The sequence below is a fragment of the Saccostrea echinata genome, unplaced genomic scaffold, assembly GCF_033153115.1.
Source record: "Saccostrea echinata isolate AGI-Se365-2 ecotype Australia unplaced genomic scaffold, CSIRO_AGI_Sech_v1 ptg000010l, whole genome shotgun sequence".
Lineage (NCBI taxonomy): Eukaryota > Metazoa > Mollusca > Bivalvia > Ostreida > Ostreidae > Saccostrea > Saccostrea echinata.
The window spans coordinates 1,577,981-1,643,089 of record NW_026889759.1 but is presented as its reverse complement, the minus strand read 5'-3'; the positions used below and the strand labels follow the sequence as shown (position 1 = coordinate 1,643,089).

General features: G+C 33.8%; 2 protein-coding genes across 4 annotated transcripts; both read right to left on the bottom strand.

Moving 5' to 3' along the window:
- Positions 1-4,637: 4,637 nt before the first annotated feature.
- Positions 4,638-32,469, bottom strand: LOC133184116 (zinc finger MIZ domain-containing protein 1-like). Of its 3 annotated transcripts, none has more exons than XM_061318974.1 (15): positions 32,326-32,469; positions 19,158-19,293; positions 12,876-13,139; positions 11,057-11,291; positions 10,433-10,621; positions 10,055-10,306; positions 9,849-9,957; positions 9,168-9,303; positions 8,624-8,834; positions 8,163-8,268; positions 7,723-7,942; positions 7,463-7,617; positions 7,052-7,186; positions 6,501-6,970; positions 4,638-6,288 (listed from the first exon to the last, which is right to left on the bottom strand). In XM_061318974.1, exons 2-15 carry the CDS (start codon positions 19,289-19,291, stop codon positions 6,100-6,102), a joined length of 2,805 nt encoding a protein of 934 aa, XP_061174958.1. In that variant the 5' UTR covers positions 19,292-19,293; positions 32,326-32,469; the 3' UTR covers positions 4,638-6,099. The 3 variants fall into 3 exon arrangements, with proteins under 3 accessions (XP_061174958.1, XP_061174959.1, XP_061174960.1); XM_061318975.1 differs by lacking the exon at positions 32,326-32,469 and adding an exon at positions 22,238-22,373; XM_061318976.1 differs by lacking the exons at positions 19,158-19,293; positions 32,326-32,469 and adding an exon at positions 13,562-13,972.
- Positions 32,470-38,903: 6,434 nt separating this feature from the next.
- LOC133184117 (zinc finger MIZ domain-containing protein 1-like) lies at positions 38,904-61,999 on the bottom strand. Its single transcript, XM_061318977.1, has 4 exons — positions 61,324-61,999; positions 51,366-51,761; positions 48,045-48,158; positions 38,904-39,014 (listed from the first exon to the last, which is right to left on the bottom strand). Exons 2-4 carry the CDS (start codon positions 51,423-51,425, stop codon positions 38,904-38,906), a joined length of 285 nt encoding a protein of 94 aa, XP_061174961.1. The 5' UTR covers positions 51,426-51,761; positions 61,324-61,999.
- Positions 62,000-65,109: the final 3,110 nt, after the last annotated feature.

The following is a 65,109-nucleotide window of genomic DNA, read 5'->3' as shown; positions in this document are numbered from 1 at the left end:
AAGGAGCACAATTAGTACCCATAGAAATTCCAACATTTTGTTGGAAGATCTAATCTCCAAAGACTGCATAGAAACTCCTGTATCTACTAGTATTTTGTTTTTGTTTTTGTTTGTTTGTTTGTTTGTTGTTGTTGTTTTTTTTTGTTTTTTTTGTAAATGACCAATCGCAAGATATGAAAAAAATTTGACTTATATTTTTATTTAAAAAAACAAAAGAAGAAGTTATCTCTGACGTCAAAAAGACTTGTATTTAATTTCTGGGTAGTTCAGTCGGTAGAGCGCTCGCTCCGTGATCGGAAGGTCGTGTGTTCGAATGACGGCCGCGACTGACCTAAGTCGAAAAAAAATAGGTAGCAACTGTTCCTTCCCCAAGCGCTCGGCACTTTGAAGTGAAAGTTGCGGGTCCTTCAGATGAGACCTTACAAAACCGAGGTCCCGTGTCACGGTAGGCGTTGGCACGTTAAAAAAACCCTCACACTGCTCAATGACCCTGAGTGCATCGGCATATGATGACGTCTCTATATGAGTGAAAAATTCTCGAACGGGACGTAAAACAACATACAACCAATCAATCTTTAATTTATGGTGAGGAATGGTAGTATAAAGCGTAGAACAGTCATATGATGTTTTGGGGGGTTGTCTTGTGATTTTTAAATTTTCTTAAAGTGTTTGAGAATCCACATTTGATTTACACCACTTCTTGAATATGTTGTAGCACAATACGTCTGAAGTTTTGAAATCCAATATAGATACGGTAACTTAATTAAATTTACTACCGTTGACTCGAGTGCTAAAAGTATCTAAACCTGAAGTCTGGTTTTGAAGAATTTTATCCTTTAAAGGGGACCTGATTAGCAGATGTGGAATTAAAATGCAGTTGTAATAATGAGCCATAAAACAAAGACAGTATTGCTATTTTATCACTGCCAGTTTACTGAAAAAGGAAGGATTAGATGCAGGCGCGGATCTAGGAATTTTTACCAAGGGGGGGGGGGGGTCCATCCCAGTCAAAAAAAAAATTCTAACCCAAAAAATATCAAAATTCCTTAAGCAAAAAAAAAGGGTCAAATCCTATTCCCAAAAGTGAAAAACACCCATTTTTTATTTGCTTCAGTATATACTTTTTATAACTCCGCAAATTCCAGGGGTGGGGGGTGGGGGTCCGGATCCCCCCAACCCCCCCCCCCCTCTAGATCCGAACGTGAGATGGTTCCCATTTTGCCTTTTAATCATCTCAATCTCTTTATCCATTCTGACGTTTTGAGGTCCTTACCTTCATATTTTGCCAATCGCCTTATATACTCTTCGACATAATTCATAATACATGTAGAAATGAAGTTCTATCGCTATTTGAAAGATCGAGGCTCCCTGAATTTTGGACCTTTTGGGAAATATTTTGCGAAGGAAAGTTATTGGAAAAACTTTTAAGGGAAGATCTTTTTAATTTTATTTAAGAATTATTATTATAAAAACGATTTTGAAAACAATTTTTAGCACTACATCTTTTTTTCAAAAATCTTGTATAAAGAGGGTTGACAGAGGTGATAGCGTACTAGGAACAAAAATCTGGATAGAGAATGAGAGCATATACATAAGTGATGAATGAACAAGATTCAAGTTAGCAAGTTAGAAAAAATATGAATACACCTATGCAGCTCATTACAACTTGAACTGAGCTTCTTATCGTTTTGCTCTCCATTATTTGTAAACATTATCTCCCTTTGTAGTGCTTTTTGACTGTCAAAATTTAGCGGACAACACTGAAAACTTGCTCATAAATTAATACCAACTGGCGGATTTAGAAGGGGTCAGCTCCCCCCCCCCCTTTCTGACACAAAATTTAGTAATTTAAGATGAATAAATTCTTCTCCTTGCTCACAGCCAGCCTGTTGGGCCCCCCTTTTGAAGAATCCTGGATCCGTCACTGACACCCATAATCTCAAGGAATGACCAATGTGGTCCCAGATAACCTGGCCCTAGGAGTCATGATTTGATTTAATCTGCACCATACAGAAAGATCTTTGAATTTCAATACATTTACAACTTATTGTGACCCTGTTTTTTTTTTTTTGTATGATTTTTTTTTTTGATATAATGCTTTTAAAAACCCACTATTGTGGCCCCACTCTTGTGCACAGGGTCATAATTTGGAGAGGTTTTGAATTTACGCTACGGTAAGTGAAGAACTTTGCAATCTGTATCATCAATTTAACTTACTGCGACTTCTTGTTCTTGATGAGATTTTTTAAAGATTTTTTCTATCTAAATATTGTAATATAAACTTTTAATACCCTATTGTGGCCCCATCCTAGCCCCTGGAGCCATGATACATAATACACTGGTGTCTATCAGAAAAGCCCATCTGTGGTTGTAGCTCAGGTGAGATAACACAATCTGGAAAACTTGAATTGTCCACAGACAGACAAACAGTGCCAATGTCTTGGGCATATAAAATTATTTTTTCATTTATATTATTTTATAATTTACTATCTGAAAATGCTCATAGTTTGACACATTTAAAGGATTATTTTTGTATGTACATGTACATATATCATCCACCTTAAATGTATGTTCGCTTTATTTTCTTTTGAAAATTGGGTTGCTGTTGAAGGCTGCAAATCTAGAGCCATGTACTTGCCACTTATGACCTTTGAAAATGAGGGATCTTTTTCATGCCAAAACCTACTGTGCCACAGGATTGGTCTCCATATCCCACAGCAGAATTCAAACCAGATTAGCTCCTACTCCACCAATGTTTATTGGACATCACTTACGTCAACTTTAAAATGTATTTAAACACTACACAGAATGGCATAATTCTCCAAAAACTTCTATTGATTTGAATTTTAAATAAGGTTGTGTACCAGTATATATTTTTTTTTAACATTATTTGAAAGAAAACACATTTTTTCGCCCAATACTTGCTTTACCATGAAAACAAAGATAAGATAGTTTTACGAATTAACTTGCGATATATTATTTGTTCTTTATTAATTTCAGGATCTTGGCAGTAGGAATAATTCTCTGTAGAAGCATGTGTTTTGCATAGTATCACTAGTGACAATATTACATTAGATTTCAAATCTTTTGATAGTAAAGCCTAGAAGACAAGGCCTTAGTCTCAGATTTTTTATGTGGGCTTTCATAAATTCAATATTTGTCCTTGTTCACAAGGTTATAACTTTGACAATAAGATTGTATATACAGTTGAACTTCGGTGTCTCAAACACAGATATCTCGAATACCATGGATATGTCAAAGTGATTTTGAAGTCCCAACTGCTAATTCCTTAAGTATTTTACCCTGGATATCTCGAATCCTCGGTTATCTCGAAGTATTTTCTCAGTCCCTTTGAGTTCAAAATAACAAGGTTTGACTGTATACTATTTTGTATCTGCAACCAACTTATTTTGAGAATTTTAATTTAAAACTCAACAAATCCTTTGGGAATTTCCCCCTCATATTCCACTGGATGTTTGATGTTGACCAATCAAATAATTGTTTCCCATAGTCGGCAATCAGAAACAGCATGTTCAGATTTTCATAAGTAACATAAGGATAACGTGAGGATAATCATTTTAAAAACAGTTACACCAGATATTCCTTGAATTTCAATGAGCATTATGCTCAACTACTACAATTTTCCATACACAGATGCTGGCTTGTAAATTTCATGCACATTTTCCTGAATGTCTAGCACCACAAATCTACAAATTCAAGTCGCATGTCTGTCACTGTAATTGAAGTATAAGCATTGAAAATGGTTTTGAATCTAAAAAACACATTGCTCACTCCATTGTGAAAGCCTTCAGCTATTACCAAGTATGCAATTCATTTCTTAAGATTCATTTATGATATTCTTGAGAAGATTTATAAAGATTTTTCCTACATATATATTCTAAAATAAAGCAATGACCCCCTATTTTTGTCTCACTGGTTTCATGTAATTATCACCTACATGTAATTCTTAAATTTTGGGGATACAAGGACTAAAACAGTGATTATTTTGATATCAACATGTCAGATTATCAACTTCAGTAGCAGTACTGAACAACTACTAGTAATCTTCATATACATTAGTACAGATATATTCGATAATGCATGAGAGAGATTGCTCAGAAGTGACACTAAACACAAGATGGAATTTAAGCAACTTCCCTGTATATATTGAATGAAGACTGGGTATAAGGTTAAGCAAAGACTGGTAGTTCTCCCATCCAGATACGTGTGCCAGGGAATATTTCTAGAAGACATTCTTTTAATGTTGGCTTGCACCATCTGTGTGTTACATGATTTTCTTGTATTTAGGGGGAAAAAAATTCTGTTCTGAATCTGATTTATCTTTTCCATTTTTATTAACATTTCTAGGCACACTCAGGAATGATGTGTAAAATTCCAGAGTAAATTGGATGAAATGTGCAGTACTTGAATATCTCAAATACCACAGATATGTCAAAGTGAATTGGAAGTCTCAACCACTGTGTTTTTTAACCTAAGTATCTCAAATCCTTGGATATGTGGAAGTTTTTTCAGTCCCAATATAAGAAGGACAGAACACCTCTTAAAGAGCCTTGGTTTGCTTGTCAGGATGTCCAACAGATGGAACAATTAAGTCCAATAATGTCCAAAACACATCATATAAAACATAACATATATTCTGTATTTATAATATATATAATCTATGTACATTTCTATCCTACTTCGGAACTTGGACACAAAAGAATATTTGCCATGGACATGATTCATTTTCATAACATGAAAATTTAAATAACTATTAATAAATATTATACAAAATTAAATTAAGACAATTATATTCTGTAAACAGCTTGTCAAAGAAGGCTGAAATGTTCCCTAGGATTACAAAAGTGTGCCTAAAATTCCAACATAGAACGCTGTCATGGAGGTTTCAGGCAAACATTTCCTGCAACCTATTTGTATAAAATAATCAACCAAACTGTCTTTCCATAGGGATAAATCCAATTTTTTAGACCTAAAAAAAAAATACTTTACAGCAAAATAAAGGTAAACAGTAAAAGTTTCTTTCTGATATTGCACATTCAAAATTTGCCAATTACACCATGAAAAAAAGGGTTGATTGCTTCAAAATCTTTGCATGTTACCCTTGCATGCATAAATTTATAACTTGCACTACAAATACATATAAATAATACTGTATATCAACTTGCGTTCTGGGTTACATAAGCTGTTTTTATCAGACATATTTGTGTTGAACTAAAACTTCTAAACAGTGTCCATCATTGTTATGCTAAAAGGAATTTATGATACCTAAGTTCATAGTTATGCATACAAAAGGCTAGTGCATCACAAATCAGCTGTTTTTCCAAGAGCCACCTGTAATTTGTATTGCATGTGATGTACTTTGCAGTAAACATAAGGAAGACACAAATAACAGAGGAAAATATACACATGTACATTACAGAAGTTCCACCTGAAGAAACAAAATTTACAACCCCAATTTTCAAATCAAAATCACTGTATCTGTATGAAAACAAAATTTGCTTTCTAAAATATTGTAAAATTACAAATGAGCAGCGAAAAAATAATGAGCACATAATAAGGTGTTGAGAGCAGTCAACAAAGACAGAAAATGGCGTAGAACTTCCTCAGAAACATACAAATATCAACTACAGAAACTCTTTATGTCATTTGCTGCCTATTCAAAACTGAGGCCTCCCATTACATTACAGGAGCCTTAAAGTCTGACCAAAGAATGCTGTCAATGGACAACTTTCAAAAATGTAAACAAATCAGATATATGTGGATATCACATGACTTATTTTGTTATGCTGCCCACAAAAGGCTGCATTTTAATGAAGAGATTTAGGGTGGGGATGAATGGTCCCCTCCATAAAGTTAGAGTGATACAAATGAAGTATAACACGAAATCCAGGCAAGTTGATGTTCAGTATCAATAAATATATGACAAAGCAAGTAGAGAAATAAAATCTGAAGTTTGATCCTCCACACTGCAGATCTGTAAGACAACTGGCCAATTACACAGAGGTGGCTTCACTGACAACAGTCTTTTCTGTTCCTTGTCACAACAGCTCTTGAAATACTTAGATTCATACTAGTTTGCTATTCAAACAGAGCCAACAAATCATCATTATTGCTATTGGCACTGGTTGAGGTTTGATTGTTTGTGGACGTTGAATTGCTGTTATTTGTGTTTGTGTTCTGTGTTCCAGGCGAGTCACTCCCGGAGCTCTCAGGTGGTCCCAAATACGATAACAGTTCAATAGGATCACCAAAATTTTCTAGCTGGAGCTAAAATAGAATAATTTTGTTGGTTATTTACTTTTTTCTTATAGCATCCAAAATACAAATCTGTCAGAAAGTAAAATATATACAACATCATGTATGCCTCACAAATCTTTATTTTTATTTTAATCTCAGATGTAGAAAACAACATTAAGAATCTCGGTAGCTTCAATTTTTGTATAAGCTGATTATAAAACAAATGACATTATATCACTCACATCTAAATTGTTGCTCTGACTATCATTCATAATAGTAGATGGGTCCAAATTGATATCCTCTATTGAATTGCAGTTATCTGCCCCTGACGTATTATTCTGATTGCTAGGAGGTGACTGGTGATCAAGTTGATGGCTGCCATTACTCATGCTTTGTGATGATTGGCTGGAGGGAGTCATATGACTGTTCATATTGTTTTGGTCAGGGTGCCTTAAAGTGGGCATTCCCTGGTCCCCGGACACTGGGACAAACTGTCCTGCATTGTGAGTCATTTGAGAAGAGGAGTCACTTTGTGGCACATTGTTCATTGAATTTCCACTGTTCATGGAATTTCCATTACTAATATTGTTTATGCTCTCTGACATATGTGTGAGAGGGGAACTATAGTCTGAGGGGGGACCTGGGTGGGGATATCCTGTACTGACTGGTCCATTTGGCATGCTCTCATTTGGCATTCCTGGATACTGTGATCCTGTAGATAAAATATTTCATTAGTCTGCGATGAAGCATAGTCCTTATTTTCATTTACATGTTGAGTTTCAGTTATACATACCTTGGCCAGAGTTCATGGTAAAAGGTGATGCAGCTTGTCTGCCACCCCCCATCATGTCCCATGTACTCATGGTTGGTAGCTGCATGCTTGATGGGGACATTGCTTTGACCCATCGACCACCACAGGAGTTATCTCCTAAAACATTTACAAATATATAATTCATCCAGTTCTTCAGTCTCTGTGTTTTCATACAGGTGCCTTAATCTTTAAACAATTTTTTTTTAAAACTGTGTTTTACTTCATAACATTATTACCCGTGTATCACTAAATTTTCAACAACCAAAAAAAATCTGGTACAAATTTGTTTCTGTGTACACTGCACTTTAGCATGCAATCAAAAACTCTAATCATGAAAGCTAAATCCAAAAGAGTTCATTCAATTCATGCTAAATTAACTATTTTGAAACCTACCTGTATCCTCCTCTTTTACTGCAGTTTTATGCTGCACAGGTTTCCAAGCTGCCATGGGGTCAATTGTGACCTCCTCAAATTCTGTTGTCTGAAGGTTAGTAAGAATTCCCCATATGTACTGGTCAATCTCTAAACCCTCCAGTAATGCTGTTTTACTGTAATCAAGAACAAAATTGAAATATAATTCTTCTGATGATTTTGGATATTTACCTAGCTAACTTTGTTGCTCCATTTTGGCCAAAGTGACAATAAGAACTTGCCTACACACGGGGCACCGCCAAGAACCCCGTTCTGTGTTCAGCTGAAGATACGACTCCAGATCAAAGCACTGTATATGTTTACACTCATGTCCCCGAGCAGGAAGCATAATTCGCCGGAATGTGATTGGACACTTAAGGGATACTTTAATAGCTGTCTGCTCGACTCCATCCTCACTATTTATGCTGTTGTTACTTGTCACACTTGTAAAATTTCTTTTGACTAAAAAAAAAACAAACAACAAAATGATGCTTAAATCAAGATATTCTCCCCTTTCTTTTTGAAATCTATCATACTGCAATATGTATTGTATAGGAAATTATGAATCTTTGCAATTAATTTCATCTTCAAGTACTACTCCTCCCATTGAATGACCACAGGTTTCAGTATGAGAGTACTTTAAATGAAATTCTTTTAACGATAGCCTTCGGGATGTACTTACTTTTCGTGATACAATGCTCTGCAGGTAAAAGACGCTTCTTCAGTAGGCCCTGAAGTACCGACCGCACACTTGGACGATGAACCAATTGCAACACAAAAAGATGAGACTAAAAAAAAAAACATCAAGAGAATCTTTAGGATTTACAGAAAAAACAAATGGACACTGATGTATATTGTATGATCAGAATTTTTGGTGAGGATTCAATTTTGGCATTATTAATGAGAGTATTAGGTCACTAACATCAAATATCACTAACAATTCAATGAGCTTTAGAGGTACCGGTAATAGTTATCTTTCTTGATACCATAGAATTGGTAAAATTACTTTTCGCTCAATATTATGCCAGGTTTTTTAAGGACAAATAGCTAGAAATGTGTCATTTAAAAATTCTACTTATACAGTGAATAAAATTTAAATTAAAAATAAGATATTTGGGATCAATAAATGTAATGTGATCTTACACAACAACATGCTGTGACTGTGATTTGAATGGTATTTCTGCCAGGCTGGCAAACATCTTTGAGGTACAGTGGTTTGTGGGAGGTCTTATTCTCTCCCCGCTCTATGTTAAGGGGATTAGCATTGACACTAACAGTCACTGAGGCTGGCCAGTTAGTATTCATCTGCCTATCCTCATGATGGAAACACTTCAACTGTAATTCAAGGTCAGATCTGAAATGGAAAATTATAATAGTTTTTAAGAGTTGTCTCCCTTGTGAAGGCATTCATGAAGTGAATACCTCTATCAACCAATTCTTTTTGGCCATGCGTTATCATTTTTTTTGGGGTTGTCAAATTACATACTAAACTTAAATCAAAGTTTGAAAAAAAAAATGATCCAGATCTACTTATAGTTCTCAAGTTGCCTAATTTTTTTTTGAAAGACACTTCATTGCAGTTGATTTTTTGAACAGAAAAATCTCCCAAAAATTCAATGAAATTTGTTATTTACTTTTAAAGCAAACCTAACAGAAACATGTCAGTAAGATTATATAACATACAAACCTCCACATAAGGGTTTGATACACAGAATCTCTGAGGTGGAAGACATGGTTGCTTACTGCCAGGTTATGCTCCAAACGGAATGGAGGCAACACTACACCATCCCTGACTGGGAAAGTCAGGCGTAATTCCTCAGGGTCTGAAGTCACAAAAGTTGTGTAAAATTACATACAAAGCATATTTTCCTTATGTATCTGAGTGTCAAGATCATTTCAACTTCTATTGATATAGGTACAATGGAATCTGCCATTGTTTTACTTAAAATTATATCAAACTGAAAATTGTCCTAGGATGTACTGGTACATGCACTGGACTGAGTTGCCTTGAAGTTAATACTTTGGTTGCAATTTCTATCCTCACTCTTAGAAATTGTAATTTTGATATGCTTGACATGGACCAATTTTTGTCATAATGCATTATAAAGGCATCACCTCCAACAATTCGAAGAGTATTTTCCACCATTTCATAATGTTACCCTAGTGCAATTATTAGGAAATGCCTTAGCAATATTGGTGCAAACTTTCATTAAATTACATCTATTGTTTCAAGATAACTCCACCAACTCATGTCATTGACTTTCCTCATTTATCATAGTTACACTGTATGGCAAATCTACATGTAATATTTAAGTACCCCTTCCATAAAACCAATATTATAATTATATCTACTGACAAAATACTTCACCTTTCTTGATCTGCATTTGCCCAGGGTAGGGAGGCTGCACTGCCCCTGGTGTGATGGGTGGGGTGGGGTTACCAGGCAAAGGTGAGTGAGGATAACTCATGTTGGAGGACTGCAATGGAATCTAATTGTGTCATCAAGTCATAAATATAGTTTATAAAAAATTCTGATGACATTTTTTTTTCAATTAGATGAACTCATAAAAGTACCTGTAAGTTCTGCTGTCCATTACTGTACTGAGGGGAGGGACCATATCCTGGACCCTGGGGAGGGAGCTGTCTGCCTTGTGGGGGGTACTGGCCTGTCATGTATGGATTCTGACCATTTGGGTAGTGAGGTGGAGCACTGGGCCTCATTCCTGGTTGCTGAGGACCATAGGTTGGGGAAGGCAGAGGCTGCTGGGCTGGGGGGTACTGAGGTTTGTTTGGATACTGTTGCTGGTTTATGTACTGTGGGCCATACTGGAGAAGTAAATACATCAATGTCATTTATTCATACACATACACACTTATACACACATACAAATCTACATGATTTCTCCGCTCTTTTCTACTTTTGTGTAAAATTATTTTCCAAGAAGTCACTACCTGTGCTCCATTAGGGTACTGCTGACTGCCAGTGACCTGCCTTTTCATCATCTGTGGATTCTGATAAGGAGCGGTACGACGCATGTACATGCCTTTGTTCATCATTGGGCCTGGTGCTGTCCCATGACCCATATTCATGGGTCCTCCTCTTTGGGGCATCCCTTGATACTGATTAAACTGATTCTGAACCTAAAGAAATGTTCACGGATTTTGTAAATTCATCAACAAGTCAAGATCATAATTCATTTGCAAATCTCTGCTATGGATGTTAATCTTTGTGGAAAAAGAGTTCATAATTCATAGACAGCTAAAATTTTATCATCATGAATATTTACTTCCACATTTTAATCAAAGATGTGAAAAACTTGTTGAAACAGGAAGCAAGTCCTACAGTTAGTGACAACTGTATACAAGACTGATACAAGTGTCTGTAGAGTATAAATAACCTATTGGCATAATGCTTCACAATATCAAATTGATGCAAAGCTCTAGTGCACTGGTATCAGGAAGGACTCAAGTAAATACTTGCAAACTTTCTGTCACCACTGCAAATGACTCTTTTCCTGTCTCTATACAAACTTGTATCATATCTGTACAATTATGATAGAAGAAAACAAGTCTTACTGGCATCTGTGGTGGATACTGCCCATTCATATTCATTTGCATATTGAGCTGTTGCTGATCCTGCATGGCAACCATACTAGCAGTTGCTGTGGCAGTTGCAGTTGCTGTTGCTGCTGCCGCAACCAATGCTGCAGATAGGGCTGGGTTTCCCTGTGGCATCCCTGGGCCTCCTGGATACTCATTGTGTCCTGATATTGGCGTGTTAGAGCCTGGTGTGTTTGGAGTAGGAGGATACCTGTACAAGACAATTATTACTCTAAAATGCATGAATCAAAACTGGATATGTAAATCTTCATAGATGGCTTCCATATTTTTCACCTCTCCCTAACTAGCAACAAAACCAGATCTGTCCCTTTTTGACCAAAGCCTGCCCCCCTCCCCTCCTCCCCCTTTCCCTGAATAATAGAAGACACACTCAAAAGAAAATTAAGAATATCATATTTTTACAAAAACCTGACAATACTTCATTATATTTATATGTGCCACAAGACTTACTAAAGTTAAACTATTTACAAATAAATCTCCAGAGACACTTGAAACAAAATGAAAATCCTGGTTATTCCATACATGCTTTCATTTCACAAAGCTTATGCTTTCATTCGAAACCAACTATAATATATAGTAACAGTATAAATGTCAGATGAAGTACGAAGCGTTTGATTGAATTCTTCCATCATTGTGAGTGATTTGTGACTAATATCCTAATACCACTATTTACTGATGACTAAACACATCCATCCTGTTGTCTTTAATTTTGAAATATATATTATATGATTATGATAGCGGTTGTCATGGTTTCAAGATTTATACATGTAACTTTCTGTCTGGATCAATTCACACCCTTTTTTCTATTTGACATTTGTCATATAGTTTTTCTTTTACATTTCAAATTATCCATAGAATACTTCCAGACTCTTTTTTTCATGAAGATGTATTGCATCCTAAAAATGGGTCAAAGTCCTACTTACACCAAAATGATTATTTTTTTTAAGTTGATCATGATGTTCTTTTTCACACAAATTTGTAGTTTCTACAGTACAACAACCAAATAAATGTGAAGTTTTTCTTTATATACTTTGTATAATTGTTTTCTCTCATTTTTAGAAACATGTTCTTGTACAAGTACCCATGCATCCTTAATCCTCCTCCTTCTCGCTACCCCCTACCCCTCTCTTCCCTCCCTCCTAAAGGAAAGAAAAACCGCTCTCTTGTAGCCACTAGCTTAATTAGGTAACTTTCCTAGTGGAAATGCCACTCTCCCCACCTCATCCTAATTTCCTAAATTTTTTTTTTTTTTTACATGGTTATATGTATTCCCCATATGCCTCACTGCTAACTTCTAAGCATAAATTATCAACATATAAACCCTAATAATTAAATGATGACCCCTTCTATTGCATAAGTATGGAAAACAATATGCTTATTTCCTTTACAATCTTTTAAAAAAATATCAGGGTTGGTAGGTAAGCTTTTCAAACAATAGTCTTCTGCGGGGAAAAAAAAAACAAACAAACAAAAAACAAAACAAATTCAATCAAAGATGAGGTTTGTGTTATTCTTCCCAAAAATACTTGTAGGTATTTCAACTTTCCAGATAAATATCACAACTATAAAATGTCTGTTACCATACTAAAACTATCCTCACAATAACTTATCAAATGTTGTAAAAAAAAAATAAAATAAAAATACATCAGATAGCACATCTTTCTATGCTTTTCTCTCAGAAAAGAACATCACTTTGGGATTATAAAAGTATAGGCAAGTCATATTAGAGGAGACAGACTCTTTTTTCTAGGTCTTAAAGCTATCAGACACCTACCCTGGTCGGTTGTACCCCCCAGAGTCCCGCCTGTTTGTGATGGGTCCCATGTTATATGGAGGTTTTTGCATCTGATTCCCTGTGAATCCTTGAGGCTGTTGTGTGTAGTTGGTTGAGGACATTGTGGTATTAGTGTACCCTGATCCTGGAGTACTGTGGTTGAAGGGACCACTTTGTGTAGACTGGGTCATCCCCCACACGGTGGTCACCACTGAGAGGGAAGGTGGACCTTGATTTCCAGGCATCCAACCACCATTAGGATCACTGTCGGAAAGATATATAAACACAATAATCTACATGATCAATGTTTTTGTTTATTATGTGTGATAAAAATCCACTGAGAAAAACAGTTTACTATTTCTTAATTATTCTTGAAGGTAAATATTTGTGTACTGTTATCATCCATACAAACCTTAAAATGTCATTAAATCATCATTACATCAGAAACCCTAAAATCCTTTACACTTATTTACTGCCTTTCAAAATTATTTTTTGCCTTTCAAAATTATCTGAACATAGCCCTTATAAACCTATATTCCTATAGTTCACACCACCAGACAGCTTAACAAGCCCTCAAGGAATCCTGATTCTTGACCTACTAAGTGTTTCTAATATCATCATAATTTACCTGCCTTTTGTGAAACATAGTGCAAGAAATCCAATAGCAATTACATTATACAACACACCTCTCAGTCTGAACTGCTATCTGAAGCTCTGTTGCCACTTGGGGCTGCCATTCCCCACCAGGACCTGAAGTCATTGTTAAATGATTCCAACCACCCCTGGAAATTTTAGATCTCTTTTCTTGTCAAATGTTGTTTAAAAAATCTGAACACACACACTAAACACAAACAGAGCTAAGTTAATCCTCTCCTAGAATCACTGTCTCAGCTGGGTGTTTAATTCAGGCACCATTGTCTATACCAGTGAGTGTCCAGTCTATCAGTGTACGAAGTCAGCCATTGTCACACAAGTGTAAACACTAGAGATTACTCTACAACTCCATGTACATGTCCTAACTATAACACTACACAGTCAGTCTAACAGGGCCTTTATCAGCCATCCCAGTTCATCCTAAGCTGGTCACATGATCAGCCTAGCTCAATCTGCCTTGTTTTTACAGAAACAAGAGGCTCCAGAAGGGAAAATCAATGTCAGGAATAACAACCAGTGCACAGCACTGCTGTTAGTTTTAGTTGACCTACTCCACAGCAAACACACACCAGGTAAAACATACTTTTAAATGGCAAATCAAGTTTGTTTACGAAGGTATTCTGTACGTTAACACCAAACTTCAGAAAACACCTGCAGGGCATATATATAAGACACTGTCCATTGAGATAATAATTTGTAAGTCAATTTTATCAGTTAAAATTCTAAAGACTTATCCTTCAATGACCTAGTAAACCCACTATAAAACTTATTGGTAGGTATTAGTGCTATCATAGCCCAAATAAAGTATTTAGGAGCCACTAACTAAGAGAGACTAAATATTCTCAGGTGATTTCCCTTTACATGAAGTCAAACGATATGTTATTAGTCCAGGCATGGAGGTCAAATCTATTTCCTTCCTATTGTGTTTTAGCACTGCGTCATGCCTTGTTGTGCTCCAAGGTGGTGAAGCTCAGTGCATTCAATCACAATATCGAATCAGGACAGAATGAACAGGAACAATCTCAGTTGTAGCTTTAATAATTGTTTTAGAAAACTTCAATGTGGAGGAGTTATATTACTGACACAATTCTAATACCGACTTCAGAGAAACACTATCACACATTTAGTTAATTAACATATATTAAAATTACTTACAGTGCTGTCATTTAAACTGATGGTTTGAAGCAGTTACATGTAGCATGAGAGAAATTAAGAGAAAAACGTAAATGACTTTTTTTTTAAACACAAAATGCAAATTGATTCTGGCAAGAGAATTAGTGATATAAAATCTCTAGTTCTCCCTCTCCTTACTGGCTGTGACAAACTACACATAAATACAAGACAATAAGCGGTCCTCGTCCCAACAGACATTTATATCACTACACTAACAAATGAGTAATGATTCATAATTTCCATGCCATTGTAGATATTTAAATATCTACTTAAATATGTTTTGTATATTTTCAATTTTTTACAGTAGTTGATTTTATTAGTAAAGCCACTAAGCCATTCTTTCATGCAACTTTAGTGATAGATTTAATTAATAACAAAAAAGCCCCCTTCAATCATCATGTAGTTATCAATGTTAACAAATCCTTTCTTTTCTTTCTACCTCTAGACCTGAGTTCTGTAAGTAATTTAACCCTATTATTGCAAATGGATACATATCTTTCTCTGATCAATACACTGGCAGTCAGTGTTGTGGATTGATTTTTGTTAACGTATGAAAAATTGATTGCCTGATACCAGTATGAAGACATTCATGTAACACATGGCTTTTTTTTGAAAATCAGACTAAATACTTCTTTTATGGCATTTATTTTTTTTCATGCTCATATAAATAATATTTGTGTATGTATATATAAATCAATCCTTTACCGTAACATAAACAATTCACAAGTTTGGTACATTTCTACATGAAAAAATTGTGTTTAAAGTCAGACATGTTCCTTGAATATCTGTTTTGTATCTCGATCTTGGTATTTATAAAAGTTATGAAAAATTATCATCTTCTTGTGATTTCTAAACTGTTTTCAAAATGGCTCAAAAGAGAAATATGCCAAAAATTATGATATTAGCATTTCAAGTGATTTCCAATAGGAAACAGCATCCTCTGGAAAGGTACCTCAATTTTTTGTGAGTAAACTTGTTTAAGAAACTATACTTAATGACAAATTCTTGGGGAAAATTATATATTACTGAGGAACATGTTGAACAGTAGTTGGAACAAACTTCCAGTATCATATGACAAATTTACTACTTTACAACTGATTGCTTACTCTCCAAAGACATTCACTTTGATATATCTGCAAAGGACCAAAGCTTTGACTTTTGATAGAAGATATGATTTACAAAAACCATCATGGCTTACTGTATTCATTTTAATTAACTCCAACTAATACTTCTTTATTTTTTTGTTTAATGTATATTGATGCTTTCCAAGAATCAGATTTACAGGAACTTGTAAAATTTATGACTATGTATCAACAGAAGCATGGATAATGATTACAGCATCTACAGTAAACTCATCTCTAGTAAGAAATCAATCATGATTAAGTTTACTTCCTCCTCAGCAAAGAAGATCAGGACACCCAGAAATAGAACAAAAGTCCTCATCTCTCCTATAGAGGACACCAAGAAATTGAACCAAAGTCCTCATATCTCCTATAGAGGACACCAAGAAATAGAACAAAAGTCCTCATCTCTCCTATAGAGGACACCAAGAAATAGAACAAAAGACATCATCTCTCCTATAGAAATAGAATAAAAGTCAACATCTCTCCTATAGAGGACACCAAGAAATCGAACAAAACTCCTCATCTCTCCTATAGAGGACACCCAGAAATAGAACAAAAGTCATTATCTCTCCTATGGAAATAAAACAAAAGTCAACATTTCTCCTATAGAGGACACCAAGAATAGAACAAAAGTCCTCATCTCTCCTATAGAGGACACCAAGAAATAGAACAAAAGTCCTCATCTCTCCTTTAGAGGACACCAAGAAATAGAACAAAAGTCATCATCTCTCCAATAGAGGACACCAAGAAATAGAACAAGAGTCATCACATCTCCTATAGAGGACACCAAGAAATAGAACAAAAGTCATCATCTCTCCTATAGAAGACACCAAGAAATAGAACAAAAGTCATCATCTCTCCTATAGAGGACACCAAGAAATAGAACAAAAGTCATCATCTCTCCTACAAAGGACACCAAGAAATAGAACAAAAGTCATCATCTCCTATAGAGGACACCCAGAAATAGAACTGAAGTCATCATCTCTCCTATAGAGGACACCAAGAAATAGAACAAAAGTCATCACCTCTCCTATAGAGGACACCAAGAAATAGAACATAAGTCATCACCTCTCCTATAAAGGACACCAAGAAATAGAACAAGAGTCATCACATCTCCTATAGAAGACACCAAGAAATAGAACAAAAGTCATCATCTCTCCTATAGAGGACACCAAGAAATAGAACAAAAGTCATCATCTCTCCCATAAAGGACACCAAGAAATAGAACAAGAGTCATTACATCTTCTATAGAAGACACCAAGAAATAGAACAAAAGACATCATCTCTCCTATAGAGGACACCAAGAAATAGAACAAAAGACATCATCTCTCCTATAGAGGACACCAAGCAAATAGAACCAAAGTCATCATCTCTCCTTTAGAGGACACCAAGAAATAGAACAAGAATCATCACATCTCCAGTAGAAGACACCAAGCAATAGAACAAAAGTCATCATCTCTCCTATAGAGGACACCAAGAAATAGAACAAGAGTCATCACATCTCCTATAGAGGACACCAAGAAATAGAACAAAAGTCATCATCTCTCCCATAAAGGACACCAAGCAAATAGCTGATATCACAGCTAAACAAACAGACTAGTGTAGGCCAACTAGAAATCATCAGATATAATACAAATTGTATGATGTTCTTGTGATTAAAGAAAAAATGATTGTAAAACAGTAAACCTAAATAATCCTTAAGTACTGGCCAAGATAACAGGAGAGATAGAACACTAAAATTTAAAAAGATTAAGTAATAATTAAATATTCCTATCCCAGTCCATTAATTCTTTTGATTTATAAGTGATAAATTATTAAAATCATAATTTTCAGTTGTACTGATTTTGGACTCTAAGAGGAGAGGAGAAAAATGCAATGAACCAGACCGGGATGCGAACTTGGGTCCTCTGAATATTCAGTTATGTGCTCTACAAACTGAGCTATCTGGCCACCAGTGATCAAACCCATCTGACTGCCACAAGCCAAAGGGCCTTAACTGTCAACTGAGTATAATAATAAAATACTGTAAGAATCCATAGAATGGCAATTTAATGAGAATATAATAAAACAAAATAAACTGATAGATGAAGATATGGTGCCCCAAAACAAGAGAAATAGGATGATCAGGGATTAACAAAATAGTCTGGTACTGATCGGCAACAACTCAGAGTAGATCTCTTTACTTGCTTGTATGTGCAAACCAAACTATATACATTATTACTTAAAACAACAATACATACATAGTTTACTTAGCTCAAACCCTACTAACACCAGAATCCCTCACCCAGGGGGCATGAATTATAATTTTGGAAGATGCACCCTTAACCATGCACTTTGTCTGCTAAAAATCCTTAGGAGCAGAAAAGAGGATTTTCAAAGTATTAATGCATTTTCACTATATGATCAATAGAGCCCTGCCCTAACACCAGAACCTGACCCAGGGGCCAAGAATTTCACAATTTTGAAAGAGGCATCCTTGTTCATTATCACCATGCATTAATTCTCAGAAGCAGAGAAGATTTTCAAAGAATTTAAGTTTTTTTACTATAGGTCAATAGAGCCTAGCCCAACACCAGAACCCTTGACCCGGGGCCATGAATTTCACGATTTTGGTAGGGAACTCAATGCTTATTATTAACATGCCAACAACTAACTGCATGATGTGCAGTAGTAAAGAAAATTTTTGAAGACTGCATTTATTTTGATGGTTTTGGTCCCACCCCTCAGGCCCAAGGGGTGCAGAAATCATGAAATTCACACTGTTTGTTCCCCTTTGCTCATAAATTTTATATACCAAAATTGGTTGATATTGGTTCAACGGTTCAAGAAAAGAACCTAAAAGTTAAAAAGTTTACAACTGACAGACAATGCACAATGACGGACAGTAACCTGAGTGACTCAGTTGACCTAAAAACATACACATATGAAGGGCATTCTCACTTTCAGCTTAGTTTGTTAACCTATTTAAAATGGCAAGTTAGTACCCAACAGAAGTTTTGGAGAGATATCACAATAACTATGATTGCTTTCACCCTCTTACTAGAGGGGATAACTCTCTCCTGCAGTCCTAACCTGTTAACCAATTCCTCTTTTTTAAATGCCCTCCTTTAATCCTAGCTTCTTTCTTTCAACACTATACTTCCATCTCCATGTCCTAAATCTAAAACCCCAACACCAGTACAAGTGCACTACTGTACAACATTTTGTTTAATTCTGCATTCTTATTACCATTTCAAAATACCAAAACTAACTGTATAAAATTCTGCCAGAATGACAATGAAACAAGATTACAAGTGTTCAAATAAAAAATAAAGTACATAAAAATTCTCACCCATGGCCCATAGGAGGCATTGGTTTCTGCTGTAGCTGAGGATGCATGCCTGGTGATTTAGAGTCGGGTGTTCGATTCTTTTGATGTCTTAACAGAAGAAGTCGTCCAAGTTCTTCACACCACATAGAAAGCATGCCTACAAAACAATTATACTCACTTAATTAAAATCACCAGAATTTATCAAAATAACTAAAATTCTTTACAAACCTGCCACCAAATTTCCGAACATATATATAATATTAATCCTATATTTACTTATAATTTAGCAGTTTTAAAAAGCAGCCCAACATGAACAGATCTCTATAATTCAAACTTTTTAATATTTATGTTACGTAAAAGATAGAAAAAGTTTCCAACTCTGTTTTCTAAAAACATCACAGTTATCCCCTCCCCCATTCAATAAATGACAGTGTCACTAACTGTTTTAAAAATATACATGTACTGTTAGATATGTGAACTTCTAAATTTATTTGCATAACCTATAGATAGAATTATTTAGAAATTCTCAGGGAAAAAATCCACAAGAAGTTGAATAATAATTGGTATCTAAGAAAATGTTTTGCTGTCATTATTTCAATTATTTGAGGAATAACATGACTTAAGCATTTCACATTAATAATATAAATATAGAGATTTAAAAAAAAAATCTATGCAATGGACATTTATAAGATATGGGTATAATCAATATTTCATGTTGCAGGAAACTTTTTTTGTAAAAAAAATTCTCTAATTAAAACTCTCCCTAATTTATTGAATTTTCAGCATGTAATAAAAACTATAAGAATGCTTTCTAAATGTCCGTGTTTTCCAATCTGATATGAATCAAAATTTTAACCTCAAACTGGCATGATTGGAGCCTTTCTATTAAAGTTTGTAATGTCTTAATCAGCCAAAACTTGTTGTGTAGTTGGTATCTTTCCATGGAATATAAACTAGAGGAATGCAACTTTTCTGGATTGGTGATGTGTCTAGATATTTCGGCAGAAAGCTTTCAACCCTTGACCCCTTATATTTGTTGCTGCCTTGAGGAGATTTTTTTTCTCCCTCTGCTTCAGCAAAACAATTTTCTTTGCAGACAAGTATTTAGAGACAATCAAATCACTTGAGAAATTCCCTTGTTTCAGAAGAATTGTATGCACTCTCCTAAAAGTGTACTAAAAATTAAAAGTATTAAGTTTCTTTACTGATTTCATTTATTTAGAAAACATATATAGTTGTCCCTCGGTGCAGTACCTTTCAATAAAACAAAATATTAATTATTTTCAGTTATATCCCAAAGTCACTGACTCTAGGGCTAACTTTATTAGAAGTCCATCTAACTGCTAAGCTGATTCGACTGCTCTAAAAACTCAAATGGTTAGATAGTGCAGTCAACACTTAACCAAAGTTCAGTCTTCACTATAAGAACCTGTTCAATTTAAAATTTTAGCCTAGTTGATAAAAGAAATAATTTATCTGCTAAACTGCCTACTACATTTCTGGCCTAACATGACCCCATGGCCACAATTTAATCAGACTTGTATCTACATTACATAATGATGCTTGCAAAGCAATATGACTGTAGTCTTGATCATTTTATTTTACACAGTCTGAATGTGAAAAAATTGAAATTCTCAGAATTTAAATTTTATAAATTTTGTCAAGTGGTCTACACAAAAAGTCTCTCAATTGATACTACCTTACTTTAGCATCCCCTCCCCCATTTCAACATACAACACTCTTTATGACACAGATTCTTTCATTCAAATTAAAATAAATAATAATATGCCTTAATTGAACTGAGGTTGGTTAAAAAAGAGTAATCTCTCCTGGGGAAGAAGACAAAAGTGTGCAAATGTTACACTGATGAAGAGAAGATGAAAAGTAGTTTAAAAAAAAAACAAAAAAAAAAAAACTCGTTATTTCATTTCTTATGAAAGAATGTGGATTTTTGAAAGTGACCTAATCAATTTTACATAGCAAATAACAAGTTCGTGCTATGCCATTGTCATAGTCTGTACAAGAAAGTTTAATCTGACCACATTTTGTAACTTACCTGTAACCTAGGAGTTAGTTGTTTTGAAATTTGCATTCCTGAATTTTATTTACAAAATGTAATAATATTTAAATAAAATTCAATTCATTTACTTATTTACTGACTATTCATTACTTTACACAACATGGAGATTACAGAATAATATATATTAATGCAATTAATTAATGCAACTAATTAATGCACCTAGTTTTATAAATCTTATCGAGAAAATTAAATGGTATTTCCAAGAAGATCCTTTATGTAAAGAATGACAATTTTGCTGCTGCTATAAGCTTTCTGGAATAAAAATCAATTTAGGGATGAATCCCTAATAAAGGTATAATATTGCTCCTTTCTTCAAAAATTATCAGTCGTATTTATGAATATTCTTTCAAATGCTTATGAATGTTTATCATCATATTTTTTTTTAAATAGCACATTATTTAATTATTGTACTGTACATTTTTTTTAGTCATTGTTACAGCCTAGCTAGAAACTTCCCACCATCTGATGTAAAACAAAATCAAGGTAAACAATCTAAAAATACTAAAATCATTTTTGCAATTAAAAAACGAACAAAACCCAATTTGCTAGAATACACAAATACCATGATGTTAAGTTCAACTTTTTTCTTCCATCATTACATCTAATGACATCACAAGTCAATTAATGTCTAAAATTAAAAGAAAGAAAATGAAAATATTTACGACGAAAAAACAACCATTAGCTTTTCAATGGTGCTCCATCTTCAAGCACTTAATTAATGTCATTCTTATAATAAAGACCTGCAAATCTAAATTGTTTGCAAAATTCGTTTACGAGTCTTCCAAAAAAAAAAAAATTACATTCCATTGAATCCTGTCAAAAGTCAACTCAATGGACATCAATTACAAATCTGTGTTCTTACACCTTATCCTTGTTAAATAATTCCATTTTACTTTCTAATACAAACGTTTTGCTAATTGTTTCAAGCGTGTTATGTGTACCAGGACTAATAGATAATAATCCCTCCAGCGATTTTCTATTTTTCCACTATGTGACTGTCAATGCGACTGACTATACTCACGGCATTTGAGCTAGCAATCAGCATGTCGTGATTGTTGGCATAGATTTCACCTCCTCCTCGTTCCAACATAATCACCTGTGTACCAAGTATCAATACCTTTGCTACACAAACTTAAGTGAGCGATGACAATGCCAGCCTAACTATTTCAAATCAATAATGCTTTCTTGTGACAGCCTAGACTCATAAATATGTATGGCTCTGAAAGATTTTTTAACCTTTCTTTACCTTTGAACTCTGAACTTATAGTTTGCAAATAAAAATTTTGTCTGTAGCTGTTTGTAAAGTCACCCTTTTTCTATTTGCCATAACAAGTCAGGTCAAAAAAATGTTGATCCACTTAGGAAAGAAAAATTCATCAGGTCTGATGGCTCATGAACTAGCTTGCTAGATAGAGGATCTATTGTACCGACAGGTAGCGGACTGCCAACACAAAGGCCAGGTAAACAGACCATGTAAATACCAGCCCTACAGGGTTAATGCTGCGCCAACTTCAATTACACACTCTATATGATCACTGCACAAAAGAAATCCACACAAATCATGCAATATTTAAATATCTATCTCTCTTAGAATTAGGAACTAATGATATTGGCATTTAGTTACTTCTTTGGATTTAAAACTGGGTGGAGACATTGAAATGAATTTTATGTCCTGATGCCTTAAATGATAAAGATTTGCAAAATAAATACATAAATGCAAACATGACAAATTTCGATACCTTATTTTCAACTTTATATTTTATTACAAGTGGGATTTTGTGTTGCTTAATTTTTCTTTTTTCGGAAATGGGGGGGGGGGGGGGGGGGGGGAGAGAGGGTTGTTTTACCTCTAACCAATGAAGTTATTGGTACTGCATCATACTCTAGTTATCTGCAGAGTATTTCAACAGTTGTAAACCTAGTTCAATAAAATAAAATTTCTGCTCTAAGTTGTACCTTTGAGCAAGGAAAAAAACTAATATGACTTTGGGGTGGACAAAAAAAAAAAAGGATACAGATGCAGGGATTTTTTTTATTTTTTTCTTATTTAAAGCTAATTTTGAGACAGAGAATTTGCCTTTACATTTCATTAACTGCAGCTTCACCGAATATAATAAAATTGGTATCTTTCAATATTTCATGTACCGGTAAATATTAAATGATTTTTTTTATTGACACCTTTAAACTTTAATGATAAAATGACACATCATATTTCCAGGTTAGACATTTAATGACTTGTGATTTTTAAAGAACATAACTCACTCATGATAGTAACAACAAAATAGATGATCTGAAATTCCGATCCTATAATATGAATATTTCCAAAGGTGACTTCAAATTTTGCATCATCATCTATGAGATCAACAGATGAAAAATCAAACAGGCTAATGGCCTTGTTTTACATTCTATAAGATGCACTGCATTTTGAAAACTTGAATAGAAACAGAAGTTACAGAAGAATCACTTCCTGTTGGCCTGAACAATTAAGCCATGTAAAATTCATCTCTTTTCTAGCCCCAGCTCTATTCTCACACTATAGGCCAAGACTTACACATATTCAATAAAGTGATGATTGCACTATATTTCCTTTTTAGCTCACCTCGACGAAGTCGAGATGAGCTTATGCTATACCCCCGGCGTCGGCGTCGGCGTCGGTGTCGGCGTCGGCGTTAGCGTCGGCGTCCCAGGTTAAAGTTTTAGGAGCAAGTCCCATTCCCAAGTAACTATAAGCCCTACCTGGACCAAACTTGCATGGATGATGCATCTAGGGATGGACACTACCAAACTTGCTTCGGATGCTGGATCTGACCTAGATTTTCCAGATGAGTGACCAGGTTAAAGTTTTAGGAGCAGATCCATTCCCAAGTAACTATAAGCCCTACCTGGACCAAACTTGCATGGATGATGCATCTAGGGATGGACATGGCCACACTTACTTCGGATGCTGGATCTGACCTAGATTTTCCGGATGAGTGACCAGGTTAAAGTTTTAGGAGCAGATCCATTCCCAAGTAACTATAAGCCCTACCTGGACCAAACTTGCATGGATGATGCATCTAGGGATGGACATGGCCACACTTACTTCGGATGCTGGATCTGACCTAGATTTTCCGGATGAGTGACCAGGTTAAAGTTTTAGGAGCAGATCCATTCCCAAGTAACTATAAGCCCTACCTGGACCAAACTTGCATGGATGATGCATCTAGGGATGGACACTACCAAACTTGCTTCGGATGCTGGATCTGACCTAGATTTTCCAGATGAGTGACCAGGTTAAAGTTTTAGGAGCAGGTCCATTCCCAAGTAACTATAAGCCCTACCTTGACCAAACTTGCATGGATGATGCATCTAGGGATGGACACTACCACACTTGCTTCGGATGCTGGATCTGACCTAGATTTTCCGGATGAGTGACCAGGTTGAAGTTTTAGGAGCAGGTCCATTCCCAAGTAACTATAAGCCCTACCTTGACCAAACTTGCATGGATGATGCATCTAGGGATGGACATGGCCACACTTACTTCGGATGCTGGATCTGACCTAGATTTTCCGGATGAGTGACCAGGTTAAAGTTTTAGGAGCAGGTCCATTCCCAAGTAACTATAAGCCCTACCTGGACCAAACTTGCATGGATGATGCATCTAGGGATGGACACTACCACACTTGCTTCGGATGCTGGATCTGACCTAGATTTTCCAGATGAGTGACCAGGTTAAAATTTTAGGAGCAGGTCCATTCCCAAGTAACTATAAGCCCTACCTGGACCAAACTTGCATAGATGATGCATCCAGGGATGGACTCTACCACACTTGTTTCGGATGCTGGATCTGACCTAGATTTTCCACATGTGAGACCAGGTTTAGATTTAGGAGTAGTCTCGTTCCCAGGTAACTGTAAGCCCTACCTGGACCAAACTTTCATGGATGATGCATCTAGGGATGTACACTAACCAACCTGCTTCGAATGCTGGATCTGACCTAGATTTTCCACATGAGTGAATTTTAGCCATATTTTAACCAAATTAGCATGGATGATGTATCTAGGGATGGACACTTCCAGACTTGCCCTGGATTCTGAATCTGACGTACAATTTCCAGATAAGTGACCAGGGTAATTTTTTTGGAGTAGCTATATAATATTATGGCCTGTTATGATTAAACTTGCATAGATGGTGCATCTAAGGATGAAAACTTCCAGACTTGCTTTGGATGTTGGAACTGACCAAAATTTTCTTGATTACTAAACAGGTCAAAAGTTTTTTGAGCATGCAGGTCTATAATTAAATCAAACTTGCATGGATATTGATCTTGGGATGTACCCTAACTAGAAAAAAAATATGATGTGAAATTTGCCTTACATGTAGATAACATTCGTCGAGGTGAGCTTCGTAATCTTTGATTACCTATGTTGTTGTTCTTGAAATTAATCTTTAAAAAAAAAATCAGAAGTATCTTTATTGTATCTTCATTTTTGTCCCAGGAACTTTCTTTTACAAACTTGAAATCTACTAAATCCAGTGTTACTATGATTTGGACTAATTTTTGCCTTGCAATCCTGTAGCATGTTTTTTTTTCTTCTCCAAACCGAATCTACGTATGACCTATCTATAGATCTATATTCCATGACAGAGGAAATTCGAATTAGAAATAACCGATCATGACAGGGTTGATATAGATTAAAATTAATCATGCATTACTGCTAAATGGATCGAATAAAGGATATGTGTGGAAAATAAGACCATATGAACATGTAAATTCAGATTTTTAGGCCTTATTTTTTCATCGGACATTTGGTCCTGTATCCTGAATTTTTTTACCGACCCGAACCAAATTTTACCGGTAAAAACCGACGGTCCGGTGACTTTCGCATAGACTGACTGAATATCATTCTTTGAGATAAGCTAGGAACTGACCTAATGAGACAAATCCTTAAAGATGGATGGTCATGGAATTTCACAATCCCCCCCCCCCCCCTTCCATCTCTGTGAAAGAACAAACCCTCTTCACATAAAAAATATATCCTGGCTCACTTCACATGCATCATCAAAATTTTTCTTAAAGTCAGAAGAATTGGAACAAAATTGCGAATGAACATCAATCCAGTGGTTTAAAAGTTGCATACAGTGTTTAAATTTCTGATCATGTCCCCTAAAGGGACAGATCTTGCATGACCCATTTGAATTAAATAGCTGCAGAATAACAACCATATAGCCTTAAGATGCTTAATCTGTGTTTAACAGGTGAGCCTTACTGCCTATGGGACGTTGTGTCCAATGTGTTGTGAAATAGACTTAAAAAGAATTTTTAAATCAAGAACAAATGATTCCCCTCCCTCATTTAAAATAAAATGTGCCAACTCTGCATTAATTAAAATTTCCCTGTCTTTGTTATAACTTCTGAAAGTACTTGCTACTGTAAGAGTTGATTCTGTCTATTATTACTTAAGTAGTGCTGTTTTTTCCTGATGTTACAAGTAAACTTGACATTATGATGTTACATTGATAGGTAAGTGTGTTTTAAATTTAATGCATGTGTTCAGCAGAGGAAAAAAAATCAAACTACCGAAAATCTTCACAATGCTTTGGAGTCGTGCCAGACAGAAAGTTCAAGAGGGCCTATCCTACACCACTCGTAGAACCAAATAACCCAATCATACACAAAGAAATCCAACACAGTGACAAAATGCTGCTATACTACCTACAGCCTGATAATGAAATAATCTGGCTAATGTAAGTCGCTTTGCCCTCATGCAACAATCAAGTGATCTCCTACAGGAACTTTAAAAAGGATTAAAACTTTTCAAGTGTAGGACAAAATTGTGAACATTACCTAGACTGATAATAACTTAGGTTTCATTTTTGTACACCAATACAACCATAGATCTTCCATGAATAATGTCAGGTGTGAAAATCCTGATGAAAGTTTGCCCTCCAGCTATTAACTTATTCCACAGATGTGCTCAAGTTTATATCATATTTTAAATTAATAATAGCATACTACTTATATGTTTTATGTTGATCTACTTGTCAAATATTGCTGAATTTTTAAATGTAACTGAGCATATCTAACATATCATTAACTAAAAGAAAAGACTTCATATTGCATTTGGCCTAATTTCTACTTTATTAAATTATTCTGAAATTTCAAGTTACTGTTGGATGCATCATGCACATGATTTTTTCCTCCCTAATCTTGTAAAATATATAATTTCCTAACTTCTTTGTACAGTATCAGAAAAAATCATTCAGTTAAGTTTTATGAACCAAGGAAAGAAAAGAAAAAAAGAAGGAAAAATATGTACTTTTCCCTTTCATAAGCAAGGTCATTTTTTTCATTTTTTGTGCAGAAAAGACAAACTAGACTAATGTGATTCAGAAATATTTTTTTTTGTAAAAATTACGAAAAAATCAGCTGAGAAAGAGAGAGAAGTGTAGATTTTGCCTAAAATGAATATACCAATCAAAAAAAAATAAAAATTAAAAAAAAGACAAACACACACAAAATAAAACAAAACATTGATCACGAGTGATTCAGCAATATGTATTTTAAATTTAAAAATCAATACAAATGCCAAAAATACCACAGAAATACATTTTTATAGTTAAATCCTTAAATACTGTAAAAGTGAATTACAAGTCTGAGAAAAAAATTATCTAATGAAAAAGTATTAAAAAAACTTTATTGGGTTACTGCTGAATAGAATAACTTTTTACTTAGGGGGGTCCACTAACTTTAGTTACATTTTCGGCCCTGGTCCAGAGCAGAAAATGGTAAGTGAAGGCACTGGCCAGAAGTATGTGGCCCAGATATATTATAGAAGTTTACACTTAGTTGGCACATAATTTTCTATCATCATAATTGCCTAATGAATTAAATATATAAACATTTTCAGCTGACATATTTAGTGGAATGAACCAAATATTAAAATAATCAAATGACATCAAATATGACTGTCTGTATTGAAACAAAACAACTATAGACCTATAGGCCTCGGTGTTCCCCCAAGTCACTGTGGCCCTCATCATCTTGTGAAGATTTTTTCCCCTATCAAAATTGACCTCCTTTTGTGCCCAGTTCTAGCCCCAAGAGGGCAAACTTGAATCTATCTAAATTGGGATGCTTATATTTCAATATGACTAACTGTGCCCTTGCTGTTCATCAATTTTTTTTCCAATATGATGCAAATTTCAGTCCCCTACTGTCGCCCTGCCCTAGCTCCTGGGACAAGAATTCAAAGATGCTCAAGAGCATCAGGATGCATGCACATTAAGTAATGTGACTAAATGCATCCTTGCTGTTCTTGAGCACAGGCACTTGGGGTATGGACCCCCCTTTCCATTTTTTTTTCTTTTTAAATCTGGTCACCTTTTTCCTATTTTTGTATTCTAATATACACTGTATGTTATCAATAATGTAACTCTTTTGTCTCTATAAGCTGTTTTTAAATATATCGTTTTCGACTGATACATAAAAAGAGAGAAGGCTTGCAACTCTTTTCTCATCGTCTGCCTCACCTCGCTTAAACTTCGCCTGATTATTTATCGAAAGAATAAGGAAACATGGAATATGCATATATCAATAAATTCGTTATACATTCTTCTTCCTTTTCATATTACCAGCTGGGACGGAAGTGCCCGGTATTTTCGGGTATCATCATTACGTGTAATGTCATTCGGAACATTAAATGCGAGAAGGAATAAATCCCGAATTTTCTCTTCATGTAGCATGTAACGGTAAGTTCTGTGAATAACAAGATAACTTTAACTAGCAAATTCTAATGGACGAAGATTAACTTTTAACAGACGACCTTGACAACCAAATTTTACAATATTGTTATTGCAAAGCCTGGAATTTTTTTTTAATGCAGAACATTTATAAAGTTAGAGTTACCGTTATTGCACTTCCGTCCCAGCTGGTGCACATCAACAAAATTTACCCTAGATGCAGGTGATTTAATCGAAATATTTACAAATCGGGGGCACATAAAAATTAAATGGAAATATGAAAATTGATATATGCATATTCCATGTTTCCTTATTCTTTCGATAAATAATCAGGCGAAGTTTAAGCGAGGTGAGGCAGACGATGAGAAAAGAGTTGCAAGCCTTCTCTCTTTTTATGTATCAGTCGAAAACGATATATTTAAAAACAGCTTATAGAGACAAAAGAGTTACATTATTGATAACATACAGTGTATATTAGAATACAAAAATAGGAAAAAGGTGACTCGACCCCAGATTTAAAAAGAAAAAAAAAATGGAAACTCCGAAAGGGGGGGTCCATACCCCAAGTTCCTGTGTTCTTGAGAAGTTCTATAAATATTTTTCCTATATATTCCATATAAAACCTACATGCCTTATTGTGACTGCATTTAAACCCCAAGAGTCATGATCTAGTGGACAATCTTTATTACATATAGGGAAAATTGCAGATTTAGCTAATATGCCTTCATGTTCTTTGAAAAAAAATTATTTTATATATCTTCTTTGAAAAAAAAAATTGTATATCTTTTCTTATTAATTCCCATGTACAAATTTGATCTCCCACAGAAGCCCCACCCAAGTCATGGGGGCCTTGACTTAATTGTACAAACTTGGATCATTATACTAGGGATACTTTCATATTTTGAATATGTCTAATTGAGACCAGGCTTGTCCCTAAGAATTGAAATACCTGGGGACATTAAAAAGGTAAAAGAGGTTCTGGGGTTCCTCCCTTAACAGGGGGTTGAGAGGGAAAAAGAGTAACTGGGGGATAACACCATTATAGGCAGGGAAATTCCCCAACCCCAGGTCTTAGGAACAACCCTGTGTAACCCTGCTGTTCTTCAGAGCAACATTTTTAAATATATTTCTCTTCTCATGGTTCAAAATTAGCTGATGTCTGTTAGTCCAAGTTTAGTAGAAAATGTGCATTTTCTACTTTATAAAGCACTAGTCAGTACGAAGTAGTAAAGTTCAATTATAAATCTTGACTTTGTTTTTATCTTAGTAATTTTTTTCCCCAAAAGGTTTTCTTAATGTTTGCATGAACTTAATAATGAAAATCAAATGTGTGCTTATGTGTATTGCAAAGATCAATTAACCTAGAGGAGACAGGGGTGGAATATTAAAACTTTGCCAGATTTTCAAAAAAGAGAGGGGAGGTGGGTTTAGTAGTCTTACATTTTTTTTTTCAATTTCTTTCATAAATTCATCTTCATTAAATTATTTAGAGGAAAAAATGTAAATCTAAAGTATTCTCTCCATTTTAAAGCTGTTAATTCTCACTGCAGTTGGAATCAACAAGAGATCATATCTTCAAGGTTAAATAGAAATTAGTGTTGTGACACATCTGGTAAATGTGTAATACTTTCATGCTAAAATACACTGATCATAAAACAATTACAGTTGTTGTCAATTAGTTACCTTTAAATGAGGTCAGGGGTAAGACTAATACCCCTAAACTGCATAATTTTTAAACTTTTTTAATTGACAGCACATTTTTTTTTAAAGAAAAACAAATGCAGGATATTTTACCATATTCTAAATATCTTTATCTTTTATGTATACACATATATGCATAAAACTTTGTTCAAAGCTGCATTTCACATACAGGAATGAAATATTTCTATATAGCAGATTTAACTATGGAAGATTCTCCCCGTGTTAAAATTATGAATATCTCAACATGTATTAATCAAGTGTAAGGTTTAAAGTGCTGAAGTGATTAGGAAAGTGATGTATTCTGGAACAAATTTCACATGAAAACATTAAGTCATACATAGAAATACTTGAAAAATATTTCATAGTAGTACTTATTTTTTATTTTAAAATGCCTTGCAGTGATTTTCTCTTATAATTGTTTGAATACTAATATAAATCAAATCTTTCCTTAAATGTAACATCTTTTTCATAATTTAAGAAAATTTAGTTTCAATGTTATTCCTTTTTTGAAATTGTTTTGTGGCACTTACTGTCACTCTATATTGACATTCAAGAAAAAAATGTTTTTCACAAAAAAAAATATCACCACTTTTAAATCAATTATGAATGTAATTAGTAAACAAAATTAAGTAAAATCATGTTTGATATGCTGCAAAAAGGTTTTTCCGTAGCTATATATGAATTAGTTAGTCCAAATTTTAGTTTTGTTAATTGCTCCCCATGGAGTATATAGGAATAAGTCAAGTAAGTCAAAGTCTGGGTCAAAACAGCACACATGAAGGAGTATCATCAACATGTTATCATTTTCATCTGATGGAGGGTGGACTAGTGAAATGCTTTACAGACTAGTAAAAATTGGAAGTCACTATTCTAAGTCCATGTGGACTAGCTAGTGCTTAAAAAAGGTAATTTCGAAACCCAGGTTTCTTTATATTTCTATTTTAAATTCTGATTCATTAATGTATTATTATTATTAACATTTCAAGAGAAGAAACTGACAGACATTAATGTATGGCCAGAATCTCAGTGAAGTTATAAGTCTGTGACAGATATGAGAGATTGTGTTAATATTGTGATATAATAAAGTTTTATTCCCTTTCATTGTCATTTAATCACATAAAAGCAAATAGATTTTAGATACTCTACTTAACAGATACATAATGTATTTAACTTCTATGCTGATTTATTAATTTTCCTGGACATAATATTATTGATGAAATAAAATGAAACACACCTATCAAGCCTGGATGTGGTTATAACAGTTATGAAGTTCTACTAAGTGACTATTTAGAGACAGTTCGTGTTACGTATGTACCCTATTTATCCACATTTATCGGGAAGTTGGCGAGTCAATATCATGACAGCCTCCCAACGTGGTTTGTGTTTACAACCACGCGTGAATCTATATTTAGTAACAGCTTCCTTGAACAATGGAGTTGCGGATTTATCGTTTAATAACTATCAGAAAGTTAAGTAATTTTACTTGTCATGGGGCAAGAAAAAACTGAAATATACATTTTTTACAAAATAAAGAAATAAATCAAGTAGAAACAATTTACTTCGGCCCAGGTCAATCATGTAAGCACCGGGGGGAAAAGTTTAATGCTTGTCCTGTGCACAACTTTCACAACCGGCAGGACGTTGTTTATGTTTGCCATGCAAAAAATAAATAAATAAATTGCTTACCATGTTAAAGAAATCGTCATGAATGATAAAGATCGTTACACTAAACAACACAAAAATACAATTTCATGTAGCTCTTCTACAGTTTTCATTCATCCAACACAATGGTACTCTAAGAAGTAATGAATATTCATACGCGGCCCTGGATCATGCGTGAAAGAGATCTTTGATACGCTTCTATAGACTGCGATGTTGACGCACGGTGCTTTCGTCCAATTGTTTAATTTTTAACACGCACAAAATAAATACACCTTTTTACACGAAACTGTTTGGCTCATAAGTATAAAGTCCTACGTATATTATAACGTCGAGTCATATTGTTGAATTACGCAGGTATCAATACCTTTTAGAAAGCCAATAATTTATAAATTTATACAACTTTTAATATACAATCTAGAAATATTGTTAATAATGTTTTTGAAAAAACGGTCAGAATTAAACAGCATTGTAACTAAGAAGGGGGTGCTGATCATGATGATAACACCTCTCCATTACCCCCCCCCCCCCCCTCCCTTTCACTTTTCTCCTTACTTGCTCGCCCTTTCACACGAAGATACTAATTGGTGAAAATAAATACGGGTATCCAACTCAGAATTAGCAAGAGTCAATTATCATGATTATTGGGGGTGGGGTGGGGCATAGCTATTTACACTAAATTTCCATACAAAATAATTTCTAGAAGTCTTTAACCCCCTCCCCCAACACACATCTTGATTTGAAGAGTTAAAAGTTTTAAACAATACCAGGAACTTTGCTATCTTTAATCCTCAAGTATTTTAACTTTTATTCATCACTCGACCCTGTTCAGTTACTGAGTTTTGACTGTGCTGTTTATTCCATCCCAAAATCACAGAGCAGATGTGCCATGAATCAGAAGACAGGTCCTGGCTCTGTATAATAAAGGCAGTCTGCTTCAGCAGTATTGAACAAAGAAATATAACTGCTTCTGTAAGGCTCAGGCATTTATCAATACCTGATTAGAATGGGAAAAACCAAGGAAAAAAATATGTAAATATATATATATATATATATATATATATATATATATATATATATATATATATATATATATATATACTTGTATGAAAATATAACTGGACATAATGTCTTGTGGAATAACTTTAATAACTAATCTCACAGTTTAGAGGAAATTAAACATTACAGCTTTCCCAAGATCTCCACTGGAAATTGCAGTATGTATACTTTAAGCATGCATGTACAGAATTATAAATTTGTATTTTTTTTTTTTTACAAACCAGAAAGTACATGCATGTTCTCTGCATTCAGGTATAAAATGATCAAAGAACTTTTTTTTAATTCTATGAATTTCACTTTATTAATTCTTATGCCTGTGCACAATATTCTAAGAACCCCTATAGTTATCAAGAACAACATGTATACATAAAGAAACTAAATGCGTTTGTCAAATGGAATTCCATGAAATGAAAATTGAATCAAGACATTTAATCAAGCACCACATAATTTTACCCCATTCCCCCACTCCATAAAATCGAAGAAAATTAAAGGCACACTCCTGTTGATGACATTGAGAAATCCTCCACTCTATTATATATATATATATATATATATATATATATATATATATATATATATATATATATATATATATATATATACGCATCACTTTGTTGACTGTGACTGAACCCTCAACAGAACATAACATTGTACTGGGAGGTGAATGACCTTCCAAGCAAACACTTTTGTCAACATGTAAACATCCAGAAAAAAAAAATAATCTGGGCTGAAAATGATTTAGCCTTCTCACATAAAATACAGCCCTAAATTTGCATGAATTTAATTTCTGCAATTTTATATGATTATAACCCCTCTACTGGACCAAAAGAGGCTGAAATCAGTCCCCTATAAAACATGGAATAAGTATAGATATTAAAATCAGATTGTGCTATAGAATGATTGTGGTAAAGAGAATATGTTATTGTAATTAATAAGCCAAGCTAACAACATGGAGGTCCTGTATTGTGATTACAATGACACACGTATGGTAAATATATTTTCACCTGATATGCCTTAACCATGGTCTTAACAACCAGCCATAAATCATGTTACATCATCATATTTAAAGTGCATTACATTATCTATGAATAATAAAACACTAAATAACTGCATCTATTTAAAAATTAGTGAAAAGCGATATATTTTTTACCAGCATCTTAACAGGTTTTCATGGATATTTTTCACAGCATAATCGTGTTTCTTTTTTATTGTGTGATTAATTGGTCAGGGGTCCACAAAAACAGGAGAATTGACGGGGAAAAGGATTTTACTGGGCATTCACATACTGGCAGGCATCCATGAAGATTCCACCTTTTTGTGTCACTGACTGCAATTAGTTATAAGAATTGTTGGAGTTGTTTTTATACTTCTTCCATCCAGAGAAATGTCTTTGATAATGTTTTACTATCACTTCCACTGTGCATTATTCCTGATCAATCATACCAGGTGTTTTTGACATACATCATCTGACTGCATTGTTAGAATCAAATGAGGCCTGATAGAGATTTTTTTTTTTAAATATTTGGAGGTGAAATATTCAACAGTCAAGGCCAAAGGGAGGTTAAAGTTTGCCAGTTGTACATGACCAACTGAGAGAATTTCATAACTTTGCTTTATGATTAGCAAGGGGGTAGATAAAAAAATTTTTGGGCCAGGTTAAAGTGACAGTACCTAGACCTAACATGAATTTTGTTTACACTTTACTTGGGTGTAGAGAATTAGAATTTTTTCAGTCTGTTGTTTGAGATGGATATGAGTAAGGAAACAGAAAAGGTCAAGGTCAAAGATAGAAGCTAAGACAAAAATGTAATTTCATTTTATGCCTTCTGGACACATGAAACTTTGTTCTATGAACATCTACAATTCTCTGCTTTAATGTTAGATCACAATTTTGAGTATTATTATTCCTTTTTTGCTTTTCCATGTTACTCAAATTTTCCTCATTCTAATGCACAACCTTTGGGTTAAGTTTCATCTTTTATAAATTTTTCATCATAATTAAAGTCCAAATTTAGATAAGAATTTATAAAATACACATGTTTGTGAAAATGACTTTCCAAATATAAATGCTTTAGGTTTCATCACAAGCCCTTTGGTAAACCACAAAAAATTTTAGTTACATATGAGCTGATAATGCCTCTCCATTGTCAAGGTCTACTGTACAAGTGGCATGAACATACTCCATTGAAACTTTATGAAGGGCATAAAAAAGCATCAAATTGTGATGACATGATATAAAGGTTGTTATTTGACCATTAGACACTGAGATAATGTCTAGTAGCAGCATGTCTGGAGACATTGAGGGTCACATGACAAGGTCATGATTTTGTCTGGAGTAAAGGGCAAGGTCATGATTATCACACAATGTTGAAGTAAATGAAGAAAGTTACCAAGATTTTTAGAAATAATACTGTAAGATCAGTTATTTTTGTGGTTTGAGGAAAAATATTGGTTTGTTGGGATTTGATTTCATGGATGAAGAATTGTTGAGTAGTTATACGTAAAACTTTTACATTTCATGATAGACATGAATTTGAGGATCTCTTCATACCTCAAAACAACAAAAATTAACCCCCCCCCCCCCCCCCGAAAAAAAAAAAAAAATTAGTGATTTCACAAGAACTGAATCATTGCACATGCCAAGCAAACACTTCTTTTTTATTGTGCTCTTGCTTGCAATTTTTAAAATGCAAGGACTTAAATTTGACACCGTAACCTGTTCTTTGAAAGTCAACACTTCATTTGATGGAACAACTTCATTTAATTCTAGAGAAGTAAGGGTGACTTTTTACCAAGGCATTGTGTTAATTAGTTAGATCAATTACTGTTAGATACAGGCAAATGCAGGAAAGTAACTAATGAACATTTTCATTCTTCTATCTCTTCCCAAGTTTTGAAGTTCAAAGGGATTGACACTTCAGTAACATGTAAACACAATTTTAGAATCAAATAAATTACAGATTACAAACAAAAAGTCACTATTCCATTCTAAAATCATTTGTGTTTAGAAAGGCAAATTTTCTGTGTTATGTGTTGTTTTTTTTATTCAAGTACCATATGAAGCCAAGAAATAACTTAAATGAAAATCAATTGACAGTGTGAGCACTTCCTTTATAGGAAAAATCAGTGCTACGACAGGACCTGGCAATGTCTGCAACCCGCTCCCTGCCTCTAAATGAGATTATTAGGGTAAAAATGGATAAATCCCATTATCCCATCTGTCAAGTGAAACAATTCCTATTAATCTGGTCTCTCTCCTCTGTGATGAACTCGATTCATTAGAGCTTGGACATGACTGCCACCGCCTCAATCAATAACAGCACTGACTGGACAAATGATTCAAAGCTTTTCAAAAAAAAAAAAAAAAATCAAAATAGCTACACCTATTTGCAGCTGTGTTTGTTGTAACCCCCTTCCCCCATTTTCTGAATTCCTAAAAGCTCTTTAATTAAACCTAATTGTTTCAAAAATTAATTGTCTTAAGCTGTAGCTGATACAAATTATGACCCCAGCGTTGACAAATACAACCTTCCGTAAACATAAAATGGACATTTATATATAATTAGGTATCATTTGTAATTTTGAAGTCTGTGACACATGATGCTAGTTCACTCCCTGACACCCACCAATTTGTAATCATTTATCATTCAAATCGTCACAGTAATTGATTGATCAAAGATCAAAACCAAACCTTGAAATAGCTATAGCTCACTTTCTAACATTCTAAGAACTATAACTCTTGGAAGTTCATTTTTTTTTTTTTTGGATTCTGATCACCAATATATCTCTGTGCATTGCTTACAGCCGAGACAATAACAAGCTCCCATTTCAAATCAATAAACAGCAGAAATGAAAATAAAATATTGATGTTGAGGAACAAATCCTCATTGCTGATGTAACTTTTTGCTTAATCACATGTGTCAGCACCATAAAAAAAGAAGTATGCAATAGAAACATTTTCTGCCTAACAGATTCCTTTGTATTGAATAAAAGCAAAGCAATTAGGTATGAGGGCTCAACACAGACTGCCAGAAGACGACCACATCGATTTCTATTTGCTGTGTGCACATATTGTGATATTTAAGGATATATAGCTGTCATTTAATGGGAAGCAAATCAACAGTTGATCGATACCTGACTAAAGATCTGTCACAAATAAATAACGCTCCCTTTTTAGCCTACCTGAATTAAAAAAAAATTCTTTTTTTGCTTATCATCACTGATCAGGTGTAACTTTAAATGGTGAAGTTTCATTTGAGTTTAGTTGATACATGAAATGTATGAAAAAATGATATTCCAAGTAGTTATAAAAAAGGGGAAACAACTAGGAGAAATGGAGATACGATATATATTGACAAAAAGAACTGTTTAATACAAGGTGAAGGCATTTATACACATGTAGATAGTTACCAAGATTTTCATATACATTTGTACATGATCAGAGAGAAAAAAAAGTTATCCATGAATGCTTACGTTTGTAAAAGTACCAGTGGAGAAAGAGACAGGGTTCGGTAAGGTTAGGAGATATAAGGAGATACATGTATATAAACCTCAGATAATAGTGAGTGAAGTGAACTTCTCATCACAAGTAAAATGCAAACTATTTTTAGATTAAAAATTGAATTGATTTGAAAAAAAAAATTATTTTTACAAATCAGTGCACTGAAAGTAGAAGCAGAGAGACTACCGGTACTTCAAAATGTTTTCATTTTGCCTAATCAAGATTATATTTGCTCTTTTGAAAAGAAAAAAAAAATTACCGTTAAAGTGTCACTGGGCTTTCAGAAGAGGTAATTTGACAAAATTGTTTAAAGAAATCATCATTTTGTCCATCCTCACAAAGTCAAGGTTTTGTGATTTCGGAACTTCACACAAACTCTTGACATAAGTCGCTATTTAAAAGTTTGGCTTGTGGTTACACATGATGTAATGGGTAATTATGAACTAACCAATGAGAATTTATTTTTCAAATCCGTCGTTTTCAAATGGCCCAACTCCAGAGCACATCTTTTGTGATTGTAAGGAGGACGATCTTCTAAAAAATAATTCCCGATGTTTCATTAATGTAACTACGGTAGTCGAAAATCCTACAATATTGACACTTTCTATTTTAAAGATGAGTCATATTTGTTTACAAAACTTACCTACAATAAAAGCTGTTTTCTGATTGGTTCCAGTCCTAGACCAGGAACAAATGAAATAGTAGCTTTCGAGCCCAACTTTTAAATAGCGACTTATGTCAAGGGTTTGTGTGGAGTTCCGAAATCACAAATCCTTGACATTGTGAGGATGCATTTTTTCCAGTAGAAAATTTAATGTCTGATTGAAAATAAAAAAAAAAATATAAAGTATCCAAAATTTTCTTTGCACATCATTTCATGATAATTTGGGACTCAAATATTCTTTGCAGTATTTACATATACATGTACAAGTAGTGATGGCTGAATATTTTGAATTTTAGGATTTCATATCCATTTGAAGTAAATTTTGTATTTGAAATTCGTTGTGGACCTCTTAGTATGACTGATCGTGTTTTTGGTAGATTACTAACCTGCAGACTTGGTTGAAAACTTGTCTCTATGTGCTGCACAAACTGCAAGTAATCTGTATCCCAGGTCAAGGTCATATCCAGGTTGCGGGGCAACTTGACTCACAATCTGAAAATACATTTTTTTTTTTCACTACATAGTCTTGGATACCTTTAAGTGTTTATAAATTGTGACTGATCACCATGATCAGTAAAGAATCATAACTCTCTCAATATGCTGTCTTGTAGAAAAACATTCTCCCTTCACTTCAGAATCAGAATCATTTTATTTCGCTCAAACCATACATAATGCTACATGAGGAACATAAAGTATAAAACATATCTATTAAATCGTCAGAGGTACATATGACATATATACATAAATAAATATTTTACAACTGCATGGAGAAAGGACAGACATATAATAATAACAGTGTATATGTAATCCTTGCATTGAAGAACTCTAGGAGAACAGTTATGGAGAACAGACAGTCTCAAAGATATTTGAAATAAATGTACAAAGTTTTTTCTCAGATTTAACATTTGAATTTGACATAAGTTCATAGAACTTTGCAACATTCAACAGTGCAAGAAAGAAAAAATCTTTTGAACTAATTAAAAAAAATGCTCCTATTTATTTGAGTTATTTATCAAGAAGTCTGAGCCCAGCAATTTTGCAAATAATGATTATCATATTAAAAAAGTAATCAACATTTTTATTGCATGATTAGAATCCTTTCTAATGTTTACTAACCAGTAACCTTTTTAATCAGGTGAGCTAAAATCATTAATCCTATCCTAATAATTGATATTACTGACAATTTTATCTAATTCTCTTGACCAAATTAAAGTAATTCATGAAATGCAAGTAGCAAAGAAAATTTCATATTGGATCAATAAACACAGCATGGCTAAACACCATCCAATTGATATTGGTAGCAGTAATTATTAAAACTGGCATTAGGCATATTGATCATCGAGACAGGAAATGATGCGGTTATATCCTGTCTATTTCCACCATCATTATCAATGCCAGTTTCAACACTTTTTTTTTGTTGTTTGTTACATCTTAACATATTAGCATATACCGGTAGATGCATAATTTAAATATTTCTTAAACTTCTCCCTAAATTTCTGAAAAAGATACACACACACATGAATATACATTCCATAACCACTGCGAGTTAGTAACCAGTTTTTTTTTTTCCAAGAGACACTAAGCTTACCCATCTTCTCAAGATGGGTTTTTGATCCATTCTGCTCCCCATATCTAAAAACCCTTGGCTTGTGAAGATGAGGAGCACAGTAGATTTAAAAACCCATGGCTAGTGAAGATGAGGAGCAGAGTAGACTTAAAAACCCTTGGCTAGTGAAGATGAGGCTTGCCAAGTGTCTCTTAAAAAATTTTTAAAAAAAGGAAAAAAAGCAGAGTTTGAGAAAACTGATTACTAATGAGCACTGGTTATAGGACCTGTTTTTTCCCCATTGACTTGAGTATTATTTTTTTGGTGAAATAAACATGGTACTGAAGAGGTATGTTGCATATACCATTAATATACAGAAGATGATACTTGATGATCTGTCTAAATGAAATATACAAGGGAAAAGTTCTAAGAATAAGAAATTGATATCATAAATGTTTAGTACAAACAATCTGCATTTTGTGCCATCATAGGCATAAACTTGGAGATGTAGTCTGTGGAAAAAAAGCCAAACAGAGTCGTCCTTGGTGATTGAACTTGAAAAAGAGAACAATTGGAGTGATGAAACACAGTTGATAATGGGAGAAATAAAGGTTCCATAACTTTTGCAAGTTAGTTACTAGTTCCTTAATTTTTTTTAAATGTCCAAAGACACATGGCCTGCCCAGTAAATATATGACCAAAATGCATCTATTGAAATGTTATAAGTGTAGAAGAAATATCTATTAGTGAGCACTTTTGATTTCTTAATCATTATTGTCTGCTACTGGAAACCAAGCCTCAGAGGAATAAAAACCAATATTGGGTAAGGGAAAAGTCTACTACAGGTGTGAAAATCTCACATTTAAGGTCAACCAGTCATTTCTCAATACAGAACCTTAAATTAATAAAAACCGTAAGTGAATCTGAAATTATTACAAATGCTGTAAATCACAGTCAGTTGATGACTTAACTCAGTCTCATCTCATGCATATGCAGTGTTAATTGAGTGTACCTTTTCAACTCACTCTTTCAGATTTTATTGCTAGAAGATAAAAGTGGTTATTTATTTTCAGCACATTACAAATTCATAGTAGATATCATAGTAACTAGTCCACTCACAGTAATAACACCATTCCAGGTTGGACACAGTTTTCCATGGCATTCTTGAAATATTATCATTTTCATCCTTCTTAATAATAGACTTTTCCACTTTAAACACCAACAATTTCATTAAAAGTAACCTCAGATGTTTGAAAATTCACAGAATGACCTCATAATTAATACTTTTTAAATGCACGAATAATTTTCCTGCAACCCAAAGATAAAAAATGGCCAATATCTGCCCCCAAAATCAAACTTTGATGGGGAAATCTAAAGTATGTTCTAAGCCAGTAGGATATATGCAGACTTCAAAGCATTAAACATTTTCATTCGCTGTGACATCATAATTAAGTTAGATATGACATCAGAATATGTTCATACAACATTTCAATGATTTTGAAATTAAATACTTTGTTATACGTACGTCAATAATCTGTTTGTTGAGATATAAATAAATGAAATAAGAATATCAAGTTATACAATATCAATTTAGTTTTGATAAATTTAAACAAATTAATGTTGAAAATAAAAGGCTAGTCATTGAATAACTATGTACTAGTATTTTAATTATGCTATCAAATGCAATTATAAGAGAGAGACCTGGCCCAAAGACTATAAATTGAGAACATACTGTATGTGTACTTAAAAAAGCGGGCTTCATATTTTAGCGGCTTTAGCATGGACAATGATGCGCTAATTCATGAATACTGCTAAGAAATCATTTATAAATGCAATACATGGTATGGACATATGTTTAGCGCTAATTCATGATTACGCCAACAACTCCATACCCAGTGATTGCGCTAAATTTTGAATATGCCAATGTATGTACACGTACAGTACTTAAGTCAAAATTTCAAACCAGTATAACTTTTGAAGTAATTTTGATTATGCAATGAAATTTTCATCATATGTTTGAATTTAAATGTTGTACAACATCGAAAATTTTTTAAGCAATTTAATACATTAAATAAAACTCAAGACATTAAAAATTCAAATTTTGACTTAAGTCTGTTCTCAGTTTATGGTCTTGGGGCCAGATCTTTAATTATTCTGCCCAATTCCCAAGAGATATAGATAACACATACTGCTTAATCAGAGATGTTCTAACAGAAATTATTAATTAAGTCAGCCTTCCTACATTGAACTCATTAATTAATCTTTTAACTGGACAAACTCATTACTCCCATGGGATGAATGGATTTACACTCTATCTGCTGTGTGATGCACTAGCTGTTAATGCAATTTGCTGCATATTTATGTCATTTCTATAAAACCAAGATCTGTTTTTATAATTTGATTGTAATAAAGCTGTATATCATGAAAAAATATACTTTTGATGCAACATTTTTTTTTTATTAAGGTTACGTTTGTAGGGATTATCTGCCTTAAAACTTTTTTAAAACTAGAACATTTTTAAAATTTTAGTGACCTCATTTTAAGCTGCAATTCACATTTCTTTACAGATGTACCAATGGCTAGTTTCTTGATTTGACTCAAATCTACATGAACCCAAAATGATTTAAGTCTACAAAAATGAAAAAAAAAAAATTGTACACTACAAAATAGTTACCCAATCATGATGAAAATACCACAAAAATCCTTATTCCAATATACCCTCCCTAAACTTTGTTTGTGGGGATACACATTGTTTATATGCTAGGCACTTAGTCTACAATTTAGTGGGACAACCCTTGTAATAGTATTGACCACACCTTTTGAACATCAAGCAATCTCATTATGGAGGTATAACCTTGGATATTACTGGCATTTTTAGTGATTATTGAAAAAAATAGGCAAACATTGCAGAATAACACTCTTAATGGTACTATATCACAAATGCAAAATCTTGAATTCCCTTTCTTTAAGGGAGTATCAAGTTGGTTTGAAATTGGTCCAGATGCTCTGGAGAAGTTGAAAATCTGAAAAGTATTCACATGACGTATGACAGACCATTACACAATACCTTAGCTCAAAAAAAAGGAGGTGGTGGTGGTGGTGGTGGTGGGGGGGGGGGGGGGGGTAACTTCCCAAAATTATCTGTCCAAATCCTGGAATTTGCAAGTGCTCGACCTTACCCTCAACCCACCCACACCCCACATTCTACAGGCCTGAGCTAAAAACACTACTGCATAGTCTACATGATATAAAAAATATGATTACTGTTATTCAAAATACTGATATACATTCTTTCTCTTTAAAAACAAGAGGCCCATGGGCCTTGAATCGCTCTTCTGATTAACTGTACAACCTATCACTTCTATTTGAAGCCTCGAAGTATCCTGTATATTTACATAAACCCTTGAAATTCCAATTCACACTCTGAGAACCCAAGATGATTCTAAGCCAATTAGTACCTGAGAGTTGCTCATGGTGACCTACTTATCACTTGTCATTCTCTGAGGACCCATCAACTAAGTTTGATGATTCTAAGCCAATTAATACCTAAAATATTTTTTAAAATTATAATCATAAAATTTTATAAGTAGGTCAAAGTGACCTACTTTTCAATTGTTTTACTCCAAGGACCCAAGATGCATCAACTGACAAAGTTTGATGATTCTAAGCCAATTAGTACCTGTAATATTTAATTAAAGCCATAAAATTTCAAAAGTAGGTCACCGTGACCTACTTTTCAGTTGGTGTACTCCGAGGACCAAAGATACATTGACTGACAAAGTTTGATGATTCTAGCCAATAAGTACCCAAAATATTTAATTACAGCCATAAATTTTCAAAAGTAGGTCACAGTGACCTACTTTTCAGTCAACCTACTCCGAGGACCAAAGATGCATCAACTGACAAATTTTGATGATTCTAAGCCAATTAGTACCCGAAATATTTAATTAAAGCCATAAATTTTCAAAAGTAGGTCACGGTGACCTACTTTTTAGTCGATCTACTCTGAAGACCCAAGATGCATCAACTGACAAAGTTTGATGATTCTAAGCCAATTAGTACCCGAAATATTTAATTAACGCCATAAATTTTCAAAAGTAGGTCACTGTGACCTACTTTTAAGTCGACCTTCCCCGAAGACCATGATGATGCATCAACTGACAAAGTTTGATGATTCTAAGCCAATTAGTACCTGAAATATTTAATTATAGTCATATAAATTGAAAAGTAGGTCACGGTGACCTACTTTTCAGTTGACCTTTTTTGAGGACCCAAGATGCATCAACTTACAAAGTTTTATGATCATAGGACTTAAAATGTCCAAATTATGCCTCTAAAATGCTTTGAAATCGAATGCCTGCAAAGTTCAAAAAGTAGGTCACTGTGACCTACTTTTTAATAATTATGTTTTTTGGCCCCAAGATGCATCATCTTACAAGATTTAATGATTCTAAGCCTCCCCGTATTCGAATTAATGACCTTAATTGTTTTAAAAAAGATTAGCCATTAAATTCAAAAAGTAGGTCAAGGTGCATCAACTGACAAAGTTTGATGATCATAGGCCTTAAATTGTTCAAAATATGCCTCTAAATCATTTTGAAAAAGAATGGCCGCAAAATTTAAAAAGTAGGTCACCGTGACCTACTTTTGAGTCAACATGATATGAGGTCCTTAGATGCACCAACTGACAAGATTTGATGATCCTAGTCCTTATAGTAAGCAAAATATCAACATTTTAATAAAATGTAATTTTTGGTCAACTTTGAAATGACCTTGAGACCACGCCCTTTGCCCCAGGGTAAATCCCCGTGCAAATTTTAATCTACAACATATCCTCATCCTTTTGTGTAAGTTTGGTGATAATCTGCCCAGTGGTTCTTGAGAAGAAGATTTTTTAGCAACCAGTACTTTTGTTTCTATTTTCCTAATTATCTCCCCTTGTTAAAGGGTCACAACCCCAGTTTTAGTATAAAAGGGAGCCCTTGGGGCAAGGATACCCTGTGACAAATTTGACAATAATTGGCCAAGGGGTTCTTGAGTTATGGCCCATATTCTAAAAAGTTTACGCACACCGCACACCGCACAAATGGCCATAGCATTAGCTCTTTGAGCCTTTGGCTCAGAAGAGCTAAAAAGATATATTACATAATTTTATTTATTTTCAAATGAAAGAGTACTGTGATAAAGATGTATTTAGAAACACTTATATCTATTATGGAATTCTGGAGGACAAGAAGATGAGAAAGTGGCTTTATTTTAACCCTGTTTTCCAAGCCATTCATACATTGTGTACTTATGACTTTTCCCCCTTATTTTTTCTACATTTCTAATACTGTATTATATATTCACATGACATGAATTATCTCCCTTTGATTCCTCCAGGGGATTCCTCCGAACACTGCTGTCATCTCAGTAATTGATGCTCACATAGCCCCTTCAGTGAATCAATATACATTTAGAAGGAGGACAATATATCTTAGATACAGCTATGTAAATAAATAATGCATAACCAATAAAATGTCTGTGATAAGAGAGCATCAATTATCATGCTTGGGAGATAGGTCTGTAGACACATCATACCAAGTGTCACATTATACCTCAGTGTACATTTTATTCTTTATCAGATATTGGGAAATCAATAGATTGAGCAGCAAGGTCTTCTCTGTTATGTTTTCATTACCTGATACATATCACTTAAGATTTCAATCTCACAAGTAATATCTGCGGTTTTTAAAATTTTTGTGATTTCATCCTTTAAAGCTTACAGGGGCAATCGGATCTGTGTATTTCTGAAAATAACTGCAGAAACATTTACCATACAATATGTCATATATATATATACAATGTACTTAGTCTAATGAACTGAATTACAGTGAAACCTGTTTAATCTGACATGCACTGAGAGGGCACAAATTTTGTGTCAGAATAGACAGGGTATTATATTACAGTGTAAAGAACATTGAAAACAAGAAAGTGGGAATGAAAATAAAAGGTCAGAATTCACGGTAAAACAGATTGCACAGGTGTCCAATTAGACAGTTTTTACTGTTTATTAATTTATATAAAAGAATTCAAAACTAAAATAATTAACCCTTTACTAGTCAGGTATTCCACCAATGCCAGTTTTAATATATGATATTGTTTGTCAATATCAGCATGAAACAATGCACATCTTGTAAAAAGGAAAACATTCAGCACTTATGTAAATCCCATTATTTGACTTTATTAAGAGTAGGAGATAAATAAATACAGAGGGAAGGATAGACAGTTCCTGAATTTTTTTATTGCCCGGGGGTGGGATGTGGGGAGTGGTTACATTGGCTTATGAGATGATATCTGAAGCAACACCCTGAAGAATGAAAATAGATAAGAATCAATGTGGTTGAAAATGAAGTGATGGTGGGCTTTGATTGAAAATAAATCTTTGGTGCCCCAAAACTATGAAAAGATAGTGGTGATGATATCCACAGGAAAAAATGAGAGCTGTAAAATCTGGGGAGATTTATGTATACATCCCTGATCCTGTCAAAGACTAAGTGTTTGAAGTTATTGTAATTTATTCATATTGATACTGAAGAATCACAATTCACATTGAAGAGAAAAAGTACTACAGAGAATATATCAAACACATGGACATGTGCCCTCGTGCATCCAAGAGCAATCTGTCATTTGTATTGTCCACTTTGTACCAACTTGTATGATCCAATTATATGAACATTGTCTCATTGATTTGTACAACTTCATATCAATGCTTATCCAATAAAATTGTTACTGATTAATGTCCTCATTAGTGAAAATAAACCCTCTCTAAAAATTCATTTTTAGTCACTAATAAGTGCATATACTTAAAACTTAAAAAGAATCACAGAAGTTTTGGAGAAATATTAAATTACTTGTTTAAGAATTATCTGTGATCATTCTGGTATTAAACCCAAACTTCACAATTAAAAGGCCAGGATAATTCACCCCTCTGGATTGAGGTATTAATCAGTTATTTTGTTATCACTCTATGTGTATCTTTTTGTTTGATAACCCCCCACAACAATTAAACAGCAAACTTTAAACATTTGTCTAAGCCACACATTTTTAATTAATGGAAACATATTTATATATACAAGTATATTGATATGACTATAAACAATACATTAATGATTTTTTGGTAAAAGAATTCTTCAAAAGGTTTTTTCCTTAAAAACTGCAACAGGATATCATTTAAACAAAAAAATGCTTTCTGTGGTTGTTAGTATGAGAATTAATGTTGCAGAGAAAAACATAACCTGCAACCCACTTACTAACTCGCATAAGCGGATTATGTATTTTTTTCTGCAATAGCTTAATTCATGTACTAAAAAGAACGAAAGACATTTTATTGTTTCTATTTATGTCTGTATAAATAATCATGTCAAGAAGGATTAAGTTCATCAAATATTGTATTAATATTGATATGTACATCATCGTATGTTTCACTGATGGAAGAGCCACTGCTCAAAAAATCTATACAGGTGGCTTGCTTTATAAGCAGCATTAAAGTATTGATAAACTAACATAGTTTTCTTAAGAAATAGGGGAGATAATATTCTGAATCAGTGGATGTAAATATTATTGTTTCAAAGTACAAGATTACCCCTACATCATTTCAAGTATCACATATTAAAAATCAATTTAGCATATATAAGCAGAATAAAAACAAAAATATTCATAAGGCCATGCAAGCTGAAAATATTCTTTGCAGTTTCTAGAACATTAAAAAATCCGTCCTGATAAACAGTTGAGAAAAAAATTTGGTCAGGTGCAATTTTTAGTGAGTCGGTAAGCAACTGCAAACAAACAATATTTTATTTTAGGCCTTTATACATCTATATGCGCTAGGTTTTGTTTCCAAATGCAGACAGAAATTGAAAAAATCTGAATTTTTTGTGCTGGGTCTGACAATACCAGTTTGCCTTAATCTTGTTGCTGTAGTCAATCATACTTACGGTGAGACACTGCATAAGACTTCCTTCAAAAGGCCGCTGAAAGGCTCGGAGGTCAGAGCACCAGTCTAGAAGCTCACGAGCAGCATTCTGAAATGCTCCGGGGGACCCCAAGTGCTGAAAAGGAAAATATATAAATTTGCATGTTTTTTTTTATTAATCTAATTACTTCAATCTCTTACCATCACACTTATGATAAAACAAAATCAAAGGGTTCAGAGAGACAAGGACGTAATTTGGCTGAATTTCTGTAGATTATATTTATTAATGCACAATTTAGTCATATGCATGTGATACATTTCTGTACTAAGTCTGATGAAGAATGAAGAGGTGCATACTGGTCACAAAGATAACGCTGGTAGTTTTGTTCTTACTGAAATCTTCACCCACATTATCCTATTAAAAAGATCTAGGTACAAGATAAATTCTTATATTTGGACTCCCTATTCCCAACCAATAAGACGTTGTCACAGGTTTGAGGAAAGTACATATGAAAAAGAAATTTGTTGTTGATCTATTATTTATGGTCCAATGTAACCAGATAATTTTTTTTGATCATCACAACTTATATGTCCTGTTTCCTTATTATCTCCCTTTGAAAATTGTATGCCCCTCTCTTTGCATGAATTTGAAATCCCCCCCCCCAAAAAAAACTATGCATCAAACAAGCAAAATCAAAGAATTGTGGTCCCTGCTTTTGGTGTCTTAGTGGTATTTATGGCATGTCTGTGTGTCTGTCTGTGTGTCACGTTTTGTCTGTCCATAATACAAAAAAGATTCAAACTTTTGAATAAATGAAAGTTTTGGCCAAGATTAAAGTTTCTTAAAACTTCATCAAACTTGAAGAACAAGGTCATGAGGTCAAATATATAATACAGTTAAAAGGTTTTATCACAAGTAATGTACGTTAAAAAATATGAATGCCTCGTCTCTTCTGGAGCAAATTTGCTGCCAAAGTTAAAATGTTAGATAAGTAGGTCAAACTTCTAGGTCAAGGGCTTGAAATCAAAATAATAGTACTTTCTGAGAGGTCTTGTCACAGGTAATGCACATGTCAATATGAATACCCTATCTTCTCTCATTCAAAAGTTGTCACCAATTGTAAAATTTTTGAAAAGTAGGTCAAATCTCAAGGTCAAGGTCAAAGGGTAAAAAATGATAGTGCTTTCTGAGAGGTCTTGTCACAGGTAATACACATATCAAATATGAATGCCCTTTCTTCTCTCATTCAGAAGTTATCACCAATGATAAAATTTTTGAAAAGTAGGTCAAACCTCGAGGTCAAGGTCAAAGGGTAAAAAATGATAGTGCTTTTTAAGAGGTCTTGCCACAGGTAATATACATGTCAAATATGAATGCCTTATCTTCTCTCATTCAAAAGTTATCACCAATGTTAAATTTTTTGAAAAGTAGGTCAAACTTCAAGGTCAAAGTCACAGGGTCAAAAATCATAGTGCATTTGGAAAGATTCCTGTCACAGGTTTTAGCACATATGAAATATGAAAGCCCCATCTTTTCTCATTCAAAAGTTATGCTAACAGACTAACAGGCATAATGACTGACAGATGAATGAGATTAATATCCCCTCACTTTCACAGAAGTGGGAGACAATTAGTCTGAATTTGGACTCCTGCATGATTTTAGAGATGACATAACTTTAATCAAGAGGATTCATATGAGCCTTAAATTCTAATATGAGCACACAATTGTGTATTATGACTTTACAAAAATTCAATCAAAATTTCATGGTCCTGATTATACTTTATTTCTTAGAACATTGCTTAGACAATTTCATATTTTCTTTTGCAAAGACATAATTGACAGTTTTTAATGTTCTGCTGAACTGCTTTGATGAAACTTCTGCAATGTGGTAAGAATAAGTTAACAGCTAAGAAAACAGAGCATGATTTGGCAGCCGTAACAGCTCAGAAGACACTCTCCGATTTCTTCTCTAACTTGATATTCCAGTGCACATGTTGAGCTACTCAGCATTTCTCTGCACATTTTCAGCAGGTGCAGCACTTGTTACATACAAACCAATATTTTGACAGAAATTTGTTACAGATATGAAAAAATCCTAAAAAAAACATTAAAAAAAAATCAAATTTAAATCCAGTAATTATATATTTATGTACATATGTCAAACTGACTATTTAGATACTAGCTGAAATGAATAACATTCTTTATGGATTCTGTTTTATTTATAGATTAGGATCAAGGTTAGGTCAGTTTGGTTGTGAAGATGGTTACCCTACCAGAAACAAGAAGAAAATGGAGGACCTTCTTTTGCTGCAGATCTTATTCACCATTGCCTAACCTTTTTTTATGTTGTTGCTCCTTGTCATTATGTGTTCAAAAATTTTTGACAAAACTCACTTTGTCAAAGATAATTAAAGAACATTCAATAATTGATCTGCTTTTCCTGTCCACAGTTCATCAATTCAAATCTTGTTAAATTTATACAAAAATCATATTAATACTTTCAAAAATTCCTTTTCAGAAAATTTGAATGATTTGGTTGATACTATGCCTGCAAGGAATTGGCACTTACTATCGTGTTTATATCATCATATAAATTTCCACCGTTTATCGTCCTAATTCAACATCCAAATGTCAAAGTATTTAGGTCTGATTTCTTAAAAAGTCAATTTACACACTGAAGAGTACTTAATGTAAAAAAAAAAATTCCTTAAAAGTAAAATCTGAATTGCAAATTAAAGATTTGTTACTAAGAGAAGGGTGTAAAGGGTTGTGATTTGCAGTGTTAATTTGTTTTTGAATGCTGCTTATTCTATTTACAGCATCTCTCATATTATCTGCCTCCAACTTTTTTTTTTCTTTGCAGGTGTTTCTCATCATTTCAATACGCTTGAACCTATCCATAAATACATCTTTTATTGTTGAGAGATAGCTGTGTTCTTTTTCACTGGTAGCACTGCTCTTCTGCTATGAAGAGAAAATAGGGCCTATTTTTTGGCAGCATGTCTGTACATCTCTTGATGATCTTCACATTTGTAATGTTGTTGCATTCTAGCCAGAGTTTAGTTATTTTGTGTAATAATGTTTCTAGATAAATTGTCTGATTTCTTTGGCTTTGATAGTAATAATTATATATTGTTTTTATTGCATTTTGAAAGACTGTAATATTTTTTTTTATTTTAGTATAGTACATGTACTACAATGCAAAAAAATATAAATAACATAATTAAAATTAAATCTTCGATTTCTAATCAAAAATACAGATATAGGCAACAAGATATTTTTGGGGATATAGACCCCCCCCCCCTCCCTTTATAAAAACCCAATGAGGTCTGGGAGACATACCTGTTTAATACAGCTGAGGCGGTCATTGGTTTGTTGAATATGTCTTTCCATTTCATTCATGATGCTGGAACTGTTTGACACTTGTTCTAAATCTTACATCCTTTATAACAGTTTGTCATGGATTTGTCATAGAGAACCCTTTTAGGAGCAACATTTGTATTTCACATCATAAAAATGTCAGTTGCTTCCTAATTTTAACACTGTCTGCTATTTTAAATTGAGGTAGAAGCTTCTGGTATATTGTTTCCAATCAGTTTTCTTTGATTGACTTCCATGTTGCCTCTTCAGTGCGTCTACATCTCAGGTCCCAGGGAAGCTACATTCAAAGGTTCACTCTTCAGTTTTCCATTGGTGTGTTTTGTGATCAACTTGAAAGCAAATTGCAGATATCATTTTCTGGAAAAGGAAAAAGAGGATTTTCATAATTTCGAAGGACTTTAGTGTATACTAAAATTATACATTTTAAAAAGTGATTTAACCAGGAAAACAATTAATACTATTGAAATATACACATTTAACATGATCAATTTGTATTTATGTAAAAAAAATTTCCTGTTCATCTGTGAAAAGGGAAAAGGAATCATATAGACTGAGTTTTTACATCCCTATTTACAAATCACAGCATTCCAATGTCCAAGATAAAAGGGAGAATATAGGGCATTAAAATAAGGATGAAAGAGGAACAACTCTTGGTTTAAAAAAAAAAAAAGAATCAACAATTAATTAAGAAATATCTATATACGATGACACGCTCCTAATCCTGGCTAAAGCATGCGAAAACTTTAATGTAAATCTATAATATAACCCAACAAGAGTTGATGATAAGAGACATTTCTCCAGTGTAGACAAAACAGTCCAACCCATATCAAGAGTGATAACACCAATGCATTATCAGCTAATGTATAGTGATGTACACATGCTACACTATGTGGGTTGTAAGCTATCTAAAGAGTTTAATATTTTTTGTGAATAGTTTCACCCTAATTTTCTCATCACATGCTGTTCAAACTCTGGTGTATGACCAAAGCTGAAAGCACTATTTACAGATGATCAGAAGTCGTCATGCTTAATATACTGGTAATTCACACAAAATGATAGGATTGTCTCATAGTTCAATTAATAAGAAACTAGATCATTATGAGAAGGATCGCCACTAGGTGATCTCCTGATTGAAAAAAAATTACGCATTACAAACAACAACAACAACCCAAATCAATTACGCATATTCTGTTTATTACAATGGCAGAAAAAATGTAAAGGGCTGGAAAACTCGGATCAATAGCTCAAATCTAGAGTGTTATCAATTTACAAGACTCTTTCCAGCCGCTCTTTCTGCGCATTCACTAATATCTCTGTCCCCAAGGTGAACTGTGCTGTATTAAATAGAGGTAAAATCCCTATGAAAAATTTAACAACAGAATTTACTCTGAATAACTGAATAATGATGTTTACACAAAAGTTGATACCATTTTATTGCCTTAAGTGCTCTCTAAAAAGTACAGGCTAGTGAACATTGAGTGATGATGAAAAATATCTAGATCCATGTATGTGATTTCTTGTAAGCCAGCCGAGTTCGCAGTGAGAATGTTAACAAGGGTGTTATTGGAATCCCAGGAAGTAAGCGGGATCAGTGTATCTAATGATGCTCCGCTACTGCTTACACCTTATTTACAAAACATAAATCAAGTACTTGCCAGACAGCATTTGAAATGAAGTAATCATTGCTGCTTGCTAACTATTACTGTTAACAAGGACTGCTTGATTGTTTTAACAAGACAATATCATCAGCTGATTCTTTTATGCCTTGCCAACTATTTAATTTTCCATCCAGACTCATTAAAGCCTGGTAATGCTCATATTGGTTCAATCAGTAGAATTCCTAAATAGGGCATTCAACTACAACAATGGAAAAATAGTTTATTCCTCTTACAGGAAGGGGAGGAAATGCAAAATAATTTGTTGAACCTTTTTCTGGTCTGTGACATTTTTTCTAAAACACACACAAGAATCCACTTGCAAAGTAAAAATGAACAATGTCACACATCATAAGAGAAGCTAGACAAATCGGAAAGATGAGTAGTGAACAAGTAACACTTGTACATACAGTCTCTATGGATGAAATGACACTAACAAAAGATGAACAATTAAACACCTGACTTGGAAGTATAAAAGAATTTCGTGTGATTAAGACTGCACCAACAGACCCTCAAACACCTAGCCTATCCTGTTACACCAATAACAAACTTAATCTCCATTTCATCACACAGAACAATTGGAGAACTTGCTAGGAAAATTTACAACTCTACATAAAGCAATTGGATATGCATATTTTTTTTTTATATTTTCAAATAGATCAAATATTTATATAAGTTTCTATATTGTTTTTGAGACATGAATCAATCGTGAAAATCACATCTATTCTGCTATTCTGTCTCCTCTTTTTCATTTTTATTTATTTATTACTAATTATATTATTCTTATTTTATTCTTGATAACAGTCCATCACTGATTAAACTATATAATATTTAGTGTTTTATCTTTAGGAAACAATTGATTACATTTGTTGACTTTTGTTCAATAGTATTGGAAAGATTATATTTTCCTCAAACATAACTTGTTAACCAATGTATTGATAAACATAAACCATATTTCAACAATGTTTGTTTAAACTATTTGTACAATCTGCATCATATTAACACAAAACTGATTGCACCTATTACTGTAAAACAGTTGGGAAAAGAATGCCCATGCTATGCTAATGCCTTTGGCTCTTCCTTTTGTCGTTTGACCAATGAGAAAATAGTATAAAGTTATCACTAAACACATTTTATTCTAGGCTTAAGGACCCTCTATACACTGATGAAAACTTTGAGAAAATTATATTGTATAAAGGTGAAAATATTGAGTTGATCTATTTCACTTTCAACATAGGGTTCCTGTCATTTTCCCCAGGATAAATGACAACAAAGTTTCAACAGAAATCACTGTTGCTTACTTAAATAGGGAAAACACATGCATATAAAGTATTCATTTACTTCATCTTGATCTAATATGACTCAGAGAAATTAATTGAATTGATTACAAACTGCGTATTACACTGTAGATTTCAGTTTATTCAATTTAAAATCAAAGGACAATTTAGCACTCTGCCTTAAAGTATCATGGAATGGAACTCTTTAGTGTGCAGTGTATAGAAGGGTCCTTAAATTCTATTTTATTGATACTGTAACTGAAAGAGGAAATGTGATGTACTAGACCTGGATCCAAACATCCAAATTCAAAATGCCCAGAACATGGGTAGACACTTGACTGTCAACCTTCTGTCCTGCCTGTCAAGTGAACAAACTCTGATCTCCAGTATGTCAGCATTCTATGATTGAAATCATGAGGCTTGAAAATATCATCAAAGAAAAAAAAATTAATGAACCTGACACCAAAACAAGTACCCCTGTAAGCACAGCAGTGGTGGATCTAGAGGAGGGATAACCAGGGGGAAAACCCCTCCCTTTTGATTTTGTGAAAAGAATAGTAAGAATAAAATACTTTTTTCACACTGACTCAGCTAAGTATAAGTATATAAAACATTCATTTCTATTTGATCATAACAAATATCAGAAAATTTTGAAAAATAGCTTTTAGTGTATACTGGGCCTCTTCAACAAGGAAATTTGCAAAAGATAATTGACTTGAAAAAATACATCTGTTCATTGAAAATCTGGTTTTCATTGAGTTATTCTGACTAATTAAAAATGAAATGAAATAATTACGATAGATTTTCCACACTTTTTAAAGATATTATAAAATATATTAATAAAGATATGTTATCCATGTAAAATACTAAATTATGATTTAACTCGTACAAAATTTTAAATAGTGTTCAAGTAATTTCCTCAATATTCCAAATTGTCATTACAAGCACTATCATGGTTGTGAACTAAATTCAAAATCTATATTGAGATATAATGATGTAATCTGAAAATTTTTGTGTTTTGGAGTAAATAATCCGTCTTTTAAATATTAATTGCAAATTCCAGAAGGTCTCGGGGGCTTTGCTCCCTGAGCCCCACCTGAGGGGCTTACCCTGGACCCACTGAGAGCTTCAAAACAACCCCAGGCCCCCGGCCCAATTTTGCTTAAACATTACATTTTGGCTGGCTATGCCACAGACAATGTATTTATTCATTTCTTATATTTTTCATGGAACATCACTATGAACTAGAGTTGTAAACTTGTGTGGATCAGTTTCTATATTCAAAAAGTTCTTAATTATTTATTGATAGCATTTTTATCAAAGCCCTGTGCTGTGCTTTGTAAATATAAACATACATTAATTATGACAAAAATTTTCTCCTCACCCCACTCATTTCCAAAATATCTAGATCCGTACCTGCAAAGGAGACCCCAATTATGACCTGACATTATTCTCACTGTTAATATTGCAATATTTGGATACTTTGTAGTATCAACATGTCTGTGTTTCAGTCTTTCAAATTCCTAATTTAGATATGATAGCCATAACTTTAAACACATTTCTAATCCATATTTTTATTAGTCAAGTGACTAACCAGCCTTCAAAGAACAATAAAATTAATTAAAAGTAATTAATATCTAAATCAAATGTAATGACTCTACAGTATAAAATTAACACCAATAATCCATGTAAAGGGGCAGCCACAAAGTGTATTACTGGTAACACCTATATTCAGTGACCAGTCTTGCTGCGATGATTTTCACTGCATTTGATTTGCTGGTTATTCATTATCAGATTAAACTTTAAGCAGACACATTACTGAGTTGTTAGACTCTGCCATTTAAACACCAGCAACCTACCAATTCAAAAAGTATTCGAATCTACCTGTGAAAGAATATGCCTGAAAAACTCGTCACATCCTAAATCCACTTTAAGTCCTCACTTTACTTTTCATATTAATGTCTAACCACCACAACAGTCTAACAATATAAATTGTTTAACTATGTCATCTAGCGTCTCCAATTCAATAGCTGCTAACTTTCTGTGATCCTGATCTGCCCACCAGTCTATACAGACACATAAAGCCCCAACACAGAATATGCTTTTGTCAAAATGATATTTATCTGATAATAAGAAATAGTTGTTGAGTGGCAGTCAACGGGTTACAGGTAAATCTCATTTCGAGGTAGATCAGGTCATTTGTTTTTGAGATCGGAGATCCACAATCGGAATTTTAAAATTCTGACTTTTAAAAAAGACACCTGAGGTTTATCATATAATCCTCAATCAATAATGAGCGAGCAACTCTTGGGGGAAAATCTTCTTCTTTTTTATAGCCCCACCCTTTAACCAGTTGGCTCCTGATGGACCGTTTTCCTTTTTTTTTACTGAGAAAATCTGATTGTGACTAATTTTCAATCATTTGTAGACATTACCAGTAAATATTTTGATTTAATATCAAGGGTCAGAGGGAAATGTGCAAGCTGGCAATTCTGATGTTCAAATCAATGCAACCTTTTCTAACTTGAGAGGCACATATGCCACAATGATCTCTTGGTATATACTGACAAATTAAATCCATAAATTCAAATAAAATCCCTTATTATATGTCTAATTTAGGCTGAGGGGCTATATATAGCACAATTCCAATTTAAAGTGTGAGTACATTTTATATATATTTATCCTTCAATATTGTTTATATATTTCTATGTAAAACTTGTACACATATTTTAACCCCATTTTGGTCCTTCACACCACTTTTTGAATAATTTGAATTTGACAAATCTTAGCTTTGTTGCTTCTGAGCTGAATATTTTATGTATTTCTATGAAAGAAATTCAGTTCCTAACTTTGGTCCCATTCTGATGGCTCTAAGCTATCATTGCAACAAACATGAGATGTTGATTGCTTCTAATTTCACACTCTATAGTTTTCCAACATACCCTTTAGTACTGATAAAGAATACAATGTAGCAAAAAAAAAGCATTCTGACACTACCATATTTTCATAATGAGGAGTGAAGTGTTTGAATATCACAAAACTCAAAAATAAAAACAAGACGTTTCTGTGAAACACTGATGCCCTCATATGTCAGCTCATTGCCAAGGTTATGGTTTCTCAAATTAAAGTAAATTAAAGTGGTACTCTAAGTCAACACGGTCAAAAAGTCAAAACTGTTGGTACCCAAGGGAAGGTCTTGCCACAATGAATACACATGTGAAATATGAAAGCCCTAGCACCAACCATTTAGAAATTCTTGTCAAGGTTAAAGTTTTTCAAAGTGTTGGTACCCAAGGGAAGGCCTTTTCACATGGAATACACATGTGAAATATGAAAACTCTAAAATATTGTTCCCCAAGGAAAGGTCTTGTCACAAGATATACAATTGAAATATGAAAGCCCTAGTACTAACCATTCAAAAATTCTGAACCATCACAGGAACTCAGTCAGTAGAGCACTCGCTCCCTGATCAGAAGGTTTTATGTTCGAATCACTGCCACGACTGACCAAAGTTGATAAAAAATAGGTAGCAACTGTTCCTTCGCCAAGCGCTCCACACTTTGGAGTGAAAGTTGCAGGTTTTTCGGATGAGACCTTAAAAACCGGGGCCCGTGTCATGGTAGGCGTTGGCATGATAAAGAACCTTCACTGCTCAATGGCCCTGAGTGCCAAGTAAAGGTCTAAATTTGAAGCCCTTCATCGGTGTATGGTGACATGAGTGAAAAATTCTCGAACGGGTCTACACAATAAACAACACACAATTAATCAATTAATCAATCAAAAGTTCTGGTCAAGGTTCAAGTGTAAATTTTGCAAAATTGGTTCAAACACCAAGGTCAAGGTCAAGAGGTCAAATATATTGGTACCCAAAGAAAGGTCTTGTCACAAAGAATATACATGTAAAATATGAAAGCCCTAGCTCCAACCAATCAAAAGTTATGGGCAAGGTTAAAGTTTTTGTGAACAAACAGATAAACAGAAAGATGGATAGGGAGTATTCACAGAAGAAAGCATTATCTCTTTGACACAACTGCATCTGGGCAAATTTAAAATGGGGCAAAAATAACCCTGTATATACAGTATATACATTGTGCAGTATTCCTTATCTAAACAAAAATGGATCAATCTGAAAACCATATTATTCATCCTTTAAATTATTCCATTTTTTAAAGCTTTATTACAATGCATTCAATTTTTGTTGTCTAATTTTTTTTTATAGCACGACAGTTTATCCTTTCAAACTTTGCTGCAGAAGCAAAATTGGTTGTTGACAGTTGTGATGCCCTGCTTTGGTAATACTGTATGTAATAATCCATAGTTAACTTCTTTTGGATATAATAATTAGTTTTGAATAAGAAAATTCAATAATACTGTTCTTTTACAGTTGAACTTGGATATCTAGAGCATCAATATATCTGAACACCCTTGGATATGTTAAAATGAGCTAGCTAGTGGTCCTGTCATTTCTAGTGATATACTTATCTCAAAGTCCTGCATATCTTAAAGTTTTTTACAGTCTTGCTAATTTTGAAATATTGAGGTTTCAACGTACTCAACAGAGATAATAATCTAGGTACTCTACCATAAATCCATGAAAAATACATCAACAAGTAAGTCAATGATTTAACTGATAAAAAGTTCCACAAGGCTGAAAATACAACAGTGTACCACATTTGACGTTCTTGGTGTAAAAATTATTTTCTTCATATAGTCAACAGGCTTGCTGAATATTTTGTTGACTAAATGTTTGTTTTATTTTTGTTTTTTGTGTTTAGTTAAATGGAGTCATATCCCTTCTTTTTTGTCCTTTTCTGACATTTTCATTTTATTAATAATTAAAATATGATTAAAAATGTAGTCCTTAAAGCAAAAAGTTCCTCCTATACAGGTTGAAGAAAATTTTCCCTTCAATAATTAAAAAAAAACAAACAAAAAACAAAACAAAACAAAAAAGACCCACACATAAATCTATAGAAACTTAAGAAGTTAACCAGAAGTTCTCTTTCTGATTAATCAAAACTAATGCAATATTAAGTACAGTGCACTCATAGTATAAACTGAATTTTCCTAGCCACACTATCTATTCTAGTTGCAGTCTGTGTAATTATAAACAAAAATTCCCCAATCATGTGCACATCCTAAATCAGAACATCTTTTTGAGATATCTTTTTGACAGGCAGACAAACAAACTAGATGAAACATATGATCTGTCCAATTAATGCAGGAAACTTATCATCAAGGTAAGAATTCCAATAAATAAAATTAATAGATCACAGCTTTCTTAATATTTGAGAAAGATTAATTAATTACAATGAATTAAATCTTTCTTAGAAATATTCCCTTCTATGCGAAGACTGTCAAAATATGTTTAGATGAGTTTATCCTCTCTACATAGACAGGGGAATTTACCTGTCTTTTGAGAACGGTGAACTGCCTGTCGAGGTGTAATGGGAATCAACCAAAATTCCTCCAACACCTGATTTTTCACTCTTTCATAATGTAGTTAGTAACTGGTGTATATCTCTCCAACAACAGCTTCTCTTGGAGCAATAAACATGGTGATTAAGGAATTTCAGTCATTCAAAAGATTTCAATCTCCAGTTTTGTTGATTATCTTTAGATATATCCAGATTTATCAGCAAAATTTGTATTGTCTGATGAAGATTTAATCCAAAAATTCCCTCTTGTTTGTAAATAAAATACAGAAAAAATTTGTGACAAAATAGTTCCATACCAAATCTATACCTTGATTATGTCATACTGTGCAGCCTAGATAACAATTAATTTTCATCATGTGCAGTTTTTTTTTATTGCTTTATATTGATGACTTTACTTTGCTAACTTTGAAATTAATTCTCTCTTTTTGTATGCAGAACAGCTTGCTGTTTCAGCTATTTGTGTATCTAAGATTCTCTTTCAGTTCAATGAGATTTATATGTTTGGAGGAATTAAAACACTCTTTTCAGTGTGATTCATACACCTCAAAAATGCTCTGAACTCCCCAAAAGATATGTCACCCACACTGACAGAGAACAAAATAAATTGATAGTGAGGCGCATGGATGTTCCATTACAATGTGAAGTGAATTTGTAAATAAATTTACCATTTCATTTTTGATATAGTAATGTATTGTGATCTTGATCATTTTTCCACCTAACTATGTATTTTGTCAAACAAGTGAATATTGACTTTAAGAATTATTCTGTCTATGTACATGTAGAGCAGATGTTTTAAGGCTAATGTCTTGTTTCAAAAAAACACTGGTATTACTTTTCTTTTCAATGAGAAATTCCAACCAAAATATTGTGACTTTTTCTTTAAATCTCCTCTTTGCAGTCTGATTTATATTGGCTCTGTTAATATTAGTTCTTGCCTCTTAAAAACCTAGTATTTAGGAACAGCATGCAATGTTTAAATTGATCTGTGATTTGTCTATAAACTTTAAATCTCACCCCGCTCACAATACCTACACAAATCAACTGTCAGCAGATCTAGAGAGGTTTTGTCTCACAAAACAAGTTGTAACACCTGATATTTCAAATATTTACCATCAGTTGGTGTTTAACATGGCAGGCTTGTGGCTAACAACAAATTATTGTCCAATTATCTCTGTCCTTTATCAGCCATAACAGCCATGGGTCAATGGAGCAAGCGTGGTGGTAGGACTTAATTCAGTGCATCCCCACCACGCCAATCAGTCTCAAACTAGAATCTAAATCTTTTCTACCATTTAAGAATCTAAGCATTTCTTACCACTTTCTGAGATTTAAAAAAAAATCTATCCAAATTCTGGATAATTTTAGAATCAACTTCAATTTGTGATTGAAATTTGGCCCACAATTTTCTGTGTAATGAAATTCTAGACCTCTGTCCTTTTTTGTGTTGGAAGTCAACAATAAATCTTCACTTTAAATAAAACACAAGCATTTAATACATTGTTAGAGGAAGTGGGCCATTAGGAACAAAAGTAGTATATTGTATACCTACCTTTTATACCTGAGTCCTCTAGATGTTTAAACCAATCACTTCAACAAAAGAGATATTTACTGGTATAAAATATCCTTATCGTCTGTAGAGGTTTACTCCCATGAGCTGGAGATCTAATGACACTTTCCAAAGTTGAAATGTCTAAGTCTGCAAATTGATAAATATATGAGTAACAATTTTGTTATTTCATGAGCCAAGCACACTCAATTGAACATTGACTCTGCACTATCAATGAAATGACTGGCCTGTAGCCTTCAACAGCTCAAAATCCCACAATATCACAGCTAACGCTGTCACTTCATTTCTTTGTTAAATAGCCATCAAAATCTGATATCTGCTGCTGATTAAATCTGCCCATGTGTGTATCCAGCGAGCTGTGAACACATTCAAATAACAAAATATTATTGGCTTACAAGAAACACTGGAGATGTTTTTATTTTCTCTGTTCAGCAGAAGTACACCATGCTAAAATAAATTCCTCTGCTAGTTAAAGGAAGAGAATGAGCGATCTATTAACATTTGATGATATTTCCCCCGCTACTTGAGGCGGTGATTACTCGGCTGCTCCCATGCTGTTTTTAACAACATAGAGGATAAGATGTACAGACAATTTCTTCACCCAGTGTTTTCTCACTAAGCTTATTACCCAAACAAATATCTCTACCCTCCCACTAGCCAATGGCCTCTAATATGACTTAAAATATCTTTTTTAAATGAAAACAATATTGTGCACTGTAAATGTTTCACAACTGAGGTCGATACGTCTAATGAAATAGATACATTCTGTGAATTGACTTTAACCCCCCTCCCCCAAGGAGCCCCAGTGTCCTACCACAAAATGCCACATCAATCACTAGCAAGAGATAAGGCTCGAGAACTTCTGAACAAAGCTTGACCAGAAGAATTGAAACTTTTTGCATCTTCTTATCATCAACCTATCACTGGAACATGGCCACTAGCAAGCGATCCTACACTAATCACAGCGTCCAACACAAACAAATTCAATTACCAACACAGATAATCGGCCCTTTACACTCTCTCACTGAACAGGCTATCTACTGTAATTGATAGATATATTTAACATACACATGAAACTCAAATATTTGTTGGTTTATATCTGATAAATCACACAATTTGAAGAAGTTACATTATGAAGAACACAATGCAACATTATGTCCCTTCAAGATTTCGAACATGTATTATATTGAAAAAAAAATTCCCAGTTTCTTAGAATATTTATTGACACCATATTTCTATGCATCCACCTCCAATACACAGTCTTGTTGGTGTCAAAGTTCAATCATTTCAAGTAATTGATAATGAAAAATCTCTAGGATTATGTTCCCTACAAAGAGTTTGCTACAACACCTTGAACTTGCATGACCTTGTAAAAATGAGTCCAGGTCACAATCATGACCTCAGGTAATAAACTGCTTAAAGATAAAAAAAATATATATAATCTCTCAATTTTGATACTGTACAATTAAGTTACAACTATAAAAGAAAAAGTTGTTTCACTAATCTTACTTTTATAAATTAGGATCCAAATAAAATCTCTGACAACTGACAACATTCTGATGAAGTAATTTCTAGTATTCTGTATTAGTATTTATGAAACCATTAACACTTGAGAATAACTATGACTGACTTGTCTTAAGCACAGTAATTTGTACTGATGTCTACTGCTTTCCTGTTACCATTCTATGGTCTTGACATTGAGTACAGTCCACAATTTTTCAGCAATGACCTTGACATACTTAGATGATTAAATATCTTCAAATGAATCTTTATTTCTTGAATATATGAACTATAATTATTTTTGGTAAAAGTACCAGTACATGTATTAGCTAAGATCAGAGGCAAATAGTTTTGGCTAGATATAGTCCTTAGCCTTGACCAAAAATGTCAGTTTGAACATGACATACCATCTGGAAACATGGTAGATTTACATTATTGGATTCTTAAACATTTTTTTTTTAAATAAAGTTGCATTACAAACTATGTGGCACCCAACATTTTATTCTCTTCTCCCTAATTGTAAAATTAAAACAATAATTTTGCATATAGACAAACTGAAGATGTTAAAACTGAAAACAATGACAGCTGGTCAGGATCAAATACCAACAGGGGATAAAATTAATGCCATGCTGTGTACATTGATGTGGTTTAAATAATGCATGATATTTAATTTACAAATCATATATTTTTTCAAGTTGTAAGTCATAAGCTTTAAAGAATAAAAAAACATAGGTAATCAGAGATTACAGAGCTCACCTCAACGAATGTTGTCTTTAAGTAAGGCAAAGTCCCACACTAAACTAATAATCTAGGAGTGTGCATCCCTAGATGCAACATTTATGCAATTTTGGTCTGATAAGGCTTGCAGTTACTTGGGAATGGACTTATCTGAAAACTTAAAACTAGACACTCATTCAGAAAATGTAAGTCAAATCCAGCATTCGGAGCAAGTTTTGAGATTGTTCGTCCCTTGATGCATCATCCATGCAAGTTTGGTTCAGACAGGCCTTATAGTTACTTGGAAATGAGATCTGCTCCAAAAACTTTAATCTGGTCACTCATCCGGAAAATATAGGTCAGATCCAGCATCTGAAGCAAGTCCAGTTGTGTGAATCCTTAGATGTATCATCCATGCAAGTTTGGTCAATATAGGGTTTATAGTTACTTGGAAATGACATCTGCTCCAAAAACATTAACCTGGTCACTCATCCGGAAAATATAGGTCAGATTCAGCATCTGAAGCAAGTCCAGTAGTGTGCATCCTTAAATGTATCATCCATGCAAGTTTGGTCAATATAGGGCTTTTAGTTACTTGGAAATGGGGTCTGCTCCAAAAACTTTAACCTGGTCACTCATCCAGAAAATATAGGTCAGATCCAGCATCCGAAGCAAGTCCAGTAGTGTGCATCCTTAAATGTATCATCCATGCAAGTTTGGTCAATATAGGGCTTTTAGTTACTTGGAAATGAGATCTGCTCCAAAAACTTTAACCTGGTCACTCATCCGGAAAATATAGGTCAGATCCAGCATCCGAAGCAAGTCAAGTAGTGTGCATCCTTAGATGTATCATCCATGCAAGTTTGGTCAATATAGGGCTTATAGTTACTTGGAAATGAGATCTACTCCAAAAACCTTAACCTAGTCACTCATCCGGAAATTGTAGGTCAGATCCAGCATCCGAAGCAAGTTCAGTAGTGTGCATCCTTAGATGTATCATCCATGCAAGTTTGGTCAATATAGGGCTTATAGTTACTTGGAAATGAGACCTGCTCCAAAAACTTTAACCTGCTCCAAAAACATTAACCTGCTCCAAAAACATTAACCTGGTCATTCTTTAGCTGAAATTGCAGCATCTGAAACCTTGACTGGTACAATGAAACACACTAGAAGCATCCTCCATGCATCTCTGACTAATATAGGCCATAGAAGTACTTGAAAAGAAAACTGCTCCAAAAACCTTAACCTGGGACGCCGACGCAGACGCCGACACCGACGCCGACGCCGAGGGTATTACATAAGCTCCCAACTGAATGAGTTGCATTAAAGCCATTAACCACTGCCAACTTAGTTAGATGGAAATTTGTCAATTTGTCTGTCAGCAAGAAGTTCAATATTTTCAATGAGTTTTAAAAAAAATGCAGACTTATTAAGGATCGAGGGAACAAAAATGAGATCCAATGAATGGAACAATATGTGCATCTAGGATTTTTTCTATAATTTTTTAGTCATTGCATCCAGAGCCAGTGCGATAAGTGCTACCATTTTGCA

Coding starts and splice junctions, on each gene's coding strand:
- LOC133184117 (XM_061318977.1), bottom strand. CDS start 51,425: ATGAATGAAATGGAAAGACATATTCAACAAACCAATGACCGCCTCAGC. Junction 48,159..51,365: donor GCCTCAGCTGTATTAAACAG/GTATGTCTCCCA, acceptor TTTCCTTTTCAG/CACTTGGGGTCCCCCGGAGC. Junction 39,015..48,044: donor GTCTTATGCAGTGTCTCACC/GTAAGTATGATT, acceptor ATGTATTTTCAG/ATTGTGAGTCAAGTTGCCCC.
- LOC133184116 (XM_061318974.1), bottom strand. CDS start 19,291: ATGCTTTCTATGTGGTGTGAAGAACTTGGACGACTTCTTCTGTTAAGA. Junction 8,835..9,167: donor TATCAAACCCTTATGTGGAG/GTTTGTATGTTA, acceptor TTTCCATTTCAG/ATCTGACCTTGAATTACAGT. Junction 7,618..7,722: donor TGGCGGTGCCCCGTGTGTAG/GCAAGTTCTTAT, acceptor TCTTGATTACAG/TAAAACAGCATTACTGGAGG.